The sequence below is a fragment of the Chlamydotis macqueenii genome, chromosome 7 (genome assembly GCF_036417535.1).
Source record: "Chlamydotis macqueenii isolate bChlMac1 chromosome 7, bChlMac1.mat, whole genome shotgun sequence".
In the NCBI taxonomy this organism is placed as follows: Eukaryota; Metazoa; Chordata; class Aves; order Otidiformes; family Otididae; genus Chlamydotis; species Chlamydotis macqueenii.
The window spans coordinates 19,236,645-19,305,270 of record NC_141562.1 but is presented as its reverse complement, the minus strand read 5'-3'; the positions used below and the strand labels follow the sequence as shown (position 1 = coordinate 19,305,270).

Here is a 68,626-nt window from a genome sequence, read left to right as displayed (position 1 = left end):
TACTCTTCCAGGGTGTCTGGGTACACATGTTGCTGTCCCACTCTCTGCTCCCTTTTGAACCAGTCACCACCCACCAGAAAGTCTTCTGCACAAACATCTTCCTGTGCATGGGCCATGGGTTCCTCCCCTACATCGTTAGCTGTGACTTGCACAGAGGTATCTCCTAAGTCATGATACAAAGGTACAGTGTCCACTCACAGGATCACTCATAGGTGGAAAGGAAAGGATCAGCTCTCTCTGAAGTGGGTCATTCACTCAGCTTTGTGATAGATATTACTGTTTGGTGTGCATCGTCCCGTGTTTAATGGGGTTTGACAGCCAATAGTACGTGCTTGGCTGAATGGCTGTTGCTGCTGGCCAGTCCAAGGGAATTTAGCTTTGTCTCTTCAACTTGAGCTTCCTTCCCGTCTTTTCCAATTGCAGCCATTCTCTATCAGCTGGAAGACTGAACAGGGGGATGCCCACTTCAGAAATTCCTGGCAGTAACTTGGGAGGCTCTGCCATCTCATCCCTTCCTCTTGGCATTGTGGTCACATGAGAGGACACTCCAGCTGAAAAACACCATTGGTGCTAGCGAGAAATGAACTGGGAAGGGTTGTCCTAAAGGACTGTCACAAATACAGGAGCGAGCCTCATGTTTTCTCCCCAAGCAGATTAAGAAAACCCTCTCTTTAAGGAGAAAAGAAGGCCTTGGATGGAGAGACACTATCAATGAGGGGATAGGGCAGGAATTTCCCTGCTGAAGTCTCTGACTCTGGTGACAGTGAGGATTTAGCCCTCTGAAGCCTGCTCAGCTCTCATCACTGACCTCCCATGCTTTCCTCCTTTTGCAGGGTGAGTTTAGTGCTGTAAAATCCTTTTTGGACATTCCCTTTCCCAACTCTCAAGCATCCTTTGCAATAGTATCATTGTCGCACTTCACCTGGAAACAAAGCTCACATACTTCATAGTCATCCCATATGAAGAAAGCTACCCTTTTTTTTCGGCAGTCAATCCCTATTTTACAGGTGGGGAAATGGAACAAGAGCAGTAAAATTCAACAGATCAGCTCTGGTTTGAGGTGCCTCCTTTATAGAAAGGTTCTGAGAAAGTTGTTTACCTGCAACATTCTAATTTTAGCCTTCTAGAGAGCAGACAACATGTTCAGACTTGGCCACTCAGAATTATTCAGTCTGTGGCATGCAGGGCAGAACACGGAATAGACTCCAGAAGATCTGTTTCTCACTAGCAGGTTTTATTCAGCAACTGGCCTTTCCTGCCGCAGATACCAGATACCATGGCTACATGGTATCTGGTAAGTAACTGCACGCACTGGGATAGTAGCACAAAGTGCTTGGTTTGCTTTATTTGTACTATAAACAGGAATAAATATTGCACAATCATACATGGCTGGCAAGTTTAGAGGTTAACTGAGTCATGGGTTTTTATGGCCAGATGTGGCTATGATTGCTTAGACTGATCTCAGCATAACACAGGTCTTTGGATTTCCCTGAAGCATTTCCCTCTTCAAGTTCAATACAGGAGTGCTAGGAAACCATCTTCTGTGAAAACATCCATTTATGATTTACCAAAATACATGGTTCATCCTGGTGCTTGAATCACTTGTTTTGCTGGTGAATCCCTCTTGCTGCGAAAGATACATGCTATGTTTCTAGTTCTGCATGCGTTCAGTTTTTACTTCTTGCAACAGACAGCTTCTTGCAGTAGCTTTGTGTGACTGAAGATTCTTCTCTGACATGTTGTCTACTACATCCTTCCCCTTCTTTTGGTAAACTGCATAGATTAAAATCAAAACAACAGGTTGGTTGCTTGCAACAAGCTCAAGAGACCCAGAATGGATGCAGATCTCAGTGGCCCAGCCCTACTCGTTCCAGTTACACGGGTGCGTTTCTGTGTTTTATCAGCAACCTCTTCATTACACCAGCTTTGACACTCAAATTCAGCTGCTTCTGCCTCCTCGAGTCTGTGGTCTCGACTAAACAGAGAGGTGGTAGGAACTAAGTTTGAACATTGCAGCTGACGCCAGCAGTGGCCTTGTCAGAGGGCATGGGGAAGCAGGATGGGCGCATCAAGGAAGCCTTATCTCCAGGATCCTGCCGGGGCAAGGACGCAGGCACTTACACAGGTGCTGCTATCACTGGTGCAGCCAGCATGCCAGGGGAAGGGAGGGACTGGCTGCTCACTTGCTTCTCCTAATTCACATACACGCAGGTACGTGCGTACAGGGATATAAATTTATTGTAAGGACGCAGGCAGGTGACAGGACTGGAAATGCAGAGTAATGCAGTAAACCATCACAGACCCAGGAGGAGCTTCAGGCAGGCAGAAAGTTGTCACCTGCATATGGCTTTTTACTGGAAAGCAGAGTCAAAAGGCTTAATAAAAGATTAGTCAGGCGTTTTTGTGACTGTGAGAAATTACTGCCATTTCAAAAGGAGGCGTCTGCTGTGCTAGAAGACATTGCAGAATATATGTCACCTATACAGACAGAAGGGAAAATACAATCTGTAGAGATTTGTCCATAGCCACTCAGAAAATTAGAAGCAAAACTAAAAAAAAAAATGGGTGTCAGTTCTGTGATCTGACCGCAAGGCCTGAATTTCCTTCCCTTACTGCTAGAGTTTCCTTGCCAAAGCTGATGTTGCAGTTGTCTAGATAAATGGACAAAATAATGGATAAGATGAATGGATATGCAATAAACTGCTCTGGAGGGGTAAGGGGAAAAGGTAGCTGGAGCAGTCATTTTCAGCTGCTGTTCACAGACCTGTGTTATCAGTTTTTAAATCAGAAGCAACAGAGTGGTTTAAGTGTTTGTCTGTTTGTTGGGGGTTTTTTAAGCAGATGTGAGTAGAGATTATTTTTCACATAGTTTATTTTAACTAGCTTTCTTTGCACACGGAACAGGCACAGAAAAGGCAGAGGTATGTAGAGCGTATTTTGGAGACCATGAGGGATGTTCTGACTGCTGACCTGAAGTTATCATTGAAGTCAGAAGATAATTTAATATCTGTAGTGTATTAGAGTGTCCCTCTGCCATCTGTCAGTTTTACTGTCAAAGGCAGCTTCAGGTGTTGTGGATTATTGGCCATGGCCACCTTATCTTCAGCAACTACCGGTCTCTTAATGAAAGACTTTGCCTCAGGATACAGTAAAAGGAAGGTAGAAGATCTATTTGTTGATAGTCTGTTGATACTGGAAACAAAAATAGGCAAGATTATAAGGCTGCTCTAAACTGAGAGAGCTGATTTGAAATAATTGGTGACTATGTGGATTTATACCCACTCAGAGCTGTTGTTAATTTTTGCCTTTTTAGATATTGCTGGTCCTTTCCTGTTCATTCCTGGAAATGCCATGTCTCCCTTACCTAGTGTCTGTTTATGGCCAGTAATTGTGGGCAGATTCTTTTCCAAAGCACTAGAGGGCAGCAATATTATAGTAAAATAAATATCTTTCCAGCCTTGGACAATACTGGTACCAGCAAGATGAGCCCTGGTTTCTCCTAGCAGTCCTCTTCTCCAACAGAGCTGGTAATCTTGTTCAATCACAATTCTGATTGCTAGGGCCAACACCACCTCACTGATTTTGTTTGGTGGGGGTTTTTTTTGGGTTGGTTTTTTTTTTTTTTTTAATGAGTCCTCATTCATCCTTTGCTGTACTGAAGCAGACTTCAAACAGGCAAAGTCTGCCACTTGGATATGGTGTGCTGGCTTGTACGCAGTACCTCTGCCTCTGCATTAGACCACTTGTTGGTTTAAATAGATCTTAGATGAAAGGGCATGAAGAAGCTCCCTCTGTGCAGTTGCTGTACAGGAGATCTGCTTGTCTGAGGCTTTCTCACTGTTCCTGCTGGCCACCTCCTGGCACATGGGCTCTCCTAGCAGCATTGTTAGAGGACAGCCCTTACTGATACTGAGTGAGAATGTCATAACTGGGCTGCTGCCATCTATTTGGCAATATCAGACATGGTTGTTGCCTTGATATACCCAGTTCTTGTGGTTTTGCATGCTAGGTTCATTTCTACTTGAGGCAGGAGGGTGATTCTAAATAGGGTGTTTACGTGCCAGCTCTTGATCTGGAGGGGATATCATCTTATCCAACACTGCTGCTACTCTTGAGATTTCTCAGGAGGGGACTAGATGCTTTTCATGTTATCTGGCATTACTCTCTGGAAAGCAGACCTTTGAGAGCTTCAGCTTTTTCTATTTCATATAAAACACAGACAGATCTCTCTGAGGCAGGCAAGGCTAAAACAGTAAGAGTTCAGCATTTTAGGTGACAGAAAAAAGCGTATAGGATTAGAGTTCCTAAACACTGCATGGATCTGAGGATAACTGCAGTAGGTTTCACAAAGCCTGTGCATTACACCACAGTCAATGAGAGCAGGAAAAATCAAGTTGGGTTAAGTCCTTTCAGCTTTAACACATGATTCATTGTAACTAGTAACGTCCTTTGGTTCAGTGGGTCAGGGGCCAAACCCTTACTCTTTTCATTTAAGGGAGGTATATTTTCCTGGCTTGCAGAGAGTAGTGCAGCTAGGTAATGTCAAGGCAAAAGGCTGGATAAGATTAAGTGAATTTAACTGCCTAACAACCAAAGCAGAAGCATGGATGAAGACCCTAGATCTGAACTGCCATGGACTTTGGGTAATTTCACCTCTAAACCCAGAGAGAGTCAGAGTTTCTAGCTCAGGTCCATCCGTGTCTATTTTACTTATCTCCAAGCTTCAGGACATGAGAGAGTCACTATCCAGGTAAGAGGAAATCATCAGATTAGTAGGATAGTAATGTACTGGCTCATGGGTTTTTAGTGCCTCCTTTGGAGCTGTCCTCTACTGTTCACCTCGGGGACTGCATGCTGTGCTAGAAAGACAGTTGCTTTTCCTTCACAATCCACACAGCAATTATCTGTGTTACTGAACAAATTTCCTGTTTGTAGTTATGCAAGTGAGGACAGTCCTTGAATACCTTCAGTGCAGTGAGAGAAAGATTAAGTGAGCTGTGGTTCAAATATTTCCTTGTAAGGGTTCAGTTGGGACCTAATGTCTTAGTTCTAACATCTGGACTTTGGTAGATCTCTATCCAGCTTCAAATTCAACTTCTCTGGTGAACACAACTAAAACTGTACATCCAGCAGCCCTTTAACTTTAGTTTTGCAGTGTTTAAAATCCAGTACTTGGTGATTAGGCTCAATTTGTAATTATGTAGCTGAGTTATGACTTCATAAAAGAAAAAAAAAAAAACAAGAAAAAGTATTGTGGGAAGTCAATAAACACAATTGTTTATAGACTTCCTTCTTGGAAGATCTCTGCAGAAACCAAGGGAGCCCCACCAAACAACAAATGAGTCTGCCATGCCTTACCTCTTGCGGGAAGAAACAAGGCACTGAGCTTCTTCATGTATGAGTGCAAAGTTCATATCTCCACCTCTTCCAAGAATCAGCTGGACTTACCCCAGACAGGGTGAAAAAGCTTGAAATAAAAGCAAAGCCATGCCCTAAAAGAGAGGTATGCCCTGAATACTTTACCACGCATGCCAGGGTCTAAGCCTTTGGTGGATTTGCTAGCAGATATCAGCATTTTCCATTGCTTTCTCAGGCAGCTGCTGACATAAGAGGGATTTGGCTTTGTACAGGGAAGAAAGAAATAAAAGGAACTGGCAATAGGAGAAACCAGGAAGGATGTTTTTTTCTGTCTATAAAACCATATTCAAGATGAAAGAAAGGCAAGGAGTAGACACCTGGTGGGCCTTGTGAGCACCATGTGGTAAGTAATGTCACTTTTATTTCTTGTGGAGGCAGTAAAATATGTGTCTCTATTCTAACCACTGAACTCCCCAGTGATTTTATAGAAAATATGAATTTGGCTCTGGCTCTGTTGGTTTTTCCTCCTCCTTCCTGTCATGCTCCCTGCAGGATGAACTGCACGGTTTGGCTCAGCTCCCCAAATCCAAGCTGCTCTTGTGTTTGTTCAGTAACTGCAAGACAAAAGCCCTTGGGAAGAGTATCGCCAGGCAAGACTCATTGGCAGGTTCAACCAGAGATCCCATTGCCATAAGATAGGCACTTGTTGGTACAGGCTATGCTTTTCTTTCTTTTTAAACCTTCTAGCTGCAGATGGGTTATTAGTTACTGCTAATAGTGTACTCCCCTCCTCAGACTTATGTACTGCTATTTTGCAGATGTTGATCCTGAAGTGTCTTTTCCTTTCTGTAAATGGCAGACCTTGTGTCTGCAGATTTCTTCTTTCCTTTTTGCTTACTTGACTAGAAACAATATCCAGAAAGAGAAAACAATGAGAAAAAGTAATTAGTGCTCCCTCATGTTACCTGTGTTTCCAGGCCAACAATGAAATTAAGTTGTCTAGGAGAAAATGAGAAGTGGGATTCAATGTGGTAAGAGATGCTCTGGAACTCCTGGGGTCTTCTTGACTCTCTCAGGGTCTTCACTCTTACCAATATTTTCTTATCCCAGACTGGGCTCAGTGAGACAACACACAGGAAACCACCATGGTTTGTGTTTGAAGTCTTATTCTCAGAAGTGATGCATGTATCTGCTCTCACGTACCATGGCTACCTGTCACATATGCCTAAACAAACAAACACACTTGAAGAAACTAATGATGTGTCATCTATAATGTTCTTGATTTGCCTGTTGCAGAATAAGACCTCTACCTGACCTTGTTACATTGCCAAATCAGAGCAGTTACAGGAGAACTGGACCTAAAGATTGACTGCTTAGACCAGGGGTGTATGTGGTGGTTAGGACCAGAGCCTGTGTCTGAAGGGATATTCCCCAAAACTCAGTGATATCTGGATGCATATTGTTGCTCAGTAATTTGTGTGGAGTACAAGGATGCAATACATTTCTCATATTCAAAAACTGCACTACAAAATGTGTCCTTCTTGGAAGCTACTCTTGTTTTATATCCTCTGGCTTTTAAAAAGTCTGTGGTGGGGAGTCAGAAATGAGAGAAGTAGTTTAGTGTTGGCTCCTAAGCAAAACTTTTTATTCATCTATTGGCAGAACACGATTGTTTAATCTGCCAAAGGGCATTAAGGATTCAATACCCACTAAAAACTAGTGGGAGCTGAAATTTGGTGAATTCTGCATATAAGGACTTGTGGAAAATTCCTTTAGACCCAAAGAGGACCCAGTAGAACACAGTTCTACTGAAACTCTAACAACATCTGATCACTTACAAAGCAGGAATTAGGCTATACAGTGATTGATCTGTTCTTCTGAGATACTGAATGTCCTAGACAAACATTGGCCTTTTAAATGAGTTTTCAGTTTAGTTACTCCTGTAATTAGTCCTCTTCTCTAATCAGAAGCTGTGTGGTATGGTCTGGCACAGAGAGACATGTAGAGACTGAAAAGGCGAGGTGTGGTACGACAAAGCAAAGCACATCAACTGCTCTGAGCAACGAGTTTGTAGTGGCCTTGGCCACAGTTTGAGGGAGCTATCTGGAGAGGTTCGAGAGAACTGCCTGGTGGGGAGGGAATAGAAGAAAACTGTGAGAAAGTCCTGTGCACCAGAAACTAGGACCCAGCAGGAGGCAGTTGGATAGTTTCACTATTTAATTTTGAGCTTCGTATTAATAAACCTTGATCCTCATAAGAAGAGGGCTACTGGGAAAACTCCTTCCAGCTGCAGCATGGCTAACAGTTGGAAAAGGAAACTGAGCAAAGTAGCAAGCATACCTGCAAATGTAGCAGTGATACATCCTACTACATTAATGAAAAGGAAAAGACCCACCATGCTATATCTTGTTCTGTAGCATTTCAGTTACTGGAAGAAATATGGATTGTTAGATGAGAATGAAAACACCAGAACATTATTTCCTGGGTGTTTTGCACAGATAGGAGGAGCTGGAAGCGATTGTGCGGCAGGATAACTATGACCTGGTTGCCATTACTGAAACGTGGTGGGACCACTCCCACGACTGGAGTGCTGTGATGGAAGGCTACAAGCTCTTCAGAAGGGATAGACGAGGAAGGAAGGGTGGTGGTGTGGCCCTTTATATTAAAGACTGTTTTGACGTTGAAGAGCTTGGGGTTGGGAATGATACAGTTGAGTGTCTATGGATAAGGATAAGAGGAAAGGCCTGTAGGAGTGACATCGTGGTGGGGGTCTGTTATAGACCGCCTAATCAGGATGAAGAGAAGGACGAGGCGTTCTATGGGCAGCTTGAGCGAGTCGCGCAATCGCCAGCACTCGTTCTTGTGGGAGACTTCAACTTCCCTGATATATGCTGGGAATATCATACAGCGCACAGGAAGCAGTCCAAAAGGTTCCTAGAGGGTGTGGAAGATAGTTTCCTTATGCAGCTGGTACGAGAGCCTACCAGGGGTGGTGCCCTGATTGACCTACTCTTTACTAACAGAGAAGGTCTGGTGGGAGACGTGAAGGTTGGGCACTGTCTTGGGCAGAGCGACCATGAAATTGTAGAATTCTCTATTCTTGGAGATGTCAGAAGGATCACTAGCAGAACGGCTATCCTGAACTTCAAGAGGGCGGACTTTGACTTGTTCAGGACGCTTGTTGCGAGGGTCCCTTGGGAGTCGCTCCTTAAGGGTAAAGGGGTCCAGGAAGCCTGGACGCTCCTCAAGATGGAGATCTTAAAGGCACAAGAACAGGCTGTTCCTGAATGCTGTAAGGCGAGCCGTAGGGGAAGAAGACCGGTGTGGATGAACCGGGAACTATTGTTGAGGCTCCGGAAGAAAAAGAGAGTCTATGTCCTCTGGAAGAAGGGACAGGCTACTTGGGGAGATTACAAAGAAGTTTCTAAGGTATGCAGGGAGGAAGTTAGGAAGGCAAAAGCTCAGCATGAACTCAGATTGGCCACTGCAGTAAAAGAGAACAAGAAATCCTTTTACAAATATATCAGTGGTAAGAGAAGAAATAAGGAGCATTTACACCCTTTACTTGATGCAGCGGGGAATGTGATCACTGAGGATAAGGAGAAGGCTGAGGTCCTCAACGCCTTCTTTACTTCTGCCTTTAATAGGCAGATCAGGTATCCTCAGGGCACTTTATGCCCTAATCTGGAAGTCTGGGATGCCAGGCCGAGTACACCCCCTGTGGTACAGGTGGAGACAGAGAGCTCCTTCTCCATCTGGACTGCCACAAGTCCATGGGACCGGACGGGCTCCATCCTAGGGTGCTAAGGAAGTTGGCGGGGGTGATTGCCGAGCCGCTCTCGGCCATCTACCAGCGGTCCTGGTTATCTGGGGAGGTCCCGGAGGACTGGAGGCTTGCCGATGTGACTCCCATCTACAAGAAGGGCCGTAAGGAGGATCCGGGGAACTACAGGCCTGTCAGCCTGACCTCAGTACCTGGGAAAGTTATGGAGCAAATCATCTTGGGTGAGATCACTCGGCATATGAGTGGCATCCAGGGGATCAGGCCCAGCCAGCACGGGTTCACGAAAGGCAGGTCGTGCTTGACCAACCTCATTTCCTTTTACGACTGGGTGACCAGACTGGTGGATGAAGGAAAGGCTGTTGATGTGGTCTACCTGGACTTCAGCAAGGCCCTTGACACGGTCTCTCACAGTATTCTCCTAGGGAAACTGGCTGCCTGTGGACTGGGTAGGTATACCCTTCTTTGGATAAAGAATTGGCTAGGGGGCCGTGCCCAGCGGGTGGTGGTTAATGGAGTCAAGTCCAGCTGGCAGCCTGTTACAAGTGGTGTCCCCCAGGGGTCGGTACTTGGGCCCATCTTGTTCAATATCTTTATTGATGACCTAGACGAGGGGATTGAGTGTACCCTCAGTAAGTTTGCAGATGACACCAAGTTGGGTGGCGGTGTTGATCTGCCTGAGGGTAGGGAGGCCCTTCAGAGGGATCTGGATAGGCTGGATCGCTGGGCTGAGCTGAATGGCATGAGGTTCAACAAGGCCAAGTGTCGGGTCCTGCACTTTGGCCACAATAACCCCATGCAGCGCTATAGGCTCGGAGCTGAGTGGCTGGAGGACTGTGAAGAGGAAAGGGACCTGGGGGTGTTGGTTGATGCTCAGCTGAACATGAGCCGACAGTGTGCCCAGGTGGCCAAAAGGGCCAACGGCATCCTGGCCTGCATTAGAAATAGTGTGGCCAGCAGGAGCAGGGAGGTAATCATCCCCCTGTATTCGGCACGGGTGAGGCCGCACCTTGAGTATTGTGTTCAGTTTTGGGCCCCTCACTACAAGAAAGACATTGAAGCCCTGGAACGTGTCCAGAGAAGGGCAACAAAGCTGGTGAGGGGTCTGAAGCACAAGTCTTATGAGGAGCGGCTGAGAGAGTTGGGATTGTTTAGTCTGGAGAAGAGGAGGCTCAGGGGAGACCTCATTGCACTCTATAGCTTCCTGAAGGCAGGTTGTGATGAACAGGGGTTTGGCCTCTTCTTCCAGGCAACAAGCAGGACCCGAGGAAATGGCCACAAGTTGTACCAGAGGAGGTTTAGATTGGACTTGAGGAAAAACTTTTTCTCTCAAAGAGTGGTAAGGCACTGGAACGGCCTGCCCAGGGAGGTGGTGGAGTCTCCGTCCCTGGCAGTGTTCAAGAGGCAGCTTGATGAGAAGCTACAGGATATGGTTTAGTAGCTGTGGCAGCAATGGTAGTGGGAAGACGGTTGGACTAGATGATCTTATAGGTCCCATCCAACCATGTGATTCTATGATTCTATGATACAAATATCCTCACAGACATGCAAGTTACCACCTGGATATCTATAAAGAAATACTTACAAAGCAAGGCAGGAGAACAATTAAGATCACCCCACCAATGCTTCCAGGGGAAAGCAAACTGAGCCTCCTATGCCATAAATGTTTGTAGAACCTGATCTTATGTCCCCTCCACAAGGACTTCAGTCATACCACAGTGCAGGAGCTAGAACACATAGAAAAGGTGATAGCCTGATGATAGCTCAGAGCACTCTTCCTTGATCATTACTGCCTGTGAGGGTCTGAAATCCTGCAAACTGTTCTTGTAATGATTCTTTAGCTCCTAACATTTACTGTCAACCTTCTCCTTTAACCTGTCTGACCTCCAGGCTTCATCCTCATCCCTGACTCTGGTCTGGCCATGGAATATGAAAAGGCAGCCCATGGTGATCTACTTCAGCTTAAGATGTGCCTGATCGAGAACAGCACATGAAACAGTACAGGAGAGAGATCAAGCGCACGCATGTGAATGCCTCGTCCATTTGCTCTGTGACTTTACAAATGCCCTGAGAAGGATGAATACTAACAGTAAGACAGAAACCTGTCAGCAGTGTGGAGAAAGGAAATGTGGTAAGTGTCTCCAAAACCAATCCAAGTAGGCTGCAAACTGCAGCTGGTCTGCAGGCTCAGAGCATTGTTCTCTGAGCCAGGAACATCCCTCAAGCTCTCTATTAGAGGTCAACATTGTCCCTGTTCTATGGGGGTAGATTAGAGAAGATGGGGAAAGGAAAACCCTTGGAAGTGATCATTCTCTCTAAAATCATAAGTGAGGAACTTTAGAGCAAACATTGATTACTTGAGTATCAATGTCTTGATGACAACATTTAAATTTGTGCCAAGTTTAATTTTTATTAAGAACCAAATGCAAGAGTGACTTAAGTAAAACCTTACCCTGAAAAAACATCACTGTTTTCTTCAAACATTGGAGTGTGTGCAGAGTCTGAACCTTGCGTGGGGCTGGTCTGGATGGCAGTGTCACTGCCCAGATTGGCTGGTGATTACATCAATGCCTCTTGGATTAATGTCTGTTGAAGGTAGTAGGTATTTTTACTTTAACTTCAGTTAATGTAACTTTGAAATTAGTCCTTTGGAATCACTTCATAAATCACTCAGGGGAAGCCATTTTTCACTCCCAGAACATTATCTCAATTTCAGGTTAACTATTATAAGCATATAGAATAAAATGGGAAGAAAACAACCTACTCCTCCAAAATCAGATCTCCATCCATACTCAACATTTTTGCTAAGCTAAAACATTAGACAGTCCTCAGGATAAACGCAAGAATCTCAAAAGCTTATTCAGAGACTGATCTTCCAATAAGCCTCTACAGTATGGAGCGGACTGGCGAGAACTGTATGAAGTTTAACAAAGACAAGTGCAAAATCCTGCACCTGGGATGACAACCATATCCCACTCTACTCAGTGTTAGTCAGGCCACACTTGGAGTACTTTTTTTCAGTTCTGATCCCCACAGTTCAAAAAAGATATGGACAGACTGGAGATGGTCCGAAGCCCGCAAAGATGATCAAAGCACTGGAGAACCTGCCCTGTAAGGAAAGACCAAAGAAGTTAGATCTTTTCTCCCTGGAAAAGAGATGGCTCAGGGGAGATCTCATCACAGTATTCCAATACTTAAAGGGCAGCTACAAAGAGAAGGGAGGTTCTCTTCACAAGCAGCCACATGGAGAAGACAAGGGACAAGCAACGGGTACAACTTGCACCAGGAGAGGTTTCATCTTGATATAAGAAAGAAATTTTTTACAGTGAGAAAAATCAATCACTGGAACAACCTCCTCAAGGACATGGTAAAGTCCCATTATCAGAAGTTTTCAAGATGCAGTTGAACAAGGTGCTAGATAATCTCATCTAGGCTCCTTTTCCCACAAAGGTCGGACCAGATGGTCTTTAAGGATCCCTTCCAATCTGGCCTGTTCTGTAATTCTATTATATTTTTCTTTCATTCAAACTATATAATTTCACTCCGACCCTAATACGTGTTTATACATTGCCCAAATGCATCTGCAGTAGGCAAAACTAATGTTGTTCTTCCTAGTGAAGGAGCAGTCATTGTACTGTGAAATTAACTGTATTTCCTGGAAGGATGTTCCCATGTGAAACCAATATTCCCGACTGATTGGAGTGAGCTGTACTACTGTTCATCTTGTATCGTTTCAGGTGACCTCATTTGTCATAAACTGTATTGCTATGACCTCTACATCCCATCTGCCCCTGCACCACGGAACAAGGAGCAGATAGCTGTTGACAGCTTTATTAATGAGAAGATTGTGGAAGTCCTGGAGAATGAAGATTACTGCTGTTACCATGGTTACAGGAATTTTGTTGGTGGAGATACCATCATACATGCCATGCAGAAACCCATGAAAATTATCCCTGTTACACTTATACCAGTCTACAAAGACCAATACTTTCAGACTCTTTTAGACATGCTTGTAACTGCAGATAAGCTGAGGAGAATTGTACTGCTTTTGTTCGATGCTACTTACACTTTGCCCAGTCTATGGCAATGTTGCTTTTCAGTAGAAGTCAATGACCCACAACTTCTCCGCAAAATAAAGAAAACTATAGATCGTCATAGAAAACTGATTCCATTGAGTAGAAGGAAACAGCTTGTATTGAGGGAAATAGACACAGGTAAGATCATAGATCTTGTCATGTTTGACCGTTGGATTAATTTAGTTTGAAGTTTATTTTGCCCTGGAGGAGGCGGAGGAGGATGACAGCTTTGTAAAGAGGCAGTTTCTAGTATGGGTCATTAAGGATTGCTAAGCAATACTGATCCAAGTTTCTGCCAGATTATCTCCATCAGTCCAGGCTTCCTCCATCAGTCTATCCAGGATGCAAATTAGCCCAACAGTTTATTACATAGCTACTTCAGTGAGGATTTTGACAGATTGCCTTACTTTAAAATGTCAAAGGTGATGTCTATACATGATGAGACACAACTGTCTAATTTGGGTAGAGTTCTGTGCCCATAAATGAGTTCTAAGATAGACATAGCTCATGTTGCATCAACTAGAACCACAGACAGAGTAAAGTCACACTGTCTGCACTTGGTGATGTTAAAGCATCCTGAGAGTTTTACCAAAACAGTCTTGTGGCAGTTTTTTCAAAACTCTCTATCTGGGAAATCTAGATTTTTGGTTCCAGAGGGAGAAAAAAAAATATATATTCTGCTTAAAGGTAAATGCCCTCTGATGCAACTTGAAATTACTTTCTTTAGACAGCCTAAAATATTTTGCCTAAAGAATTCCAAGAAATCTTAGTGCTCCAGTGAGATTTGCATATCTTGAGGAGAAGCTGAAACAATTTCTTTTCAATAGTATGAAACTCTCTAGATAGCCAGAGGTATGTAGGATATTCAAGCCACTGCTGTGTAGAACCAATTATGACTTTCTGGCCAGCAGTTTTATATTCAGATAAAGGATGTATTTCTTGTGACAGATTTTCAGTGTCTGACCTGGTTTGGGGAATAAACCCAAACACTGTGCTGAACACTTCACAAAACAGATGGACAGGCACAGTTGTTGCCTCTAAAATCCTAAACCTTTAATGACACCTAAGTGTTTGCAGATCTGCACTGCTTTGGGTGTCTGCACCCACACAGGGCCAGGTACTAAACATCAGTCACAAACCAGCTTCCTTCTTCGATGTCAGATTATATAAGATTGTGCCTTCTGGTTGTTTACATTTTATCTTATCCTGGAGAAGAGCTTGCTCTCCTTAACTTCCCACCTTCTCTTTCCAGAGTCTACTTCATCCTTTGCATCCTCCACAGGCAGAGACTGTAAGTGATACCAGCATTTTTGAGCATGCACTTACTGCAGAGTGTCTGCAGGATAACAGAGGTGGATTTAGCCAACTAATGTCTCTGTACTCTATGTTTGTATTACAGCCCCTTTCAGGAGGTCAGATAGATCAAGGGAGTCATTCAGACCGTACAGGAGACATCACTGCACCCCTTCCTTCAGCAACTCATTCTTGCAGCACAGAGTGCTTCCCCACAGAGGTACTGCTCCTGCACATACACTCTGTACACAGACTGCTCCCACACACTGGTCATGCTCTCCCAGGCAGGGTGCTCCCCTCCATGTAACACTCCCACAGAGTAGCAGCTGGGAGGACTTTCTTGCAATTGCCTTTAGGAACTTTCATGTCCTGCACAACAGAGTCCTTCCTTTGCAGTCGTGCTCTTGAGCTGCAAAATAAAGATTGTATTTATCTACATCAGAGTAATTACTGGAAGATGATTTGTATAGGCATAATGCTCTAAGGTGGTGGTAACTGATAAACAATGCACTGCAGCTGCAAAGGAAAGAACTGGTGGGGAAAGCAAGCATGAACTGTGTCCCCCTTGCTTATGGCATTAGGTGTACATCTGACTGCCTGGTGAAGCTAGATAAACTATAAAACAAGCATGATAAGAGAGGCGTTACAGTTCACCTTGACTCTGGTAGGCCTATATAGTCTTAATGGGTGAGAATCGACTAAAATATGGGTTGCCACTCATGTCTGTGCAGCACTACTTCAGCAATGCTGTGGGCCAACTTCAATTCTTACCGTAGTCAATAGCAAGACTTTATCTCTTCAGAGGGGCAATAGACCAGCTCTTTCATTAGAGACATCAGCTGTAGTCAGGTTTTGACCACTGCACCACATTCAGAATATGTATATGGCTTTGTATCCTGGGAGATCCTCGAGAAGAATTATGTGCTAGGTTTGCTCTGCATGCCTAACAGAATAGTAAGGAGTGACTCTCTTCCTTTCCATTCAGATTTCTGGTACATTGTAAATATGTTTACTGATACATTCCTAGTACCATCTCAAAACACATCCTCTTCTCTGAGGACAGACAAACTGACTAATGGTCCCTGTAGGCGGTAAACCAGTACAGAAACTAGGTAGAAACTCTGGGAGGTTCCAGCTGATATGTGTTTACTTTATTTTCTGTCCAGAAACTGAAGACATCCTGAAAGAAATGTCCTACGTATCTTTTCAAGAGCTGGATGATTATTTTATGAGATACTGGGATGCTAGCAATGAGTGGATCAGACAACAGATCTGTCAGGTCTTGGTCAAAAACATCAAGAGGGATTTTCTGACTTTCTCTAGGTTGGCAAACCTAGAGAACCTAGAGCTGAGAGTAAGAAATCTCATCCAATGCAACAGCTCTGCTTCCAATCAGGAGCTTCGCATTCAGCAGGAAAAACTACACTGTTGGATTCTGGCAGCAATATTTGTTCATGTCTCCACAACAAACAATGGAAAGCTGAAGGCTCTGTTGAGGGGAATGGTCTTTGCAAAATGCACTGTCCCTTCAGAGGAGAGAAATTATGAATATCTGTGTTTTAGTGCCTACCAGAAAATCAGAACAGCCATCTCCAGTGCTGTTAAAAAACAAATACCCTGGCCAAATTTCATAGAAATGTACCTGAAGCACTTGGAACGTTTTCTGAAGACACTGGAGAAAACAGTGACTTGTGTAAACCAGAGGGTTGTGCAGTTCCAATTCATCCAGAAGCAGCTTCAGAGAGTACCCTGGATGATAAGACACATCTTTATTCTTGTTCTTACTGAAAAGGTGCGTAACAAACTGATCACGCTGTCCTAGTATTGCTTTTGTAACTCCTGGCCTGTCCATCTCTCACTGGTGTGACATTACTCTGTGAGCAGCAAATACATAACCCTTGGGCAAGAGACTTGTTTTATGCCTCCTTTTAGTCAGATGTGCAGTCAGCTACTTAATGTGAAAGTAAGCAAACACCAGCAGCGAAGCTCACAGTAAATACACACAACTCAGTTACTCTCTGTATTTTCCAGGTGTTTGAAGAAAAACTGCTTGCAGTCAGCCAGCCCTTCTTCTTCCATGTGTGCACAAAGTTGGGGAAAAAACACTGGGAGATTCTGCTGGAGATCACTGAGCGCATCACTGAACATATCCAAGCCAGCCACACACAAGGTAAGGAAATAAAGGACTGGCCTGAGGCACAGGCAAAGCCAGTACTTGATTTGGGCATCAGATTTCAGGGAATAGCAAAATCACCACTACTCTGCTGGTCACTGTTCCAAAAGGTCTCAGATGCTTTATTTTTGACTGTATGTCTAGTTATTATCCCTTTTTGTCTAGCATCATCACCACTGAGTGACTTGAGGAAGGTGATGATGACAATGACAAAATAATAACTTTTCAGAAAGAGATGAGACTAGGCTTTCAGTTTCTTGGATAAAGCAACTGAGATCTTCACTACCTGATTTTTCTGAGCTGAATGTTCTTCTGCGCATTGAACTGAGCCATGTGGTCCTGAGACAAAACTCTCACTAGAGACATAAACCAGCACTACAGTTGCCTACAGATGTTCAACCTGGCACAGCCTTTTTAATGAGATTGTGGTGACTTGGCTCTGCTTAGTAGATGCTACAGCAAATAAATAGTATTTTTCTTATCTTCCTGTCTCAAATCATTGTACCATGGTGCCATATTCTTTTTCAAAAGTCAGCAATGTGTGATACGGTGGCTCCTCTGCAATGGCATTAACAGAACACTTTTCTGTCACAGGAGCAGTAAAAGAGTGCCTGCATCTTCTCCAAAGCCTGTGGGAATGGTGCATGAGAATTGCCACTAAAAAGAAGACATTGGCAATGATCATCCTCAACCATTTCTTCCAAAAGTTGCTTTACCACCCACTGGGTGAGGTGAGACACTGCATTGCACCATTACTCTTCAGCAAGGATGGCACATACACGCATGCTACTGAGCTGGGAAACAAAATAATCCCAGCTGATCCCAGCCACGTGGAGGCAGCTCTCCGAGAACATCTGAAGGTCACCTTCCCTGATCTTACCCTCAAGGGACAGATGAAGACAAATGCCAGCAGCATTGTTGTGCAAGGTATCACACCTGTAGGCAATTCAAAGATCTACATAGCCAAACAACAGACCCTGAATGACATCTTGCAGACAAATGCCACTGACAGTGACTGTGAAAGGTTTCAAGAGGTGATCAAAATAGTGGCTCTGTGTCAAGACAAGGAGTCCATTGCCAAGCTGCAAATGTCCAGTGCTTGTGGAGTGCCTCCGCTGTACATGATGGAAGATGGGAACCCGCTCTTGGCTTTCCTGCAGGAAAAGAGAAATAAGCTCACCCAATCCATTATAATAGGCATTTTAAAAGATATTGCCAGAGCTGTCAGATCATGTCACCAGAAAAGGGTCTTACTTTGCAACATCACTCCAGCCAGCTTCATTGTGGTCACAGGTGGGCGACAAGGAACCGGAGCACTTCGTGTGCAGGTCAAGCTGTCTGATTTCTTCCAGGCTAGGCTGACTCCCCCAGAGGATGAGAGATACTATTCAGCTACCGATTGTCCCTACGAAACAGTCAAATCTGGGCAGATCAAAGGTAAAGACATGAGGAGCTGGTGGGGTGAAGATGTGTTTGGGAAAAGTTGATAATTTTCACTAGGCTGCTATTCACTAATAAACAGGTCTTTTGTGAGCCACTGCTCTGCTCTGAGATTTAGTATCCTCAGGGAGTTTGTCCTTCTCTGTATCTGTGAAGAACTTGGAGAGCCATGATAAACAGAGCTAACATTATTAATGATACAAACATGCAAAAAGACTAAGAATGAAATGTAAGAAGCCACAGACAGCACCTGTTCTTAGCCTGACTACTACTGAAACAACTGAATTCCATTGCTAGGACCCCAACTTGTTCTCCTCCTTTACAGTTTTGTTTGGTTTGGTTTTTTTTCTGCCGCAGTCTAACAGTCATTCTGAGTACCTGCCTAGGGCTGGCTGGCTATGATGAATGATTTATACCTGCCCAGCAGCAGTAAGCACTCAAACCTGTTGGAGATGGGGTTAATCATGTGCTTCTTACAAGGAAATAGCTTTAACAAAAAAAACCAAAACAGTTCAGGAAGCACATAAAAATTCAGGCAGTCTCTGCACGTGACACCTGTTGCAACTTTGCCTGTGAAGCTGTCATAACAGACTAAGATTAGCTCACTGAGTCATCAGAAATTATGGAAAACTCATGCTGTAAACAATGTCAAAGGTTAAATAATGAAACTGTCCCAGAAATGCTCAGGAGTATGCGAACTTCAAAACCTTACAGCTCATACTTTGAAATCCTAGACAAAGCCCTTGCTCGTACACTCAGTTTCCCACCCTGTTACTGGAGCCACACAAGCCCCGTAGCCTAGGCATACATTGTAAGGGTGAGTGTCTATGTGGATTCTTATATATGTAGTAAAGGCTGAGTTGCGCCACAGCCTTCCTTCAGTGAAGACACTTTAAAAGTCTCCTTTTTTCACACCCATCAGAACTCCTCTGAGACCTCCATCCCTCAGTCGAATGTACTTACAAGTGGCCAAGATTCTTCTAAATTATTAAGTGCGGTATAAAGTCTCACACGGACAGTATGAATTATTTTCCATATTCTGCTCTGTTTATCCTGCTTGTGGGTAATTTGTAGGCTGTTTAGTAGCTATTGCTAAGAACAGTTTTCCCTCTTTTGTTTTCTTATTGGCCATGTCCAGCTGCTGTGAGGATTGTTACTGATGGTTACAAAGATAAATCTACATCCATGGCAAGGGCAAGATAATTCTGGTCATGGGCTTTGTCTTGATTCATCTCTGTCTTAACACAGGAGACAGTGAGGAGCCGCTCTCCATATACTTCAGTGCTCCTGAGTCCCTACAGTATCACATCTTCTCTGCTTTCTCTGATGCATGGGCTGTTGCAGCGACATTTTACTCCATTCTCCTGTATGGTGGGCAAACATACTTTGAGCTCAGGTACTTGCCCAAATCCAGATTCATAGGAGAGGTAAGTAAATTTCATAGGGGATCAGAAAAACATCTCTTCAACCAACTGGGGGATGTGCCCTGAATGCCAGAGGCTGTTAAGGGTGCGAAGGTACACTAATAGTGAGAAATTAACAGGAGCCATGAAAAATTCAACCTATTTCAGCCTGACATGCTGAAGTTCATATTTCATTTGGTCTTTCAAACCTGTGGACCTTGATAAAACATGTGAATCTGGGAAAGTGCACAAAGAACAATCCTTGGACAGACAAATAGGCTGTCCGTATCTGACTGGTTATACATCCATGTTTGTAGTCTGGGTAAGCTCCATTTTCCCCAAAGTAAATGGGGAACTTAAGACTCCAGAGAGGTGACCAAGTCATCCAAAAAGGGAGAGGAACTTGCAGACATCTATGGGAAGCAGAGGGAAAATCTGCATATTGCTAAAAGAAATCTGGTTAAATAAGCATAAGCACTTGCTATAGCGGCTTGTGTACAGGAGACTAAAGTGGAAGTTTCCACTCTGAGACCTGTACTGAGTTATTGTATCAGAGATCAATGAAAACCACAGATATCTGAATCTTCTCTCTACCTTGAGATGGGAGTAGGGTCTGATACCCCTATGCTTGAAAGATCTATGACTGCTGCATTGGAAACTGATACCAGCTATGGTATAATGGGTTTTATTACAAGTAAAGGACATTGTTTGGTCTTTCAGGGGTGAAGTCATCACAGGAAATGTAATGTGAGAGCCAGATTAGCAGCAGTTCAAAAATCTACACGGTGCTGCACAGTGGTGTCGGGGAAGTGGAAAAGTGAAAGGGGTATTTAGATAGGTCAAATTCTGCTCTAGTATGTTGGTGTAATCCTGGAAATCAATAGTTGACTCATCTACATTTCTGTAACCTATGATGTCACCTTGAGATAGTAGGATAAGCACTGTCCAGGGCTGTTTTGTTTTGTGATCAGGCTCAGCTGCAGTCACCATGGTTGGTCCTTTTCTTTGTCTTCCCCTCTTAGATCTGTAGTGGGCACAGGGCACAAAGACCAGACTCAATTCCTCTGAAACTGTGGGACATAATAGCCCCCAACTTGGAGCATGATGAGACAAAGCGTACATCCATGGAGGCACTGGTAGATCACCTGGAAAACTACGGGAGGACCCTGGGTATGGAAATTACTATAACTGGCTAGTCTCTTGGTCAAACATCACTGTATCAATGACTACGTAATGCAATACTGGTAATTTGTAGCATTGTGACACCCAGTCAAGGGACTGTGCTAGGGCTGTACAGATGCAGAATTAGAGACCTTACAGTTTTACAGACCATACAGTTTTAAGATAAATGTAGCCATGAAAAGCATGTGTCCCTTCCTTCCTGCAGAGGAGCAGAGCCTTACAGCTGGAGGAATTCCACCATCTAGAGAGCTAATCTTAGGGACACTCTTTATTCCCAGAATCCTGCTTCTGATCCTTCCTTTTACCAGCAAAACACCAGACCAGTGGTGTAAAATTCCTCCTACTGTGAATAGCTAGGTCTGAAGAATTCAGACAGCAGTATGTCTATACCTATCACCTTCCCATGTCAGTTACAGCTTCTAGAGCAACAGTAACCATAACCAAGCAGACTGTTCAATGCATTAAAAAGTGTATACGGTATAATATACGTGGCTGATAAATTCTCTATTAATTGATGCTGTCAGAGTCTAGGTAAACTTCTCCACCAATCCCACTCCGTTATTGTACCCCATTTTGTTCTGTGTATCTCTCCTTCAAATGAAGGCTCAGGTCTACCTCTGTGTAGGGACCTTGGCTTTTAGGTAGCGGAATCTGATTTCATTCATCCCATTAACCTGGTGCATTGCGTAGTCAAAGGGATAGAAACCTCTCTCCACAATTACTCACCTAGGTCTTAATTATTTCCAGTTAAACTAACAACAATTTTGGCTGGTTGAATTCTCTTTCATTACAGAAGCTATTTAATAAGAGACTCCTGAGATGATGACAATGAATTTTCATAGCATGATGCCACGAACCTGACACTTACAATAGCCTGGAACAGCCCTACAGAGATAAAGGCAGGAGGTTTTGAGTCTCCACAGAGGAACTTGTTGGTCTTTGGAGGGGCCTAGACATTTCCTGTAACTATTTGCAGTGCTCACACGACATGGGAACACACCCATGGTGGTTTCTGCTGCCTGGTCATCACTAACTGCTGCAGCCCCTTGACTCAGAAGCTTTAAGACATTTTAATCAGTAGAGGTTAGCCTCCAATGCTAGAAATATTTAACCTGTATTTGACTTAATCAAGGTTCACTCTAAAGTTGATTCAAGCCTTTGGCTGCCTGCGTATACCAGTATACAGCAGAGGTTTCTGGGAAGTCTGAGCAGCCAGTTCAGAACGCACAGATACAGCAGAGGACGTAATTACCGTAATTACACTCAACAGAATTACCAGAGTTTGTGTCAGCAGTGGGAGCTAGGCTGAGATCATCCTTTTATATGGGTCACTGAAAAGTCATTTCTTTCCCAGCTTGATGCCTGTCTGTAGAGCTCTTTATTCACTTTTCAGTACCTTGTTTGAGCACCTTCCTCACATACATGAAGTGACTAACACCATGTGCAGACTGACATCTGTTACAATGAGTTCCTCCCTCCCCACTTGCCGTCTCTTCAGGATCATTTCAGGAGAAAACCCCATAGGCACGTGGTACATTGGTCTTCATGAAGAGCGGGCTGCAGAGTCTCTGAGTCTTTTTGTCTGTGCTGGAAGCACAGCAATATAAGAGCCACCATCCCTGTGGGGGCTGAAGCGTATGAGTGACTTTCATCCTGCTTAAATAACTGTTAGATACTTTACTTATAATAACACATTCTTTGGTTGCAGCCCGAAGCTCTTAGCCAGATTTTTTGTTTCAGTTCCACAAAAGCTAAGCCATACCATTTGCCCCAGAGAGACTGCAGCCATGACAGCAAAAGGAGCTCTATCCCTGCCCTCAGCATTTGGGTGGTATGAAATACAAACTCCAGCCTTCCTTTTCTTTTCTTTTTCTAGGGTCAGATGTGGACAAGCTACATGAGATAATGAGCCAGTTCTCTCCCATCTGTGAGGAAGATATTACAATGGTAATTGTCAAAGCTGCTAAGTAAGCTTTCCAGATCTGCCAGCTTTGTAAATATGTTTTTGCATGTTCTAGAGCGTAGTGTCTATGGCACTGGCTGCTGCCACTCATATCTACTAATGGTTAGTAGCAATCAGTGTGTCCTGGTTTTGGCAGGGATGGAGTTAATTTTTCCTCTCAGTAGCTGGTATGTTTTGGATTTTGTGTGTGAAGAATGTTCATAAACACCCTGATGATACCAGTTGTTGTGAATGAGACCAAGGACACCGTCCTGCTTTCCAAGTCTCGCTAATTTGCAGATGCAGGAAGCTGGGAGAAAGACAGACAGCATAATTGATCCAAACTGGCCAAAGAGAGTATTCCATGCCATAAACGTCATGCTCAGTATATAAGTGGGGGCAGGCGAGGGTGGGTATCTGCCTTCCTGGCATCCATCCTTCCTGCTTGTTTTTGCTGGCATCGTTCCCCCTACCTTGCTGGCTCCTTTTTGCTCCTTTGCTTGCTGCTCGGTTTTGTTTCCGTGATCGCTGCTCGGGACGGGCTGTATCGGTCATTGGGACATCGGGTGGTGAGAAAACACATATTGTTCACTTTGTATATTTTTAATATCCTTATATTCTGTTATTATTGTAGTTTTCCCTTTTATTTTAGTAAATCGTCTTCATCTCAACCCACGAGTTCTCCTTCCTTCCCAATTCTCTCCCCCATCCCCCTGGGGAGGGGGAGAGTGAGTGAGAAACTGTGTGGTGATTCGGGCTAAACCATCACACAGTGTTAATCCGTAATCAATAATCGTGATTAATCATTATCCTAATAATTGCAGGGTAATCTATCTAAAGAACATGTTTGTTGAAAACCAGATATGCATACTGAGAAAGCCAGCCTGGTACTCTGATGATCAGGTCTCACAAAATGTGTGTGTAAATCTTTGAACAGTCTGGCTTTGTCGAGCACTTGCCTGGTCACTACTGAACTTCAAATGGTAGGAAAGCTGTGCTTGGCCAGGCCTAAATCAAGCAGATTTGGTTTCTCTGGCCCTGTGGGAAAAAAAAGGGTCAGAAGCAGCCTTGCTGATCACATGTGCTAACGGGATGTATGTAAGTGTTGTCTTATTTTCACTTCTCCACTGCATTTGGCCCAAAGTAGAAGTACCTATTTAACAGACTTGATAGTGGACTCCAGAAAATCAGATTGATTTCAGACATGAAGAAAAATGTTTTATAAGTTTTAAGCTAAAAGCAAAGGATTTACACCACTGGGATCCTACTTAAGCCTGGGTTGTTTCAGTATGTTCAAGCTGTTCTAGCACCAGCATTTCACAGCAGGCTTGTCTTGTTTGGGGAATGAAAGGCAATCTGGAAGCCCTCTCCTTCCCAAGACCTGGACTGCTGAAACCTGATTTTTCTGATATAATTTGATCTCAAAGGCTAAATGGTGCTACATGATTTAAAAGTGGGAGTACTGGTATTTCTGTCTGCATAGATGGACGTAAGCAGAAATAATAACTAAAAATGGTCAAGATTAGTTATATTTCTTTTCCCTTTCATTTTACAGGGCTACCTTGACAGCAAAGGTATGGACTAGTTTTCTCAAAACATGCATGACAAATGTCTCTGGCAAGAAAACTTTCTTAACAGTGTTTCTTTTTCAAGAGGAAATCAACAGATGTAATAATAGGAGAATGCAAGAGGCTTTGCAAAATGCATATACTGGAATCAGGAGTGTCTGAAGAGAAGGTTGGGTTGCATTTGGGTAACCCACAGAAATATCAGGGGCTTTGCTGAAGGAACTGATCACATTGCGATCATATTCAGATATACTAATTGATTCAAGCATCTAATGACAAAAGATCTTTCCATAAAGTTTTTCAGAGTTCTACAGACGGCAATCCAGAAATGCAAGTTTGGGGATAAGTTAGCAGCTCACTTACAGTCTGGATGAGTTCTGGGTGAAGGTTCTGCTTGGCTCTAACAGTTTATATGAAAAACCTCCCCAAACAGGTGTTATCAATCCTGAAAAGGCAATCTGTGCTTCAGCAGTTAACCTAGTGTGTGGGAAACTGCCAAATGAGACCCAGTGAGATTGAGCATGGGTGATGAGACAACACTAAGAATTTGAGGCTTTATAAACACTGAAATCTTGTGAGATCAATTCCTGAAAGACCTCAGAAATTAGGAGAATAAGGGATGTCACAAACAGGTCGTTGTCTGAAGCTTTGACTCTTTCAGAAACACACAGTGTAACCTTGCTGGATGGGTTTTGAGTTTCCCCATTCCAATTTCCTTCACCTTCGGCTGGCAGAACATGCTGTGCTGGAAATGGCAGCCCTGTGGATGGGAGGAGGGAGCCTGCCCTTTTGGTGGGAGATTGTTCTGCACAAGTTACTTTCCTGGGGAGGCATTTTTTTTTGCAAGAGCACATTCTGGCAAAGTGATTGTATGGTTCAGCCACAGTGGAAAGTTAAACACACCTCATTAAAAAATCTGAGGACTGATGCAGATCTTCTTCCTTTGGTAGGGATTAATTAGGAGCAACTTTTCAGACATCTATGCTGGTGTGTCAACAACATACAACTTGTATACATTTGAGGAGAAATAGCCTTCCTTGTATTTTTGTCTTGCTGTTTCTTCAGGCAACTTCAAGAAGAATGATCCACCCAACATATTTCCAGAGAAGTGCGAAGACATGGTTGAGCAAAAGGTAGTGCTTTTATTTAATTGTTATCACTTTATCTTTTCTAAAACTTTATCTGCTGTATTGATAGAAATACTTAAGCCTTGCAGTCAAAATCATGTCAAGAGCCAGTACCTAGAGATAAAAAAAATCAGACAAAAGGACTGGTGGTAGATTTGTCACCACTAGCAATTTTTTAACTCAGCCTGGCTGAATCTTTAAAGATTATGCTGGCAGTCAAACAAGAAAAAAAAAAATCTTTTTTCTGTGCTGTAGAGACGATCAAATTGCATTAGTTGTTCACAACTTCATCATTTGTAAATGCCCATTTTAACCACAGGAGCCAGTTTAAGACAACTCAGAGGAATAAGGCAAATTCCTTGGATAGCTGGAAAAGAAATATGATGGAAAAACTTATATATCTATGTCTTTTCTGTGACACTTCTTTATGATTTTGTTTATTCCTTTTGGTATAGTTTGACCTGACAAAGTTCATCTGCCTCTGGGACTTTCAAGATGAACTTTTTCACTATGAGTAAATTGATTGACAAAAAATACATGTAAAACTTTTTTTTCCTAATAAGTAATATGTTTTGTATAAGTAGCAAATGATCTTTTCAGACAAAATCTTGTTAGGCCAATAAAATTTCAGAATATATTTTGAATATGTGAGTTTGTTTTTCCAAATTTTAAGACACTTACAAATGGAAAATTTCACTTGTTTCTTACAAATGCAAATTAAGTTAAACCATCAAACTGTTTTTTTACTCTTCAGTCATTCAGAAAGCTAATTAAATTGATAGGGCCAGTAAATGCAACTTTCTTCCATTACAAAGACTAAATCTCCAGTCATTTCATTAAAGTAAATTGAGTTTCACTATGGTTATTGCAGGAAGAGCTTGGCTCTTCATTGCTGTAACAGGTAGGATTCAAATTATATCCTTGTCTCCATAAAGATGGTGGCATCTTGCTGCTACTGGTGGCTGATTTTCAGGCTCTCTTACAGGACGGCTGCTTGTGTGAGTTGGTATCATTCAGAATGAACCATATGACCAAGATGGCCCTTCACACGTTACAACATGAGAACATACTTCCAGTAAAAGAAATCATGCACTGCTTCCCCATGACCACCACCCTGGTGAGTGCAGCAAGAATGACTTGTGAGAACTTTGCCATGGCTCTGTGTCACCAAGTGGGTAATGTCTGTGGCCTGGCTTCCCATGCATAGAGTGCCAGTGGGGGAGGGCTGTGTGTTCGGATTTGGAGAAGAGATAAGAGAGGTCAGATGTGATGCAGCTGTGGGAGGGTTTTAGCTTTTGAGGGTCCGGATCTGAGTCAGTGAAGAAAACCAGAGAGAAATATCTAACATGAGTGTGATGTGAATTCTGATATGAATCTTATGCCTTTGGTACTGTTTGTCTTCCATGGATTGTCACCACTATTCTCTTGCACTCCTGAAACACAACTTGTTTCAGGTGGAAGGTAGTTTGGTTTGGAGGTAGCTTTGTGACTATGTTTAGATATTCCACTGTGCTCTGGGAGATCATCAAGGAGCTAAGAAAAATAAATTCTTTCTTCATAGCAAAATTACAAGATCAAACTTTTCTAGAGTGTCTTACTATAGATTTACAAAATCAGAGTCACAGTGGCTGTGACCTCTCAAGTTCCAGATGTGGGCCATTGTGGAGGATGGGGAGGGATGGTGGAAGCCCTAGAGTGGGAGTCGTGGAGCAGGGTCGACTCTGGGGAGGTCCCACAGGGCTTGGGGCAGGCAGGGAGATGTACCTGTGACAGGGCTCTTTATACCTGGGTCAGAGGCACCAGAAGCAAGGAGGGGAGGGGGCTCAGAGCACAAGCTGTGAGGGTAGAAATGGCCACAGCATGGGCAAGGATCACCCAGGGAGGAGCTGGGGTAAGTATCCTGAGAGAAGACTGGAACTGAAGCCAGGCCCAAAGCAGAGGTCAGAGAAAGGAAGCAGCCTGGCAGAGATGCGAAGGGGAGTCCTGGAGAACTGCTGGAGCCTCCAAGGGACCTTGCAAGGTGGAGGGGGCTGCCCTGGCCAGGGTTATTATTCTGAGCTCTGAACAAGTCAGATGTTGTGTGACTGATGCCTGCTGCTGCTGCTGCTAGATCACATTAATAATCTTAAGTATTTTTTTATAAATTTCTTGTCTTTTGCCAACATTGGAAATCTTTACTGCCTGGTAAAGGGAATGCTCTGGCATCTCACTACAGTATTTCTAAGAAAGACAGTGTGTAAGCTTCTGGATAGGATTTTCTTCTTTGATGGAGTTTTACTACTAACAGCGCTGACATCTCTCTTCTTTACATCTCAGCAAGTCGTGGAGTGGTCCTCAGTGATTCCTGCTGGCCTGATTTCCCTAACTCTGAGCTTAGATTCAGAGTTTCTAGGAGCTTATGTTTTCACCTAGACATGTCTGACATTCCCCTCATACAGTGATTTCTCCAGTTATAATCACACAGACATGGCTTTACGTGACTGACTGCTACTGACTTAATCTCTCATTCAGTGGTTATCAGTATAAAAATACTGAGTCATTTGTGTAGACAACATTCCTGTTCCTTGGGTGGGTACAGCATTTTTTTTTTCTCAGTGAAACCCATTTGCTCCTCATTATCTGAGATCATAAAATATGTTGGTGATGTTTACTGAAGTTGTCCCCAGCATGTCCTCCAAGTACAATCACACAGAAGACTCTCTTCCTTCCTCAGCCGCAGCAGAAACACCAAGGCAGTCATTTCCGGAGTGAGTTAGCACAAGGAGACACCCCATGGGTGATGATAAAAGCAGTCCCACAGCAGCAGTGATGTTACCTGGAAGTACAGGAATCAGTGCAGGGCCTTTAGGTCTATCCCAGGCTCTGTGAATAGAGGAGTGCTCTCCAGGCGCATCATGTCACCAACCAGTCAGTCCCTAAGCTCTCTGTCTACATGCATCTCTAGCATTTTGCAATTGCAAGCTTCTGCTACTCTCTTTGCGTGATTTTTGATAGTGGTGAGTGTGCATGCATTGCTGTGTGTGGTGGCAGAAACAAGAAGCTTGAGGAAGCACAAAGTGTAAATTTGCTCCTGTTAGAAAGGCTGTGTTTGTGCAGATCCATTGTGAAATACCTGGTCAGAGCAAAGCAGGCAGAGAAAGGTCATTTTTCTTCTCTCTGAAAGCAGAGGTGCAGACCTCAGAAAAGGAATATTCACCCTGGTAATAAGGAGCTAGTAATTATCTGTGTGCTTTTTACTTTTCCCGTAAGCAAGGGTGGTGGAGGTGTAAATCCACAGCAGAATGATTTTCAGCCTATTATCAATGGGCTTATTTCTCTGTAATTAACTGACTTTCATAATCACATCAGAACTGTATCATAGATTGTCCTTTCCATGAGCCTGTCCTGCCAATGTTGAAAATCAGTTATCACACCATGAAGAGGTCTTTTTGCAGATGATGAAGACATTACTGGATAATTCTGCTGTCACGTTAATCAGGAATGATTCTTCTGAATTCAAGAGAAGTTCTGCAGAAGTTCTGCAAATGCAGAAGTTCTGCATTTATATCAGTGTGGTGGAGAAAAGAGTAATATCTCTGTACAAAGATTTTCTTTGACATATTACCCAGTGCCTAGGTTTGTCATGTCTTGAGCTGGGATACTGGATAGTGTACAAGAAGAGCCTTCTAGGAAGGATTCTGGACAGAGGAATGAGATTGTTATCTTTGCAATCTTCCTGCTGCTGAGTCTTTCCTTGACTAGGGAAATTGCCACATAGCTGTAACTGTTTGCATTAAGTGTTTTGTGATAACGGCTGTTGACTACTCTGCCATTCACGCATTTCAAGGAGCTGAACCGCAGTGGGGAGTTCTGCCAGCTGCCACTGGGAGACTGTACAGTGTTTTACAAAGCGTTTAGCCACAGCAGGGATTGAAAGAGCTGCTCTGTAGTGAGTGAAGAATTAAAGAAAGGGGCTGTTTGTCACACAATGGACTGTAAACTCTGTGAGTCAGAGACCTCATCCCAGTTTGTGTCTTCCAAGTCTTTTGCAAGGTGGTGCCCTCATCAAGCACTGCTACAGCATATGGTTGTGATCACTGTACGACTGCTTGCAGTGTCTGGGGATGGTGTAGTTTCAAAATCCCATCAGGTAAGGATGAAATATCATCCCCACTATGCCACACTAAACACATTCCCCTAAATGCAGAGAAGTTAATTCTGCATTGACTTGAGTGTGTTTCCCCAGCTTGCAGAGCTTTGGGCTTTGCCTGTTGTTCACTCAGGGCTAGCACAGGAACCTCTGCACATTGCACCTGTGCACAAAGTAGGCAAAACACACAGATCCGGGGCAAAATACAGCATCTTGCTATTCACGCTTGGCAGATAGGAAACTGCTCAGAGAGGCATGTATAGAGGCAGAGCTCTGCTTTGTTTGTGGTAACTTGCTAGTAAGCATTTGCCCTTTGACTGCTCTCCCTAATTTTCTCATGTATCCCTTTTGCAGATCTCCAAGCCTCTTGATGGCAACCCAAAGTCCCTAACAGAAGTTGCTGCAAGTCCTAGCATGGATGATGTCAAACTTCTCACTTGCCTGGAACAGGTGGCTTCTGCCATGGCATATCTGCATTCCAGGAGGATCATACACTGTGACCTACAGTGCAGTTACATTTACATTAACTCTGGTCGCAGTTGCCCAGAGGTATTTGTTCTTTCTACTCATTCAGTCTAGGATTATTCCCTAACCCTACTTAGATCGCTGCTGCCTGTAACTGCAATCTGCTCCCACCCCTGTAGACCCCTGTACGAATGGAGCCCTTGCCAAATGAGCAGGAAAGTATGCACAGCAGGATGTTAAGGAGCACAGCACTACAGTCATACATGGTTTGTCACACGCTGAAAGATGCATTTTTAGTTATATTAGAACAGGGAGGTTTGCAAAAACTTTGGTCCTTTTTTTTTTTTTTCCTTTATTGTGGTTTTGTTTGGTGAGGTGGGGCCTAAGGTGGTAGCTTCTGTAGGAAACTGCTAGAAGTTGCTCCCCTTTGTTCAGTGGACTCAGCTGGGCCTAGGGTGGATCTGCTGCTGGCCAAGGCCGAGCCGATTGGTAGCAGAATGTTCTGTGATAACGCCTCTGCAATAACGTATTTAAGAAGGGGAAAACAGAAAAAAAAAAGAGAAGAGAAGATGTGAAGAAGCTGAGCGGGGGCAGAGGTGGAGAGGGGGAGGCGCAGGCCTCACCCTCTGGCCTCCCGCCAGGCGACCGACTGGGCCCGACTCAGCCCGGCCTGGCTGCAATAAGTGGAGAGGAGATGAGATGAATGATGTGAAGAGATTCTGAGAGGCATCTGTCAGCCTGTTGTGAAGAACTTTTCTTGTGAGAGGATGTCGTAGTTCAGCCCCAACGGGGACCAGACTACGCAGTCTCTCTCTCACTCCCCCCACTCTCCGAGAGAATAGGAGGAGATTTGACAAACAAAAGAAAACCAGGGAAAAAAAAAAAACCAAACACGCGGGTTGAGATTGAACAAAAAGTAAATTTAACAGTAATGACAGAAGAAAACAATAGAGTGATGGAACACAAATACAGTATAATAGCTCACAACAGATCTCTACATCCAGTCTCTTCCAACCAGGAGGGCCTCCCTTCAGCACCCTCCTCACTTATATACTGAGCATGATGTCAGATGGGATGGAATAGCCCTTTGGCTAATTTGGGTAAATTAACCCCAGCTGTTAGCTAATTAGTTAACTATCCCAGCCATAGGGGCTACCAGCTTCAGTTCTCCACCCAGCTCAGGTAAATATTAACTCTATCCTGGCCAGAACCAGGACAGAGGAACAGCTGCAGACGCCAAGGTCAGTGAAGAAGGAGGGGGAGGAGTAATGCAGCTCCTGGCGAAGATTCCCCTTCAGCCTGTGGTGACGACCATGGTGGAGCAGGCTGTCCCCCTGCAGCCCATGGAGGTCCACGAAGGAGCAGAGATCCACCTGCAGCCCATGAAGGACGCCACACCAGGGCAGGTGGAGGCCTGAAGGAGGCTGTGGCCCGCGGAGGGCCCTTTGGGGCAGCTGTTCTGTAGGGACTGCACCCCGTGGAAAAGATGACCCACGTTGGAGCAGTTTCACAAAGGACTGTGGCCCATGGGAGGGACCCCACAATGAAGCAGGGGAGGAATGTGAGGAGTTCTTCCCCCGACCATGAAGCAGCGGCGTGAAACAACATGTGATGAACTGACCATAACCCCCATTGCCTCTTCCCCTCTGTGCCGCTCCGGGGGGAAGGTAGTAGAGATAATGTTAAGCTCAGGAAGAGGGAGGGGTTGGGGGAGGTTATCTTGCTCTCTGTCTCATTATCCTGCTATTTTTAGTAATAAATGAATAGTTTTCCCCAAGTCGAGTCTGTTTTGCCCGTAACGGTAACTTTAAGGATTTTCTCCCTGTCCTTATCTCAAACGTCGAGCCATTTTTCTTATATTATCTCTCCCTATTCTCTCAGAGGGTGGGAGGAGTGAGAGAGAGACTGCGTAGTCTGGTCCCAATCAGGGCTGAACTACGACATCCTTAATCAGGTGGTAATAAAATCAGGTGGTAATGGAGTCACCTTGGAGATTCATCATATGCTAAGGTAGGCTTCTGGGAAAGAGGTATCTAATTGTTTTCTGGAGGTGCTCAGCTCTATCCTCTGAGGAAGGCTATATAAAAAGCTTATATAGCCTATCTTAACTTCTGACAGGTTAACTTAGATAAGTGTCAAGACACGTCAATCCATCATTACTCATCCCTCAACTGGGAAGCAGTGATGTTAGTCACTGTTGACAGAACACAGATAAACTGTCCAGCAAGACCTGCACTAATATAGTTACTGAATTCTGGCTACTTTTGCTGAAGAGTGGATAAATGCTGTGGATTTAAATCCCCCTTCTCTTTCCCTTATCTTCTGAAAGGTGATGGCAAAAGTTGGTCGCTGGGGAAGAGCAGTCTGTCTGCCACATCCAGGAACAGATGACAACCTCTTTGAGCCTTACGTGCGCAAAGTTATGCCAGCTGATGCAGCCAAGTGGTAAGTGCACTGTTATGTTTCATTTCCCCTCTCTTTTCTGCCCATTTTCCTACCACAAACTCTGTCTTATCCATCCATGGCTTTAGCCACCATCTTGTTTCACAATATCCATATGCTTCTTATAGCTCCTAGGAAAATGAGGAAAATGCTGAGTATTTTCTCTTAAAGTTGTCTTTTCCATATTCTACTTCATACCTGTCCAAGCAGCAGAACATGATTGTTTCTTTGCTTCATAGAAACTGACTTATAGCTTTTTATCCAGCAGAAAACTTGGATATTCTAGCAAAACTTGAATTCTCCTGTAAGTCTGAACTTGGAAAAAAATGCCGCTGTGCCTTGTGTCCCCTTTCTCTTCAATAGCTTAGGTGTACGTCTCATGATGCACCGTTGTCACCCCACTTATCTTCTCTTACTTAGACACTCAGCAACAGCCACTACTTCCAAGTGTGAACTCAAGTCTCTGAATCCACAGTGAGAAGCAAGAACCACTCTGCTTTGCCTTGACCCCAGCTCTATAGTATACAGCAACATGTTAGACCTATAATCTGTTCATTGCTTCAATAGGGCTGCCCCAGAAGTGAGAAATGATGGGCTCTATTCCAGAGCATCAGATGTCTTTAGTTTTGGGATTATGATATGGGAAGCTTTAACAGCCCAGTTGACTACCCTCCACATGAACAAACCACTGAAACCTTTCAATTCGCTGAACAGCTGGGAGGTAAGGATGTTCTGGGGGAAACTCAGTATCAACATCTCCATAACTCTGACCTTGCTAAGGGTGAGAAGATCAATTTTGCAATTTTTTCTCTTTCCTATATGGAAGGAAATCCCCACCCCAAGTGTGGATTTACCATTTATCAAGGGGGTCACTATTTTCTCCTTAATTCAGTCAATATTTGGATTGAGAAGTATTTCACATTCTGAGTGTAGCACCTGCAGTGCTGGTCATGGGACTCCCTTCTTAGACAGGAAAGCACATTTTACCCATAATCTGTTCTTCTCTTCATCTATTATTTTCCCATATGAAATCTGTGTTCAGGCTTCATAGGAATCTCTCTCCTTCCCTGCTTATGTATTTACCCTGATCCTGAGGGCAGGAGACCTATTCCATTGTGCTGTCTGCCTGCCCATCAGTTTGTCAGCATCCTGGTCCCTTCTTCCACCACAGTGACTTTTTCAACTTGTCAACTGGATGTGATGGCTGAGTACCTATCCTAATACTATTAGGCTCCTGCAACTTTTTTTGGAGATAGATTCCCTCTACCGAGAGAAGAAACACAGTTTACTGCAGTAATAGAAGGCTGAAATGTAAACTTAAACATCTATCTAAGGAATTTACACGATAGGTGTACAAATCCTCTTTTCAAGGAACTATTTATTTCTACTAACTTCAATTAACACAAAAATAATTTTGTTATGCAATTATTATGCAATTCAGTGCAAGCTTGACCATTTTTATTGCTAGCAAGTTTGTTGTTTGGCAAAGTTGCACATCCAGAAAGTTAATGTGACATTGTTTTTATTGTCTGGATAAATAAAAACAGGTTATAAAATTCACGGAGTTAGGAAGTGTTCCTGGTGATTTCGGCTTTCCAAACCTCGCCAGACTGATTAGGTGCATGAAAGCCTGTTGGAATCACAACCCGACCAGGAGACCTGCATTTTCTGCCATATTAGAGATGATCAAACAGGAAATTCAAGCAGCCAGGTAAAAATATGCACTTGCACTCCTTTTTTTTTTTTTTTTTTTCCACAGCTTTGCAACTGGACATTCAGTCTCACTGGTGACTGATTAGTAATATCCATAGGGGTTGCTCTTAACCCAGGGAAGTCTCCCAGCCTTTAACTCACAGCCTCAGTCAAGGCCAACACTGATTTTTTTTCTGGAACAGTCGAGTTGCTGAAGGACTAATTTGTGTGGGAGGAACAGGTGATGAGGAAAGAGGAGGCAATTTTATTCTGTGCTTTAACTGGCATTTTAGGGGGAGGTCGAACTGTCTTGGGCAGGGCTGTGTTAGTTAAATCAATTCTTTTTTGTCTAATCAAGACCTAGGAGTCTTCTGCACCACACACACACTATATCTGAGGAGGATAAATGAGCCAGCACAGAGCCATGCATTGCTGTGGTGATTGTTTGCAGTATGAGAGCAAACTCGTGATCTCTCAGGCATTGCTATGCTGTCTCATAAAGACTCAGTGTTATGGCAGGAGAACAACAAGCAGGGAGCCTGGCTTGTGCAGACCTTTGCATTGGTCTTGGTGGAGTGGACCTCGTGTGGTGGGAGGAATGTGCCTCCCTGCGTGCATATCCCCAGTACAATATGCCTCTTCATAAATTTATTTGTTACAAATTCCCAGTTGGAGGAGGAAGAGCAGAAGGAGAGTTGTTCAGGTACCAACAATATTATAATGGAGTTAATACTCCGCTGTCAAATAAGTTGTCCTGGAATGGCTTCATTTGCCTTCACCAAGAGACAGAGACTTCCTAGGAAGTTTATATTGTTTCCTGTTAGCCTATGTAAAATTAATGTAAAGCAGCAGAAAAATAGGTGCCAGCCTCCTCTACTTGCTAGCTCAGAGAGTCCCTGCAGAACACAGAGCTCCAAAGGGGAAATAACTTCCCTCCATAGGACAAACCCCTGCCTCAGCAGCACGATGGGGAATTCGACCATTCACTTCAACAGGAAGGAGATCTGGTGTCCGTGTAGATATGTCACATTAAAAGTTTTTAAATGCTAAAATATGGTAAATTTCAGCATATATTTTCCAAGGCATGGTCATGAAACACAGTTCTGCAGAGTTGCCTGGTTAAGGAAGTCTTTAACCTAATGGTCAGCAGTAAAGGTTTTTGTTTGTATCTATCTGTGCTTTTCACGGAAAATGCCTCTGAGTGCGGAGTATGGGAAGCATAGAGACTTGTCTACAGCAGAACATCTCTGATCTTAAAAAAGAAGCCCTAAACTAAAGTCTTCCACTAAGCGTGAAAGGCTGCTGCAGTGAGATTCGCGCAGCTCCACATTAACTACCGTGTTCTGTGTGTGACACCCAGTGTCAGCCCAGCAGCTTGCTACTGCTGGAGCAACACTGAGGCAGCGTGTGGCACACGCTAGTTCCAGAGCATCCCGTGGCTTTCCAGACTGAGGGGAAATCATGTGGTGCTTCATGCTAAGAGCAGGTAGATGATAGTTTCTGATGCTGAGTGCTCCTGAATAATGACAGGAGCCAGCCATGAGTCCAGCAGAAGGGATCAGCACTTGGTGTCATCACCCCAGAAGCACGATGTAAATATCACTTTTTCTCTCCTCTCTCCAAAGGGAGTTGGAGGCTGCCAAGCTTACAGCAGAACCTTCTCGTGTTGACATCCAGGATTACGACTCTGTTTACTTCGGGAGCAAAGCCTCAGAGGAGGACTCCTTCAGTCATATTTATGACATGGTTCTAGAGTCAGACCCTGATCTCCCACAGGCTGCTGGCAATGCTTTGGACCTTGGCAATTCTGCCCAAGTCCAGCTATTAGAAGGGAATGATCTTTATTTCTCCAAGCAAGACAAATGGGGAGAAATGGTTTATGAGTTTGAAACAAAAAGAGGAATAGATAGGAGCCCAGCCACTTTCAAGGAGACTGGATGGTATGGTGATACTGGCATTAGCTGACATTAAAAAAAAAAACAAAGAGGGAAAAAGCAAAATGTTGGACCTCTGCAAATCGCTGATTCATGGCAGATGAAAATCACAGCATGGTCAGTACCAGCCAGGAGAGGGCACTGGGATCGACTGACGCTCAGAGGAGCCTGCACACCTTACACGATCACTGGTGGGACTGAACAGCAAATGAACATCCTCTCTCCTGCATCCTCCTATTCTGATCAGAAATTATTAACAAACTAGCCAAGCAGCACAAGCTCTTAGTTCCTCAAAATAACAGTGTCAGTTAACACAGAGAATTCCACCAATGATAGTTTTTTTGTTGTTGTTTTTGTTTTTGTTTTGTTTTGTTTTTGTCACAGGGCACCTATCAGCCTTTCAATGCGCTGTTTAATAATGACACTGTTTCCAAACATTGTTCCACACTATTTCTCCTCTGGCAAGGAGAATGCACCAGCAGCGGGCAGGAACCCAGCCACTTCCCTTAAACTGCCTCTACGACCGTACCACAAGGACATTGCTTCTGCTCAATTTTACAAAGCACTTTTCATGTTAACATAGGAGTACATGACCTTTGGGAATAAACTCGGGTGATTTTGTTTACTGAAATACAACTGTGATAACAAATAGTGTTGGTCTCTGTGTGTGAAAAAATTCCTGGTGGATTTGAATTAAAACTAGAATACAAAACCAGAATTCACTTCCTGCTGGAGAGTTACACTGCTATCCCCCTACTACATAAGTTCTGTCATTAGGTAAATTAAACACATCCTAAATTGTACAGCAACATGTAGCTGGAAATGTGCACAGAGGGAGCGTAAGACGTGCCAGCGGCCAAGCCTGGGACAGAACAATGCTTCATCTGTGCCAAAGCCTGTCTGAGCGTGGCTGGGAGCGCGTGAATGCGTAAGGCATACACTTCTGGCTGCTTACAGCATACTCTGTGTTGATAGTCAAAGAGTCAAAAAGGTGGAGTTTGGGAGAGAGCACAAGGCTTTCCTCACCCCAGCCTTGGACGGGGATGAGGAGAAGACTGAGCTTGTGTGAGGGACTTTAGCAAGGATTTCAGTTGCGCAGCTCTGATTAATTGCTGAGTCCGTGAGATTAAGGGTGTAATTCTTACGCTGAACAGAAGACAAACTGTTGTTTGACCTCAGATGGCAGCAATGAGAACTTAAGGACTTAAGGATAAGTTGCTGTCTGACCCGCTTGACTTAGGAGCAGCGTGGGGGATAGAAAGAAATATTTCTGGGTCTTAGGTGTTAAAACATTTGCATAGGCATCTAGCTTCAATGGGCTCAAAATTATCCATCTCATGGTACAATTTCTCTGGCAAGGAGTATATGATGTTTAGTACAAGTTCTAAATGAACATCACACAGATTTGCCCAAATTTTTGCAGCCTTGCCGTACACATGGTGCATATATCCCAGTGTTGCAGGCTCAGATGTATCGGATACAGCCCATGTGACCCTCTTCCACTGGGGTAATCACATTGCATGTGGCTGATGAGGTTGTACAACACGTGGCCATCACTGGGGCAAATAATGTGTTCAGCCAGAGGCCTGGGAAGAAAGGCGGTCTGCAGAGCATCTGAGAAAGCAGCAAGTTGGCAGCACCTTGTCCTCTCCATCACAAACTTTTTGGTGAGCAGTGATCTGGAGGGATTGCTTTGTGTATTGTGACCATTTGAACACCAGTAGCTCTCCTTGGATCTGGGATAAACCAGCTAGCAGTAGAAAAGGAGCGGAGGAATGTCCCAGACTGCCCCTAGCTCATCTGTCCGTGTTTTAGGGACTCCCACCAAGTGGCCTGGTCACAGAGGTTACAGATCTCTGGAGCCCAGCTCTCAAAATGACAGTTATGGTGACTTGTATCTCTGGGTTTTCAGGAGTATGAGGAGACCTTCCACTCCGGTTACCCCTGCTCTGTGCTCCCTCCACACAGGTCTCTTGCTCAGTCTGGGGGCACCGAGTTGATCAGTGATTACACAATGAAACAGGACTTTCCTGTATGAGGCAAACAAATCTCTAGGTCCATAAGCAGTGCATTGCAGAGCCCCAGAAATGTCCTGTCATGCTGGAAGTTGCCTGACTGCATCCATTGGGCCCTAGCTCTGCAGGCCCTTGGGAATATTTCTTCTCTTTCAAGGGGCGAGGGAAATGTGATGTTCCATTGCCCTTGTGCAGTGGCACCTGTCACGGGAGCTGCTTCTTATGGTTTTGATTTGGGTGGTAAAAATATGTTTGAAGTCTTTAGGAAGCAAAAAGGAGGATAAGGAAAGCAAGTATTTGTAGCATGACTGATTCGTCTGTTGTTGATGCACTGCAAGAAAGGTCTTCCTCTGTGTAAGTAGGGGTAGAACAGCAGCAAGGGAGAAAAAGTGTTTAGCTGCAGAGGTTACCCTCAGGGTGCTATGGTCACTTGATTCATGGTAGGTTTTGAAGTCCACCTGTTGAATGAAAAAAAATGACTCAATACAAATATTCATGGTTTTGGCCTTATCGTCATCAGTGGAGTGATCATAAATGAGCATTTCAGGAGTGCAGCTAATCTCAACTATTCAATCTCCCAAGACATGCCTATCTGGTTCCATTAACTCTAGTGGACATGTGGAGAATCATCTAAGATGTAGACCTATTGGCTGCAGAGCCTGTTATTCTAGTTTTTGAGATACAAGGAAAGGTCTATATTTTTTTGCCAGTGAAGAGTTGAGGGAAAAATGGAGAGAGGTGAGAGGAGAAGCATGCAAAGAATAGAATTTGTATGATTTTTTTAAATTATTTTTTTTTTGCCAAAAATTTACTTAACCCACACAGCCGTAAGGAATTTATCAGATTATTGCACTGATAAAGCAAGACTATATATCCAGGACACCAGTAGATGACAAATTTCCATATATATCAATAAAGTTAGTTAAATGAAAAAAAAAAAAAAAGGCTGAGGCAAGCAGTTTAAAATCCTTTTAAAAATTTTATGCCATGGTTATAAATTATCTAGATAACTGTTTTTATAAATGCTTACTTTATCTTATCTAAGTTTGTTTGGTACTTTCAATTGCTCTTTACATGAGCCAAAACTTATTTCCCTTCATGGCAGAAGGGGAAACGCCTCAGAAGTCACTCCTTGATCTTTGTAAATCCCTTGCTTTCCAGCAGCAGCATGTGCTTGGGTCTAAGGAATGAAATGGGACCCCTTGACTGGACACCTACCAGTATCTCTCCCTACTTCTTCCCCCTCTGCAGCCCATAGTCCCCTGCAGGCTCTCAGAAGTGGAGCTACTGCCCTCCTCCCAAGAGACCTGCTGCTCACAGGCTGCACCCTCCTCCTGCCATTATTCTGCCATATACTGTCTTTTAACCCTGTCTACCCACTGCCCCCAGATAGTTCTTCCTTACTGACCAGGTTTTTCTGCTGCGGTTTCCTGCCAGCAGCACCCTCAGGCCTCTGCCATGTCTCCTTCAGGGGATGATGATGGACCCATGCTGCTCGGAGCTGCTTTTCTGGGGTCATATTTTAAGCCCACTCTGCTCTTGGCTTGCAAGTATGTAGTCTGTGAGCCATTCAATATTCGGGACCTGCACCTAGTTGCAGTTGGGCTGATGATTTTCTGGTTTAATGTCTCATTTTCCCAAAGGCAGCAGTCTATATTCTGCAAAGTATATTCAGATTGACCCATGGAAAGCAAAACAAATTACTCTGCCTCCAATAGTGGCACAAACTACAATGTCACAAGGATGAAATGAATCCAGTATTGAAGCGAGGGCTTGGGAAAATTAAATTCAGATTTAGGAAAAACACTTTATTATTTAATGAGAGGGTGATGATGTTCCTTTTTTTTTTTCTTTTTTAAATTTTCCTTTATTAAGCCTGAAGTACTTTTAGGCAGGCCTTCACCCTCACTTGGTCTGTAGGTCCCCTCAAGTACCCCTGGAATAAATAATAAAAACAGTCCTTCCGTAATAGTTTTTAGTCTGAAGAGTCAATGTACCTTAAATTGAAAAGTACAATGAAAGGGGTCAGGTCACAGTGAAAGGGACATTGAAAGAGGTCGTGGAAGTTCACTCTCCATTTTCAATTAAAGCTCTTTAGAAAGTTTGATGTTGTATGCTTTCAGCTGATGCCTGGATTAACTGAGTTCATTAAGAAATATTTAACCAACCCATTTGCAGTGGATAATCAAATATACTTCTTGCCAAGTCCTTGTGAAATACCAGATAAGCTTTGCAACGTGTCTGGTTAGTTCTTATTTATACTTTGTTTTGCTTCCAGAGGCTGTATTGCCTGAGCTATTGGATACTAACAGAGTGAATTGTACTGTACCACATGTGGGTCACTGCGTATCTTTTGCCTTAGCACTACTAGGAGATTTATTTCACTTAACTCTATTTGAAAGTCACATAGGAATAAGGCAGAGGTACATACTCATGTTTTTTTCTTTTATTGACAATTTTTCTTTGAAAAGTCATATATTTCACACCTCTCAAGTAGGAAAAATAAATCATAGTTGATGTTCTCCTTTTCCACTATTCCAAATGAGTTTAAGCCAAAGGATGGGGACATCTTTCATGTTTATGAGAGAGAATGCATTAGGCACCATAGTTTCCAAAGTAGGTGACGTGCAGGAGAAGACGGCTCTAAGGAGGGGATGAGCCACCTTTCATACTTAAGGGAGGCAGGGATGAGAGCTGCAACAGAAGAGTCTTTACGTGGGCCTTGTTCACCTGGTGGGCCAAGACACAAAACTTGTAGTGGGGAGGATTGGAAGAGCTTGTTACATGCTTTGCTGTGGGATGGGGCAAGAGAATCAAGACCCAAATCTAGACAGTTGCCACAGAAGACAATGGTCCCTGTGGGCTCTGAATCAATTTATTATCAAACATTAAATTAAACTCAAATACAATTTTTAACCTTAGAAAATCTCACTTCATCGTGAAGTACACACATATTTTACATTAATCAAGTGAACTCTGTCTTTGGTTCATTGACAAGTTCATCTTTTATGTAATCCTCCAACCCATTGCTGCTTGTGTCCTGCCAGGAAAGCACTGTTTGTTCATCTGCTACCCAGGTACTACTTGTGAGGTCAGCCAAGTTCTTGTTCCTCATGCAATGCAGGTCACAAAAGGTCAAACTGTGACAGTTCACCATTCACTGCCAGAGCATTTCATGACTGGTTTCCACCATGATGAGTGGAAAAGATGCCATAGAACCATAGAATATTGGGGTTGGAAGGGACCTTTAAAGGCCATCTAGTCCAACTCCCCCGCAAGGAGCAGGGACATCTTCAACCAGATCAGGTTGCTCAGAGCCCTGTCCAACCTGGCCTTGAACGTTTCCAGGGATGGGGCATCAACCACCTCTCTGGGCAACCTGTGCCAGCGTTTCACCATCCTCATTCTAAAAATAAAATTTCTCTTGTATCTAGTCTGAATCTGCCTCCTTCCATTTTAAAACTGTTACCCCTTGTCCTATTACAACAGGCCCTGGTAAAAAGTTTCTCCCCTTCTATATTATAAGCCCTCTTTAAGTACTGGAAGGCTGCTATAAGGTCTCCCTGGAGCCTTCTCTTCTCCAGGCTGAACAGCCCCAAGTCTCTCAGCCTGTCCTCACAGGAGAGGTGCTCCAGCCCTCTGATCATCTTCGTGACTGTCATAGTTCAGCTACCCTCCTCTGGCCTTGCTCCAACAGGTCCATGTCCTTATGTTGGGGGCCCCAGAGCTGGTCACAGTATTCCAGGTGGAGTCTCCCGAGAGCAGAATAGAGGTGGAGAATCACCTCCCTTGACCTGCTGCCCATGCTTCCTTTGAAGGAGCCCAGAGAGACCTAGTCCATTTAACTAGTCCTTCCAGATTTTAAGTCACTCTAAATGACTTAAAAGACTTTTCAAGGTCTACTCCATCCTTTTGGAATCACAACCTCACACAGAATTCCAGCTAAATGTCCACCATAGGCTTGAATGATGGTGTAAAGAGGTGCCCTTTTTGTTATCTATTCCTTTTTTAATAATGCCTAATATTTGATTCGGGTTTTTTGGGCATCCTACTTGGCATAGAGCCCCCTTAATATCCAGCCTAAAATGGAGGAAAAAATAATGAATAAAAACTCTGACATGTTCTCCTCTTTCGTGACCTCAATCTTCCTGGAAAGGAATGGAACGGAGTAGAGTATTTTCAGTTGGAAGAGACCTACAATGATCATCTAGACCAACTGCCTGACCATGTCAGGGCTGACCAAAAGTTAAAGCATGGTATTAAGGGTATTGATGCTAGAAATTTGATTGCATATCCTTGCTTCTCAACTTAGCTTACATCATCTCACTGCCTGGGGCTCAAGGGTAAAGCTATGCTTTTCAGAAGCTGGATGTGGTTTCAGTTTGTTTCTGGTACATTTGTAATTGTGTTAGGGTTACCCTATGTGAAGCTGTTATTAGAACCCTGAATATCCATCACTCTCCCTAGTGCATGATTAGCCAGAAGGTATGCGTTCTGATGTTGTAAATGTTCATAGACAGATAACTTCCTTTGCCAGGCACTATTTCTGGACAGTTAAAATTGTTACTTTTATTTGTATCTGGAAGCCAGTGAATAGACAGTGGCTGGATCCCTCTCCAGCAGAATAGGGGAGAAACTTGGAAGAGCAAAAGTGAGAAAAAACTCCTGAGTCAAGATGAAAACAGTTAAGGAAAGAGAAGGGAAAAAAAATAATAAACAAGTGATGCAAAGACTCATTACCTCCCACCAGAAGACTGATGACCAGACAGTCTCTGAGTAACGGCTACATTGGAAAGACAACTCCTCAGTTTTAGTTGCTGAATATGATATTACCTGACATGGATTAGCTCTTGGTTCAGTTTGGGTTGGTTGCCAGGCTGTGTACTCCTCCCAACCTCTTGCCCACCCCAGGTCTGCTACCTGGGTTTCGGGGCAGAGTGAGCAACTGAGAAGGCCTCGATGCTGCGCAAGCACTCTTCAGCAACAGCAACAACACTGGTGGGTTACCAACACCGTGTTAGCCACAAATCTAAAACACAGTGCCATACAGGCTGCTGTGAAGAAGCCACATCCTGTACAGCCTTGCAGACTGTGAATACACTTGAAGAGGTTGTTTTGAAGATAAGAAGGTGTCTTTTTTCTCACAGACCCAATGTGGGGGAGAACAGAGGTAAATGAATTAAACAGTAAGTGCAGGTCCCAGATTAAAGGCTACATATGAACAGAGTGGGATCCCAGGAGCCAGCCCGTACATTCCACTAGGCAGGCCCAGCAAAGCAACAGCCTCCAGAAGACATTCAGAGGGAGGCCTGGATTTTCAAAGACTGGTTCATACAGTGGCATCCCACTCAGCCAATTTGAGCTCGCATTCACAGGTGGAGCCACAGTGATACCATTTCAGAACAAGACCAGAGGCCCCACGCTGGGAAGAAAGCACAGTCTTTCAGGTGTTTCTTGGGAATGTGAACTGTATCAGGATGGGTCTTTCATACGCAAATAAGTCTTTAATACTCAAATAGCCTGTCATACTCAAATAATTCCTGTCTTTCTGTCATCAGAGGTGACCCAAGACCTTTGGCAGTTAATTCTCTTTCCAGTGGAACTCCCTCCAAGCAGTTCTGGCTTTATCAAAACACCACTTTGAAACCCTTCAGGTATTATAACAAATACATAATAAAAATGTGAGTATTATATCAGATAAATAATAAAAAGCCATGTCTGGCTGTGGGAGTGACTCTGTGAGAAAAAGCTCCATTTTTCCAGCGCATCAGCCATCACAGCAGTTGTTCAGCCTGCCAGCAGAGGAACACAAAGCACCTTATCTGCAAAAGTAAAGGAAAAGAAAGCGCAAACACCTTCAGTTTTTCCTGGATGACAATAAAACTGGCTGCTCTCTGTGATATAATCTTCCCTCCAGACACAGCCTAGAAGTCTCCTCTCAATTTCACTCATCCACCTGCTTCTGATTTTAAATACCCTTCGTGTGCAGTATTCAGACCAGAGCCCGTTGTACCAGAATTTGCAGAATGTGTTGCTGATAAATAACATCATTAGGACCAGGAGAGATGCGCAGGGAATCAGAGTCATCTGCCTCAAAAGAGATCCCTAGCAGACCTGTAAATCTATATAATCTCCTGAGGTTCCCTTTGTAGTCAAGGGAAACAAATAAACAACAACAACTAATTTCGCACTAAAATAGGTGCATAAGAAAAGTTAGATGACCCATTCTCTGGAAGTATCAGTGTTTCTTTACTAAGAGGGGAGACGAGCTGATTTCTACACCTACCTTTTTAATATCTAAATTTAAGTGGGAAATGTTTCTTTCCTCATTGTAGAATCTGCTAGTACTCAGCTAATTGGGCTAAAAATAAAATCTGTCCATGCTTGAAATCCCATTTTGACATCTCAGGAGAAAACAAAGTCTAGTGCTCACAGTATATCTGGCTATTTTTGAACATATGAAAGTGCAGGTGTGAGCACTCAAAAAACTGCTTGAATCAATGTGGACTTAAGTTTTAAGCCAGTGAGTTGGTGCAGGAAACAAAACGCCTGTCACAGTCTCTTACCATTACCTCAGAGACAAACAAGAGACAGAGATATATATATATATATCGCTATATATATATACACACACACATATAAAATATATATACAGAATATATATATAATATATAGGATATATAAGAATATATCTAACACTTCCTTACAGTGTCACACCACCTAAGGGGTCAGTATCATTTTGGCTACGTGTGTCAAAAGATGTAATGGGATGGTAGGTGGCAGAGCCAGCTTTGCTGGCTCAGAGGAACTGAAATGGTCCCTGATGTAGTTGTTTGGGTGGGATCTGTCTCTTCTGACATTGTTGTCAATCTGACAAGTTGTCAGATTTCCTGAAACCTGAGCTATGCTGTTCAGTAATTATGAGTTTAGTTTAGGAAAGATGTACCTGTTATTCAGACTCCTTCCCATACCTACTCAGTTTTAAGAAGACATCATCCACGCAGCCCTGGCCAGCAGCCTGAGTGCCTGCTGAACACACAGCCCCTTTCACATCCCCTTGTACAGTGATGTTTCCTCCAGGCTTCCCTGACTTGCTCCAGTCATCTCACTATAGCTACCCTGTTAAAATGTGCCCAAGAGAGGAGCAGCATCTCCTTACATACAGTCACATAAAAAGGAAATATACAGCCTAATGCCATGTCTTGTAGTTGGGGCAGAGTAGAAAGTGGGGGAATAGTGGGGGAGACACATTAGACCCAAGGAGTTGTAGGAGTCTGAGTACAGTGTTTACAGTAGATCACTAGCACGTTACAGACACTATGCATGCTGTACAGACAAGATTTAGCAATGGAGTCCTGGGATCAGCTCTTCGGTCGCAGTTCTGCTTTACTTCTCTGCCAGAAAATACACGCAGTTCTCATTCTGTTTGTAGGGTCTGTAGGATTCCTGAGGGGAGAAGGAGTGGGAAGCATTTAAGATTTTACATTATATTAAATACTCAATATTAATTAAACCAATCATTCTGTTAAGCTCTGTTCGGTGTGCCTTTACCTTTCATGGATCTTCACACCCTCAGCTAGTTTCTAGAAACATCAGAAAGGAGATTGCAAGTTGCTGCAGGGATTTGTAGTTTGGGGAGAACCTGTGACCGTGGAAATGCTGTAGATAGTATGGTTTGTTTGGTTAAAATATCAGATTAGAATAAGCTGAGGGTATTCCTCAAAATCTGCATGTGTCACTTGAGTACAATTGCATAATTTCATTCCAGATGTGGCGGTGAAATGCCTAGGAAGAACTTGGAGTGATGCTCAGATATTAGAGAGGCTGGCAGACATCAAGTCTATGCACAAGTGTAAACGGCAAGAGTTTAAGCATATACATAGCAGCTAGGCTCTTAATATTTCTGTCTTTTGAGTCTGACAGCATTAGAATGTGAGTTCTTTAGCCCTACATGATTATCCAAAGCAACACAAGTTGGAGAGATAAACTACCAATACGCAAACAAGGAGTTCATCCCTATTTGTTCATTTTTATCTTCAGCAGATTAATAAGTAATCTTGTATCTCAGCAGGAAAAGGGAGGCACTATTGACTAATTTCGTCCACATGCTTTGGTATCACAGCATATAAATAAGCAAGGATTTACAGGTCCAACATCAGGCTCTTCTGACATGAGACTTATCTTCCTCAGCCCACCATGGAGCTCCTGGGAATGACCACTATTTTCTTGCTGGTCTGCATCTCATGCCTTCTTCTCTTTACTGCATGGACAAATATATCCCAAAAAGAGAAGCAGCCTCCTGGTCCAATCACATTCCCCCTTGTTGGAAACATACTCCATCTGAACCCGTGGAACTTGCCTGAAAGCTTGAAGAAGGTAAGAGACTGTCTCCTTCTTTCCTACGTTGTCTCCATTGCATACAAAACAAAGTCTTATCCAGACTGTCTCAGCTTAATTTACAAGCTTAATTTGGATTGATCCAATGTCAGACTCAAACAGAAACAAAAACTTTCCCAGAAACGCATGCTTCTGAAGCATATATATTGCAATGATCTATATATCTAAGTCTGTATATTGCAAGTCTAAGTCTATATATTTGCAGTAATCATACTAATGATGACTTGTGCTGACCTCACAGCAGTACTGTAATTTGCAGTAGATTTGCACTCAAGGCACTGATGCTATTGCCATATTCACTATTCTCCTCCTGGGCCTAACTCCTCACAACACTGGCAACATGGCTTGGCCCTTTTCTGGGGAGGACCCTGCTCCATTTGGCTGTCTCTGCTACCTAGCAGATAGGTAGGATCTCCTGGGGGGGGACGTAGCGAGTGAAGGGGTTGAAACAAAAAAATTTGTAGGTGCATTGTGCTGTCCATTCCCTCCTCTGGCTGATGTTACTCATCTGTCAAACAAAACCTGTGTGTTGCAAGGCCTGGGAGGGGATAGGTGGAGGAAGTTCAGCTGGAGTGCCTGTTCTTTAGGGGATTGTGAGGGGATGGTGGCTGATAGATGGGAAGAGCAGGTGTCCCTGGGTTCTTCAGAGCAAAATTGTGGTGATGGCCGACATCCCCGTGTGTATTATCAAATGTGCACATACCCATATAAGCTCCTTTTTGCCAAGGTGCTTGTGAATGTTGAGAATCATGAGCGCTCTCAGGCATTTAGCTTTGTTTCAGAGCACTAGGTGATTCAGTTTCCTGCCATAAAAAACCTGGGCCTGTATCTAGTTTGCACTTAAACTGAGCATGAGAAGAAGTGTCCCAGGTCAGACCAAACAGCCCAAGAACCTTTCTGCAATTGTAGCCAAAAGCAGATGCCTGAGATAGAGTACCTGATTAGTGCAAGGATGCAGTGACTCTCCGCTGATACACCCACCCAGTTTATAGAGGTCTGTGGCCCTGGAGATTTTAGAGACAACTGTAGCATGTTTGTGCACAAAACCCCTTTAGGCACTTGCTTCCCTAAGTGTACATAATTGCTTTATGAGCCCATGTAAACTGTTATCCACTGTGCCCTGTAGAAAGGTATTCCAGACTGTTTTGTCAGCCCTGTGAAGAACTATTTTCTTTTCTGGGATTTGGACTTGATGCCTTACCATTTCCATTCATATCCCTGATTTCTTGTACAATTCCCTCTTCCCTTGGCTGTAATTCATAGTTGAAAGATCTCTGTGCTGCTCCTAATCAATGCCATGTCTCAGCAATGCTAGAGCTATGGCACATCACCTCTGAAGACCCCTTTGCTACAAACAACTTTTCACAAGAGTAACATTCAGACACATTGTTTTCTGTGTTCCTCTTTCCTACAGCTCAGCAAGAAGTATGGTCCTGTCTTTACAATACATGTAGGCCCACAAAAGATTGTCGTGCTGTATGGCTATGATGCTGTGAAAGAAGCACTGATTGATCAGGCAGATGACTTCAGCGGAAGAGGCAATATGCCACTGTTTAAAAAACTCTTCCAAGGCACAGGTACCTCCCTAGCAATGTTAGCATACAAAACTAACACTTTCAGTGCTTCAGAAACACAGCTGAGAGGCAGTGGAGTAGGGAATGGTGGATTTAATTTATTACATTCATACATACAAATTAGCAATAAAACACTAAAAGCCCAACTCATTACTTGGACCCCTGAGTAAATTGGACCCCTGGACTACTGTTTAAGGTCCCAGGTTGGCTTCACTGAGTGTCTTTCTGTTTTCAGCATGCTTCAAATTCTGACTAAAATTTTGTCCATTCAATCTGCCTCTAAGATCTTACATTCATTCTCACATTTCTGAGAATATTGACAATATACATTCAGATAGGGAACCAGCAAAAGGAAAGTCCACAGCACAACAAAGACAAGATAATACAGGCTGTCCCAGTAAGGGCCACATTCAAGATTAGGCCCTGAGCTTATTCACCAGGGCAGTTCCCAGTATGGCATTTATCTGGGTAAATAATACCTATTCCATGGTACTGTAGTACAGTATCAATGGTATTATCAATAATGGTACACTGTGTGAAGGTGCATAGCAGAACATTTGAGCAGTTACATCAGAGCAAAGGCCATGTGCTTCTGGCCAAGATCAATTCAGTACCAGTGTTGTTACCTTCTATTTACATCCTTATGTAGTTTTTCTTACTCTGGGAATAAACTCAATTTTACTTAAAGTGCTGTGACAGATGAATCAGATTTATCACCTCTAGGATTGCAGAGAAGTTATGGTTTTGGGCATATAGCAACTGCAGTATAACTACACAAAGAGGGATCTTTGCATGTTGATTACTTACTGTGTAGCTCCCATTCAAGGAAAAAAAAAAACAACCTTTTCCTCATGGAGGTCTATTTTTCCTTCCTGTATCAGGCATTGTGAACAGCAATGGGGAGACCTGGAAGCAGCTCCGACGATTTGCACTCACCACCTTGAGGGATTTTGGGATGGGGAAGAAGAGCATCGAGGAGAGAATCCAGGAGGAAGCTCATTTTCTGGTGGAGAGGATCAGGAATACACATGGTAGGACACAGACTTTGTGCCTGCTGGGACACTCTGCATATCTGCAATGAGACAATGAGGGGTGTAGGGCTGCTTCACCAAATCTATGGGCATGTGGCTGCTGTTTCTGCTCCCTCCTCCAACAGGCAAAGTTATCACTGCTGGGAGCGGGTCAGTCAAAGGCACTGTGACAGTATGCAGGGATAAAAGTAGGAGACTGGTGTTGGACAGCATCCTTTCACCTGTTCTGCTTGAGGAACAAGACAGGAAATGGCAAAGGGAATAGCTTGGGCCCAAAGCCAAGGGTTTGGTGGAATTCAGCCATGGAGATAGGACAAGGCAATGCCAGGTAACCAAGCAATATGCACTTCCTTCTCTTGTCTCCTGCAGCTCTAAGTAAATGGATCTTGAAGAAGTGGGTGACCAGAGATCTCATTTAAAGATATTTGGGTTTGCATCCAGTTCATCTGAACACTAGACAATACCTCCTAGTATTGGTGGGGGGCATGCAATGGGAACAGGAACTATAAACTGCTTTTGAGGGCAAGGCATAAGGTAACGCACTTGGTTTCAACCTATAAATACGTTTTCTGGTAGTATATGAGACAGTTACGTCTAAGTACTTCCCCTGAGAGCAGCACAGTACCAGCCTGGACCATAGACTTCCTTTCCACAGCCAGCCTTCAATGTGTGCTTATTCTGCAAGGGGGGAAAAATCAGGTGGATCTAAAAGGATGCCGTAGCATCATTGCTTCCCGTGAGTCACTAGAAAATTCAGTCTGGCTTCATAGACAAACATTCCTGTTACAAATCAGAGAAGACACTCTCACCTGCACTACTCTTATCCTTTCACTACCACAGTAATACTGTACTTCCTATGCCCTACTGCAAGCCTCCATCTCTGGGTGACCTTGTTACAGCATCTTTTACTATGTACTAAAAAGATTTGCAAGCAAGATATATACAACTGAGAAATATAAAGCTGTTATTTACTCTTAGTAGAAATAATAAATAGCTAGGACTAGTTATCTACTAGACTCAGCACTGATATACTCACCACCTCTGATGAGACATCTGATGAATCTTCCATGGCCAGGAAGTCATCGGTCAGGCAGAGAAGGGTTGGTGCCGTTGCTTCTCAGAACAGGCTGATCTTCAACGCTGCCAAACTGCCATTTTCTGACTCCTTGTTTTTCTTTTAGGATTTTATTCCTTTTAATGTTTTTGTTTCTCCTCTTGAAACCTCGACATGCATCCTATCAATGCCTGCAATTTTACCTTTCCCTTCCTTCTTGAGTCTAACCTCACTTTTTTTCTCACACTGTAGTTCTCTTCTTAGAAGCTGACGCAGCTGTGCTATAAAAAGTAGACTTTGATCACAGGCATTTGAACCCCTAGGAGAGGGAGCTTATGCTAATAAGAATTCATAAACAAAGTGCAATAACATAAAGACATGGCTCAAGCAAAGTCATGGTTTCATTGGGTTTTTGGTGGGAATCTTTAGGCCATTTCCAATCAAGTCTACAAGGCAGACTGGCATGTGCAAGCTGAAGAGGAACCAAGCCACTCAGATCAATGCTGTGCTGAGAACAGGACAAAAGAGATAATTAAATCATTCAAATAGGGAAATGAGTTCACTTCAAGTAGAGAAGAATAAATTGGATAAACCCTTCACCATGCTTTCAAAGGACTGCAAAACTCTGGGTGTCAAGAGGCTGCAAAACTTCTCTGTAGTGTCAGAGGAGGGGATGATGCCTGAAATACTGAAAGCAAGATACCGTGTGTTTTTTTTGTTGCAGAGAAACCCTTCAACCCTGGCAACTTCCTAGTCCATGCTGTTTCCAATATCATCTGCTCCGTCATCTTTGGGGATCGATTTGACTATGAGGACAAGAAATTTCTAACTTTAATTGATTTGCTAGATGAAAACAACAGGCTCCAGCTCTCTATACACACACAGGTGTGAATAGTTTTATTTAATACATTTGTTAATTATATAATATATTATTAATGAATATTTATTCTTATTATTCATTTTTAATTGGAGTGAGTTTTCCTAAATTTGGAGAAATTTTTTGAAGCCAAAAAGGCAGTTAAATAACCAATTCCTGTTGTTTTTTTTTCTTATTTATGGAATTGTCATTGTATGTCCAAAGACTTGAGCAAAAGTTGCTCAAGTGAAGTCTATTCTTGACTATGGTGAAACTGTAAAGTAAAAGGCATTAAAATCCAGTTGAATAATAAAGACCTACTGTTCCAAAATAGTTTAATTGCACCATTTTAATAGTTACAGTAAGGGGAACACTTTATTGTATCAACATTAATCCAAATGTGCTTTTCCATAATTTTATTTTTACAGCTATATAATTTCTTCCCAACTGTCTTGGACTATTTACCTGGGCCTCATCAAAAAATGATTAAAAATGCTGAAAAATTTGATCAATTTACTCTGGAAATCATAGCAGAACACCAGAAAACCTGGGATCCCACTTGTCCTCGAGATTTTATTGATGCTTTTCTTAACAAAATGGAACAGGTAATGTAAGAGCAAGAGGCTTATTGGATTATAAGAAAAGCACTGCTTGAATCCCAGTTTCTTTTCAGCTGTGGGGGAGCACTAGGCTTTTGCAAATACAGAGGGGAACTTCCTTTTCTTGCCACATCAACTTCATTTTATCCTCTCCATTTTCTTATCAAGGATTATTAATCACAGAATTAACAGCACTAGCCAAAGTTAACAAAGATGAAGACCAATCTGGTGGATGTAATTCAATGTTCCTCCTATATTAAAAAGGGTTCATAATATAATTTAGAAAAGTACCGTAAAAGGAGAGTGTTCTGGAGAGTGAATGTCACATTTTTGAAAGGACATTAGATGTGTTTAAAAACGTACATCATAGGTAGAGGACTTCCTTTTTAAACATGCTGCTTACCTTTGACATTCAAAATGTTCTGCCAAATCTTCCTATAGGAGAAAGGGAATGGTCACACAGATTTCACCATTGACACCTTGAGCAGAACCACGCTTGACTTGTTCCTCGCAGGAACAGGGACCACCAGCACCACACTGAGATATGGACTTCTGATTCTCCATAAATACCCAGAGATAGTAGGTAATAGAAAATGAAATAAATAAATGAAAACTTTATAATGGGTCATGGGATCAATTTGGGTAATTCCTGTCGCTCTCACATGTGGCAATGGTCTCCTGACTAAGGAAATACGTATTTGCAGTGTGGAAATGTGTATTAGTCTTTGTTCTATTCTCTTTTTTAAAGAAAATTCTTTAAAATTAATATTCTTTCTTTCAGGACATTAGTACTAAGTATGTTCATATATTCCTAGTGCGCTAAAAGCAAATTTTTCTGTAAATATGGGGAGAGATTTAGGCGAACAGATGGGAGACTTTTCCATTCAGCACTTACTTTCTCCTAACAGAGAAAATTCAAAAGGAGATTGACAGTGTGATTGGCCGAGACCGAAGCCCCTGCATGGCAGATCGGAGCAAGATGCCCTACACAGATGCTGTGGTCCATGAAATCCAGAGATTCATTGATTTCATTCCATTTAATGTCCCACATGCTGTGATCAAAGACACCAAGTTCAGAGACTATTTTATCCCCAAGGTCTGTTCCACGGTATCTGAAAAAGGTCATAATCTCTTGAAAACAATGATGTGTTCTACTCATTGTATTTTATTTTATTTTCAAAAACATTGAAATGTTATATAGAATTGTAATAATTTTGGTTGGAAGGGGATTCTGGAAGTTATTGAGTCCAGTCCCTTGTATTTGTAAAAAAAAAAAAAAAAAGGCTTTATGTGAAGAGGGAGATAGATCTTTTTATTTTTTTTCACATAAATGTAAGAAATCAAAGTTCTAATTTATTTGGAAATAATATTAAATACTCTAATCAGACTCATTAAAATTCATTTTAAAACATCTTTGCCATACCAATGGCACACATTTTTATTCATTAAATGCTCATTTTAAACTGGTCTAACTTTTACTACCATTCTATTCAGCTCTGGGAACTTCCTAATATCACTTTTCTTTAGCATGTCTCCATTTTAACTTTCTTCTCCTCTTTTTCTTAATTCAGGACACTATGATATTCCCTATGCTGACTTCAGCCCTATATGATAGCAAAGAATTTCCAAATCCAGAAAAATTTGATCCAGGACATTTCCTGAATGCAAATGGTACCTTTAGAAAGAGTGACTACTTCATGCCATTTTCTGCAGGTAAGACCTCTTTCTATTTCAGATCCTAGACTATCCTCTCCTAGAACCTCTTTGAAGATTTTAGTGTCTTCGTCACATACAGTGATGTCTGGTGATCTGCTAAAGTCACTTCTGGGCAGCTCAAACCCCTGTACTAGAGTTTCAGTTGACGTCCTGTTTTAGCAATCACAGAAGCTCCTCCAATGCATTCTACAAGAAGAGATGTATGAAGTGGGGCTCAGCAGTGCAAATTCTCTCTGTCCAAACTTACCATTAAACAGTAGCAGAACATCAGAACCTGAAGCCTTCAAACTGCCTTTTGCCCACCAAGCATTCTCATTGTTCTAGACACTTAGCCCCTGGTTTAATTAATTTGCTTCCCTAAAATACTGCAGCACTGCCTGTCCAATTTGGGATGTCTGAACTTTCATGGAACAGTGGTTAAAATAAGTTACCAGCAAAATACTCCACTATCACCTAACTTTCTATTATTTTTTGCTTGCAGGAAAACGTATCTGTGCAGGAGAAGGTCTGGCCCGGATGGAGATATTCATATTTTTAACAGCTATCCTGCAGAGTTTTACTTTGAAACCTGTTATAGATCGCAAGGACATTGACATTTCCCCATTTGTCACCAGTCTGGTACATTTTCCCCGACCTTATGAGGTCTCTTTTCTTCCACGCTAGCCAAGTAAATACAGTTGCCAGCTCCCAAACTCAGAAAGCTCTGGTTGAATGACAGTATAATTTCTCAGTCTGTTGAGACTGAAACACTCAGATCATTTGCTAGATATTTTATGGAGAGAAATGTTCTTAGAAAAGAAAATTGTACAGTGCTTTTATAATCACCACAGCCAGCTAAGAACAGAGACAGAGTAGGCAATTGCATAAAGAAGGAGACAGCTTCCTGTGCAAAATTATACAGGCTCTCCTGTATAATCACTTAACAAACCTAGCTCAGGTTTCTCTCTGACTCCTGATGTCCTGACATGCCAGAGTGTGTGGACCAGTGCTCTGAGAGCCTTGCTGCTGCTGTCCCTATCGCTTGATTCTCTCAGCACAGCAGGAACAGATGCTTGTGCTCCAGGGTGTCCACAGACTATTTGAGGTACCTCTCTCTTCTGTATTTTCGGTTTGTTTGTGACCTATTTGTAAAGGTAAGCATAAAACAGTAGGTTTTTTTTTCTGTTAGAAGATGATCATCCACTGTATACTTTCCCCAATACATATTGTCTCCTGTGGTGGGGATGGAGTTTATCAATAACTGGGCCCATGAGTTCTCTCCTGTGTGATTATAATGAAGGTTTGTGAAATTAAAATTTACATTGCAAAATAAAGAAGTAGTACACTGAATTGTTGTTTTTCTGAGATCCCAGAGGAACATCTTTTAGTGAAAAACCTGCCTCCACAAAGCTTATACTCTCAAATGTCTTCCAAGTCTTGTACACATATCTGACTCTTTCGTTTCACTCATTTATATGAAACATATTATGGCTTGAAGACTGAGCTGGCCAATGACCTACAAAATTTCCATTCTCAGTAACAATGTGGGAGAAGGCTGGACTGACCCTATAAGACCTACTAGAACCCCAACTGTACTTACAGAGCTGTCCATTGTGGCAAAAGAGGGCAAATTAAATAACACTGGGGTCCTCCCCATGCCATTTACTAGAGGAACGGCAGCTTGCATCTTCCCATTCTTTTATGAAGCATGTAAAGATCACTACAGCAAAGTTACAATTGGGGAAAAAAAATATATAAAAAGATTTTATCTGAATTGCCAAGCATACATGTACAGATGTAGGACTGGCATTTCCTAACTTGGATCAGATTCCTTGCAATGAATAATATATAGTCATTACAGTGAAGACAGAGAGCTGGCTCTGTGCTATGTGAACTGCACATAATCTGTGCTATTAACTGTTTATGTGAAACAGGCACAACTTCTTTCCTTTCAAAGTATTAATAAACTAGATATACCATGAGTTGGTAGCATAGCATTGCAAAAGTAAAAGTTACAAATGTCAAAGATTCACAGAAATATGAATGAAAGAAAGATATATGAAAATATCATCTTGTTTATCCCCATATACCAAAAAGAATCAACTATTAAAAGTCTCACCAGATAAAAAGAAGAAAGCACTCCATACTTCCTCTTCAGTTAGAATCATAGAATCATAGAATAGTTTGGGTTGGAAGGGACCTTTAGAGGTCATCTAGTCCAAGCTCCCTGCAAGGAGCAGGGGTATATTTGACAAGATCAGGTTGCTCAGAGCCCTGTCCAACCTGGCCTTGAATGTTTCCAGGGATGGGGCATCCACCACCTCTCTGGGCAACCTGTTCCAGTGTTCCACTACCCTTATTGTAAATTTTTTTTCCTTCTATCTAGTCTACCTCCTTCTATTTTAAAACTGTTAGCCCTTGTCTTATCACAACAGGCCCTACTAAAAAGTTTCTCCCCGTCTTTCCTGTAGGCCCGCTCTAGGTACTGGAAGGCTGCTATAAGGTCTCCCTGGAGCCTTCTGTTCTCCAAGCTGAACAGCCCCCAACTCTCTCAGCCTGTCATAGAATCATAGAATCATAGAATGGTTAGGGTTGGAAGGGACCTTCAAAGGTCATCTAGTCCAACCCCCCTGCAAGGAGCAGGGACATCCCTGACTAGATCAGGTTGCTCAGAGCCCCATCCAGCCTGGCCTTGAACGTTTCCAGGGATGGGGCCTCCACCACCTTTCTGGGCAACCTGCTCCAGTGTTCTATAACTCGCATCGTAAAAAATTTTTTCCTAATTTCTAATCTAAATCTACCTCCCTCTATTTTAAAACCATTACCCCTTGTCCTATCGCAACAGGCCCTACTAAACAGCCTTTCCCCATCTTTCTTGTAGGCCCCCTTGAGGTACTGGAAGACCGCTATCAGGTCTCCCCGGAGCCTCCTCTTCTGCAGGCTGAACAGCCCCAACTCTCTCAGCCTGTCCTCATAGGAGAGGTGCTCCAGCCCTCTGATCATCTTCATGCCCTCCTCTGGACCCTCCCCAACTGCTCCACTGGTCCATGACTAGAATAGACAAAACAAATGGCCCGAGGGTATCTTCCCTGTTCCAGACATCTTCCTCCATGCTGAAAAGACAAGAAGGCAGCCAATGCAAATCAGCAAGGAAATAGCTTTAGCTCCCAGAAACTCCACCATGATATGCAGCAAGGCTTGGGGATTAGAAAAGAGCTAAAGCTGTGTCCCGAAAGCCTCACTTTGTGTCACCTGTGGTATAAAAAGCAGTGCAATGGTAACCAATAACTGCTCACAGTTCCTCTGATTTAACTTGCTTTAGCATCAAGTAATATTACTAACTCTTGGGAGATTAAGGATCAGATTTTTAAAAATTCAAATGCTTAATGAATAGGATTTAGCTCATCAGCCTTTGTTAACGACTAAACTGAAAGTCATCAGTTAAAAAAAATTAACCACTATTGAAAAGCTCTACATCTCCCATAAAGCCATACTGCTCACTCTCTCCCTGCCTGCTAGCACTCAGTGATGACTAGACTTTTTCTTCTGCTAGGACTGTACAGACATTGCTTGCTCATGTGCAGGACTAGGCAGGGCTATACAAATTTTCTATGGCAAACCTGTTACAGTGTCTGTCACTTGGCCACATGAAGAAATGGCTTTCAAACTCAATTAATCCATTCTATGCACTGTTGCTATTAGTTCACAAGTGCCTCTCGCAGAACATAAGAATCTCTGTAAGCTCAAGTTTCTAAGATGTTTCTAAGAAGCTGGGAAGCAGCTACAGAAGCAATAGTCAGTTGGGCAAGCACTAATGAAGAAAAAAACGAGCAAGTTCTCAAATCTCCTAAAGGTGTCCCCGAGTGAGGAACTCAGTGAAGCAATCTATGAAGCAAACAAATGTACTTGAGCATTACCCCCATAACAGTGCAATAGTACTTGCCTGAGCTACTACTACAAATTAACATGCCATAGATAGATTAACTGTATGTCTGGACATTAAGGATAGATATGGATGAAGGGAGATGGGGTGATCAAAGGTGAATACAAGCAGTTTGGAGTAGCCAGGTGTAAACACAAGTATCTTTAACTTTTTTGTGGAGGAAAAAGTCGTGGGCAGAGTGCATAGCAGAGCCTTATGTGCACATATATGTTACATACCCCTTGTAGGCTGCAGGGAGACATTTGTGAATTCCCACGCAGAAGCTGCATTTAAAAGCAAAAGTTAGGAAAACAGTAGTTTTATCCAGTCAAGGATCTTAGTGACTCTCCCAGTTACAATTTCAAATATACATTTTGACCTCTTGGGATGTCAGTTCTCCCTTGAAAACTCTATACAGTAGCATGTTAAGCTATATATGACTGTTAAGAGACCTAGAGTTGAAAGTGGCTTTGTATCACACAGAATATACTGAGGTTCACCAGCGTGAACCTGTATTATCCTGATGAAGCTCTCTATTGGATTGCTGATTAATACTAAGGGACTTTGGTTCTGGACTCACTTTTCTAAATGGATCTTCTGTTCGGCACACAAATACACCAGAGATTTTTTTTCGCACCGATTATAACTGTAACTCAATACTTGTGTGCTGTGGGATACACATACAACCCCCAACAGAGAGACACACACAGAGCAAAGGTTCCAACTTTCTTGCAGCTGAGGGATCTAAGGAGGTTTTTACACTTGTGCTTTTGCCTTTTCAAGCTCTAATATGGAGTATGCCTCACTTGGCTTCTTTATTTCACTGCAGACTCTCAGTCCAAGGACCACAGCTTCTCCACTCTCTGTGATGTGTGGTCCTCATCTCCCACACACATGAATACACTTTGGTTACTCATTTTTCAGATCAAGAAGATCACAGAACTGGTGTCACAGAACAGATTGTCCATTTTACTGCCTAGCTTGTGGCATCTAATTTCTATTCCAGTTGACTCCCTGTCCCAGCTTCCGGATGTGTTTAATCTGCAGCTGTCTGAAATACTACTTAAAAAGCAAAGGAAAAAGCCCAAAAGTCTGCACAAGGGAATTATTTCCCTTGTCCTGTGCTCACGCAGTACAAGAAATAACAAGCTCTGAAAGCCATACAGGTTAATCTGAACTCTCTTCATAGGATAAAATGTGGCCTCTTTTATATGAAACAGCATATGATAACTACTAGAGATAGAATAAAATTATGTACATGCTGTAGGTTAGAAGCATGAGGAACCAGTGTGGGCAGTTAAGCTTTATCAAGGCTTTAGGTTGCATAGTCCAGGGAACATTAGTCATAAGAAACTCCAGAAGGCAAAAATGAACTGGTCTTTCCATTGGCTTTTGCCCTTCAGATGAAATTTGGCCTTTGCATTTAGGTAAGGTAGGAAAAATTTCCTGCCATACTTCCCAGATTAAATGCTTCTTAGCATCTTTCAAAGCCATATTTATTTTTAAATTTGAACAGCTATTCACTCTTCTCACATTGATGCTCATTTTCATCTTATATTGTATTTCAAATTGCAAACAGTTCATACCATTTTATTGCATGGATTTCCTACATTGTGCCTGTATTGCATTGCTCTCTTTAACTATTCCCTATGCAGTGTCTTTAAGTACAATTCTTTTAACTTGCTATCATGTCAGAGAGAGATGTCTGGTTTCTTTATGGCCACTTGCCTGTTCTTCCTTTGTTCCTAGTTCAACTCTTTTGAAATGAGGGAGAGAGAGGGAGGGCGATGGGCGATGGCCTCCGGTGAAAAGTAGTACTGGCTATCTTAGGATACATTTGTCCCACTGGGATGACATACTCAGTTACTAGGGTGGAACACTATGTGAGGATGCCACCACAGCCATCTGCTCTCCAGGTCATAACCCAGACCTTACAAGGTGCAACATCTATGATCTACAACAGCAAGAGTCTAGGACCATTTAATGCTAGCGAGCCAAAGGTCTCTGCAGATTCTACCAGGCTTTGCTTCTATACTAAATGAAACATCAGCTCCTCCCACTCTGGCTTCTCAGTTACATTCTCCCAAAAGAACACCTCTACCTAGGGAGAATCTCACAAAAAGTAGTTGTTCTCCTGGAAAACTTTTGGGAGAGGGGCATAAGTCCTTTTCCACTGAACTCTACATCTTTGTCAATCAATCAAAACTTATTTCACAATTTAAGGTCCATAAAACACCACTGCACATTCTGAGCCCAAACATATTGTGAAAATAGGACCATACTTCTTAGTGAGCTGAAACAATTTGCCAAAAAACCCCCACAGCTTTTAAGTTACATTCACTTGCCTCAGGCAAGTTTTTCTTCAGTGGCAGCATGTTTCCTATGAGGGGCAAAGGAAATGGCCCAGGAAGCAGCTTCCCTGTTTCAGACATCTTCCTCCAGGCTGAACAGACAAGCAGGCAGACAATGCAAACCAGCAAGAAAATAGTTGTGACTCCCAGGGGTTCCATTGCAACATGGAACAGGGATGTGGGATCAGGAAGGGCTGAAGCTGCATCCTGGAAGGCTCACTTTATGAAGCCTACAGTAAAAACAACAATGCAAAGGTAGCCAATAGCTGCTCTTGTTTCCTCTGTGTTAAACATACTGGTTAGAAAAAAAAATCACTCGCTGCCAACAAACTTGGATGAAATGCTTTAATTTTTAAGTCTTTTTGACCTTCTAAGCTCAACTTTGTTCTACTGTCATATCAGAAAGCAGGGACAAGCACTAATCATTAACAAACTGTCATACTTTCATAGCATACTTGTCTTCTGCCTATTACTGTTGCTTATGTTTTTCCTCTGATGGGATGCTGCAAATACAACAATGTATTTATTGTTAGGCCATTACATACACTTGTGATTATCATCTCATTGGACATCTTTTAACATTTGTATTGAACACAGAGTTTCAGGTTAAAAAGTATATTCCATTCTAGAAGAGTTGTTTTTCAGCTATTGGACATGTTGCAGTTTCACTCATGATTTATGAGCACATTCTGAAGATTGTGGACAACTCCACACAGTAATGCTTTGAAAACTGGATGACTTGAGAATAATCTGTTAGAGCAGCTGGGCAGAACTATCTCGAGGTGCCAGGGAAAAAATCCTCCTCTGGAACTGAACTCTTCTGTTTCTGCTTAAAGAGCTGTATTTTCTAGGCTGATTTTCACCCCCTGGTTTGCAATTGCAGTCCAAGTCCTCAAGAACTGCTTCAGCTCCGAAGCCGTTGCATAGAACACTTTGATGAGATACTTTGCCCCTTGACTCGCATCTGTTAGCCCTGACCTTCCTCTGTTCTCTTCTGTGTTCTTCCCTTCAAGCACCTGCTACTTTTTAATCATGTTTTCAACCAGGAAATGCTGCAGAAGAGATAGAGATTTAGTCTCCCCCTGTAACTCCTCTGGAACTTCTCATGGACTCTCCAGGTGAAATGTTTGAACAGCAACCAAGTTGTACTTCTGCTTTTGGTCCATAAATTGCCCCAGTACAAGCTGTTCACACACATCTAGCTATGTCTCTTCTGTGGTGCTACTCTCCAAAGACCTGCCATCCTTGCTGTGATTTGGATTCCTCTAGTCATATAGAGAGCCCTCAGGCAGAGAGGGAAATAGTTACTCAGAGATAGAACTGGGAACACAACTGTAAGCTCTTGGTCTAATTGGGATGCCACTGTCATACAATCCTGCAGCCAGCCAGGTAGTCAGTCTCTAAAATTTCCTCCCAGTAAAGAGTCACTTGTGGGACAAGCTCCTCTTCCCATTTCTGCTTCCTGGAGGTGGAAGAGGTTGTGAAGGAATTTGCTATTTCTTAGCTCTCTTACCTGAAAACACTAAGTGCTTGCTGGCAATTTTTGGCTAGATGGATTTCCATCTTCAGAGTTTCTGGAGATTTTAAAATAGCATTGCATTTTCTACACGTAGAAAAGCAACTTTTTCAACAGGAGCAAGATTTGGTCCTTACTTTGCCTTTACCGCTTTAGCTTGTGGAAGTTTTTTTCTGCTGACACATCGCCCTCTTGTGGCCCTCCTGCAATCCTGTCAAGGAAAGACCACGAGCAGAGAAATGCCATATTATTTTTCTTTGAAATTTTCTATGCCCCGATCTCACAAATTCCTAGATCTTCCTAGCATCTTGGGTTGCATGTGGTGAGTGGATCTCTTCACCAAAGCAACTGTGAAATGCACCTGTGGTTAAAACAAGGCATGGCTAAACCAGCAGTTCTACAAAACCAGAGCCAAATAGCAGTGTCACTGGAGTATATTTAAACTGATTACTGAGCCTGCTCTTTGCCTTGCTATAACATACAAACCAGATACTGGGCCTCTGACTATGAAGTGGGATGGGGCAGGCCAGAAAGCTCCACGCAGACTGAGCATTCTCCAAGAGAGAGGGAACAAGATAAATAGTTTTACTTTCATGTGACCATATTTACCTACCCACTGTCACTCAGTCCCCTCGATCCTCTTGGCCTTCAGAGGTGAGGAGCAACACCTGTTAACAACTGCTGCATGGATGGTGTCTTAGAGGACATCATTCCAATTTTAGTCATGACACTGACAGACAGCATCCTCTGCTTTCAGACGTATCTTTGGAGACCTGATTAGGGCCAGTATGTGTGTGCTTCAGAGTCGTGTTTTGTAGTTACGATCTGCTTAATCAGAAATTTCCAGTTCTTTGCTGAGCAGAGGACAAACTATACCCCTCGTGCCCCTGAGAATGTGTTTTTGCTTACCTAGCACTAGCCTATCCTTGAATGTAAGCCCTTCTGCTCAAAAACTCTGACAATCCTTGTATCTAACTCCTGTGCTAGGAAAACTTCCTACTGGGCTGCTGTCATGTCCATAGTTGCCTTTGGCAACAGCGCATGCTTTGGGCACACATTATGGAAGGACAGTCTTGCTGCCGCAGGATGAGCTTGGTACATTAAACCATGCTTAAGAAGGGTGAGGCACATGACCGCCTCCTCTTCTCCATTAAGAAAGACTACCAGCCCTTAAACATATACACTATTACGTGGCTCTCCATGGTGTCAAGATGAAAAGGTGCCCTACAGGGTCAAGGCAGTTGAAAGTGCTAGAGGATGTAAACACAAAACAGAGAGAAGTGTGCTGTTCTTCTTGGCCACTTCAGGAATTTACACAGCAAAGCTGCTGTTACGATCCCAGTGACAGTGAAACCCTCTTACTATGGAACTATGAGTTTTGGCATCCCAACTGGAGTGTGGACAGTATGTGTTAAGGAAATGGGAAGGTGACTGGGACTACAGAGCAGGGCTGCCATACATCCAGTTCTGTACCTGGCTTAGATCTGTGGAGTGTGTCTCCCACTGAGGGTCTGAGCATATGGTCCATATCCAATAGAGGAGTGGACTTGCAACTACACTGGCAGTGTGTTGCCATGAGAGCATAGAACATGGGCCACGTTCTGTTCAACGCTTGATTTGTAAGTTATCTGCCATGAGCAGAACTAACTTGGCTTGCTGCCATGCAACAGGACAAGTCACTGGTACTAAGGGCTTGATAGTACTCTCATCACATGGAGATGATCACAATTCTCTAGACAGCAGATGGCCAGCTCTTCCTTTTAATTCCTTGGGATACAACTCTGTCACCCCTTCATCTTGACTTCCGCACCTAGCCAGAGCGCAGGGCCAGCTGCATTGCTGCAGTGGAGAACAATCCCTTTGTGTGCCAGCATCCACTCTGTGTCTCTAGCACCATCTTCCCAGAAAAAGCTGGGAATCAAAGAGATCACTAGGCTGGAAGATCAGTGGTCTTCTTTCAATCCTAGAACAACCTGCCCTGGTAAGCATTTCAGTGGCTGGTCAGCTCTGGATGATGTCCACCTATCCAGAACCATTTCCAATCTGATACCAATCAGTAACTTTTCTGTTCTTAGAGATGGGTAAGGGCCAGGGACCAGGTTCCCAGTTACATGCAGCTGCTATATGCTGCAATGAAAATCTTCATTCTTTCAGGGAACAGAGGAGCTCCGGGTAGCACCCTCAAGCTTTTATATCAGCAGCCAAACATCTGTGATTCTTCTCCACAATGACAAAGCAAAAGGATAGTATTATCAAAAACACTCGTGAGTCTAGCTGAATCACACCTAGTCTTGTATAATCTACAGTTGCATGAAACACTGGAGAAACAGCACTTTTAGATTGTCTACCACCTTGTGGTACCACTACCCAACATCAGAGACCACCAAGCAGGCCACTGTTCAGGCTGCCATTCAAAAGCCAGTCTCTAGGCACAAAAACTTTAGATCCGGCTGGCTAGATTCTCTCATCCAGCAGAACTGCGAATACACCATGAATTCTGAGATGACGACAATCTGTCAGATTTTAAAACAGGCTGCTGTTCTACATGGTATAATTTCCTCCAACACAGAAACTTTAACTCATCTGTTGGTATCTCTTCTTGTTGGGTTGGAGGATGTCGCTTTGACAACAATACTAAAACATCTAATTTGATTTCACAGGTAGAAAAGGCATCAGTGATCTCACTATGGATAAAAGCAATGCAGATGCAAATAGCCAGATACCTCTGGGAGACTTAAACCCTGTTGTTTAAAGATGCTCATTCAAAAAAAAAGTCTTTCTTTACAATGAACTCAACCCTTTCTCAAATCCTACACCTCAGTCATAGAGATAGTACTTTTTATTTTAAACCCAGGATTTTTAAAGTGATGGTGAAGGCTCTCAAAGGTCATCTCTTTCACTGCTTTTAAATAGCACTAGGGAAAAGTGTCCATCTTGACTACTTACAATTGCTGTGCACTGACAGACAGCACTACGACTTTTACCACACTGACACCTGAGTAGAGATTCTGCTAAACAGCCTGTAAGAAGTTTGAACTACTTCTTTCCTACATCAGCAATAGTACTATACTTGACTGCAACTCACTCAAAAGCCAGCTTGAACAAGTCAAGAGTCAATAGGTAAGAAAAAAAAATTGGAGTAGGAGTACCTGTTCAGTAAGAAGGGCTCTGCTGAATTAGGAATTTACCACTGTTAAACTGGTAAGGCAGCTTTTTGTGCCGGGTATACCTCTTCAAAAACTATTAGGATGAAAATTCATTAGTAAAGTAGACAAAGGATCTGCTAAGTTAACTGAGCATGTGATAAAATAATACTTCTTGCAATTTCACCTAAGGTCCAGACAGTTAAAGAATATAATTGCAGGAATACTTGACAGAGAGTTTAAAATATTTTCTCTTCTATGCTCTCCAATAGCTAGAAGGAGTTTGTCTTTATTAACAGACCCTTTGAAAAAAATAAGAAGACAACTTACATAATCTTTCCAACAGGAACTTCAGATTCCAGAGAGACAAATGCAGTAAGTTGTTTTATTATAAATTTACAACAATTAGTCTCTCTATTTTAAACAGATAAAGGTGGATAACAAAATGAAGTGTGTTCAATACCGTGCTTGTAACCCAAAGACTCAGGTATCTTCTCAACGCAGAGCTCAATGAAGGAAAATAAAAAAACAATGAAGTTTAGATCCTGCTGCTACTACGGGAAAATGTCTTTACAGGTTATGGAGGGGTCTTCCTAGATAGAATATTTCATGTGGGAGAAAAGACTAACACACAGATAGCCAGTATCAACATATGGGTTAGGGACAGTCTTCTACTTTTCACTGCAGAACAACAGAGGCAACAGAACCTCTTAAGAAGAGGAAAATATTACTCAGTCTTAAGCCTGAATACAGCCTACTGTATTCAACAGATAGAAAAAGTTACCAGTCTTGATATTAGCTGTAACCAAATCCTTGTCAACATACAGAACTGCTGTTGTGCAATTTAAACAGAAATCAGTCTGACTTATAGCCCAACTCCAACTTAAAGACTGTTGTAATTTCATCGTTTCTCCAGTTTTTTGTACTTGGCTTCTGCAGAAGAAAAAATAACAATATTTTAGGTCTGGACAGCTAAAAGCTTTGAATCCTGTAATCTGCTATACATCTTAAAATTCAAGTTAATTTATCACTCAAGGTCTTTTTTTACTAACACATTTAGGCAAATATAACTGTACAATACATTTTTTTTAGGAACCAGGTGCTTAAGTCAGATAACAAATATTAATTTAAGCCAAGTGGACCTGGGTGCCTGGTGGAACTTTATTAATCCCTCTATTTACAGGATTAAACATCTGTCTTCAAAATTTGGGTCAGCATATATTGTAAAAGAGAAATCAAGCCTCACTAATAAGCTGTAGTTCAGTAATATCTGTACAAGTCCACCTCCATATAACTTGATACATTAATCTTTTCCCAACATTTCACATACAGTGTTCGTTGCTCAAAAGAAGAATGGACAACTCTGCAGCTCAGACTTGTTAAATAGAGGAGGAGTTTACTTTTGTCTTTTTAAATCCCCTTGCAAGGGACTACACTGCTAGGTAGTAACAGTAGAGGACAACGGTTACCAAGTTTTTTGGAATACGCATCCAATTTATAAGCTGCCTGCTCCAGAGCTGCAACCTGTTCCTCAATTAGGTTTATTTGATCCAGATATGGCTGAAGAGCAGCATCTTAAAAAAGAAGAAAAATCACATCTGTTAGTTCTCAGTAGCTCACTTCCAAGAAAAATGTCATGCTTGAAACACAAAAATTTCTCATTATGTTCTTCAGATAGAACAAAAAAAAGCTCGTTCCTTCCCCTGCCCCAAAATCAAGTGGTGATACTGTCAGCCACGTTCCAGGAAAGTATGAAATGTTTAAGAGTACTGGCTAGAGTCAACACAAGTAACAATACAATGTGAATCAGAAGTGTTATTTCCCATCAGATCCAAAACTTGGGGTAAATCAGGACATAAATTCAGATGTGTTTTCTCATATGCTAGTCTACATAGTCTATAGCTGCAACGAAACATACAAGATTGGCATTGCAGATGAGCATGTCTATTTCAGCGAGTTTTCCTTCCTTCAGCACCTAATGGAGTGTGAACTACCTGCCTCTCAGATGCTTCATTTCCCAAACAAGTGTACTATTCATTATACCCCGACCTTATTTGGCTTACTTACATTTTTGATTTAAATCCTTCAGATTTCTACTGATGTTTATAGCAATATCTTTCATTTCTAGGTACTTCAAGCTAGTCAGCTTATTCATGTTTTCCAAGAGTTTGTAGTCTTCACTGGTGGCTTAAAAAGAATAGATTTTATATTAAAGTTGATGTAGTGTGAATTGGGTGCAGACAAGAGATTTCAAACCAGTAGCCAAATGTAAAAAAGAATAGTTTAAATGGTAATACAGGTGTTAGTATAATGTTCTACAAAAAGAGAGATGACATTTTGTGAACTGTAAAAATCAACTGGACTGATGAGTTGTAATTTTTTTTTCAGAGAAAAATTTACTAATTCCTCACATATCTACTTTTATTTTTTCCGTTAAACACTTAGGTTTACAAAACTGATAGCACAAATCCGGACTGGTAATCTGTACCATCTACCCTTCAAGTCCATCAAAACAGTAGTGCTGTGAAGTGCTTTCAAAATTAGAGCCTATGGAATCCACTAACTTGTTGAGCAGTTTAGTTTGCTCCAGTTAATGTTGCACAACAGTTTATTCTGAAGCATGAATGTTGGAAAACATGTGTACCTCCTTGCTCTCACTCAGAAACAAAATAGCTGCACATGTTCCACTCTCAGTTGTGCTTCTCTTCTAGACCTTCTTAACCTAAACCCCTTTTGTTTGTTTTTTCATGTACAAGGTTCTGCAAGATTAAAAAGAATTTTTTTTTAAGTTGTGATGTCATACTGAATTCTTTTGAAAAAAGTGCTGTTCTGGGACTTCATTAATATGACTAATCTCAGCATTGTTAGTAGTATAGCAACACATTAGACTTGAACTGCCAGTCTTGCTAGATATGCTCTAAATAAGTACAGTTTAGACAAACTACATTACAGATTTCTTTAAAATAAAATGAAACAAAACAAAAACTTACTTGCAGGTCAGTGCTGCAGTGCCTTACCTGTCAGTTCACCTGTTAAATAAGTGGCCATTTTGTTGAACATGTCTTTACAGAGTTCATTGATATCTGCCTCTGCTGGTTCCTTAGCTTCCTCTGCTGTTTCAACACCGGGATCCTCTAATCGGGGTACAGACATCACAAGGTGAGGGGAAAGTCAGCAGGTACAGAAACACACCATAAAGATTAAATGGTCCCTTTTTTTTTTTTTACCTTCAAATTGACTACACGTACTTTTCCATACAAGTTATCTATTTTACATTAAGGCGTAACAAACCTATGCAGTTGCCTTGAAGTAACATTAAGACTATTTCAAAATAATACTTCTGGGAGCATTTAAGGGAGAGGCATCTGGCCTGATTGCATTTGCAAATATCGGCCCCCTCCTGTGCTAAGACGACAGGAAAGGAATTCCGGGAGAACTTCTGAGAGACTTTGTGCACAGTGCTGCCGATGTTTATTTGCAGTCACTGATTCAGACTAGAACAGCCCCTCGCAGCACGCTCCATGAGGGGCTGCAACAGATCCCCACCTGTGGAAAGCGATAATCACCGCTTTTCTTCTCCAAACCTATTTCTACCACAACCCGCCCTTGTTCTGCTCTTCGCAGGAGCAGTTCACCACCTCTTCCTCAACCGGACAGGCTGCTCTTTCCTTCGTCGGCAGCTTTTGCCGGTTCGAACACAAAGGCTGCCCAGAAGCACGCGGCTCCCGCCAGCCGAAGCGGCGGTGTTGGGGTGACAGGCACACGGGGGTAAGGCCCCGGCAGGATGCAGCCGCCAGGCTTCGGGCGAGCGGCCGGACAACAGACGCGAAGCCCCGGGCTCGCCCCGCAGCTGGCCCCCACCTCACCGCCGGAGCCCTTCCCGCCGCGGGGCGGCGGTTGCTGCTGCTGCCCCGCCGGGCGGCTCCTCCCTGCGCCGCGCCGGGAGCAGGCCGCGGCCTGGCGGGACCTGGCCGCTGCCGCGCGGCCAAGAGCCGGCCGCGAACGCCAACCCGAGCCGGGCCGCGGCCCCGGCCCCTTACGCTTGGCGGGCTGCGCGCTGGTCTCGGGCAGCCCCTCCGCCGCGGTCGCCATGGCGACAGGCCCCCTCCCGCGGCTCCCGCTTCCGCCTTCGACTCCGCTCAGGGCCGCGGCCCCGCCTCTCGCCGCCGCGGCGCATGCGCCAGTGCGGGCTGGCAGGGACCGGCGGGGGGGGGGCCTCTGCCGTGCCAACCGCGGCCCCAGCCCGCTGTATCACAGCGGCCCCGCGCGTAAATCCCGGGGCCTGCCCCCGCTCCCGGCGGGCGGGGAGGCTTCTGCCTGTATACATAGAGGTGGCACAGCTAACCATGAAGTCTGTTAAAAAGATCTTCCATTGCTAAGTATACAAATTTTATTTTTTTTTTTTAACAGTACAACAGTATATACTTCTCCCTCTTCATAGAGGAGATGTCTTATACCACTACTGTTT

At 43.0% G+C, this 68,626-nt stretch overlaps 5 protein-coding genes and 1 long non-coding RNA gene across 11 annotated transcripts in view; 3 read left to right on the top strand and 3 right to left on the bottom strand.

The window, feature by feature from the left end:
* The first annotated feature begins 12,222 nt into the window (after positions 1-12,222).
* LOC147600092 (uncharacterized) lies at positions 12,223-20,720 on the top strand. Its single transcript, XM_086752399.1, has 8 exons — positions 12,223-12,409; positions 12,877-13,353; positions 14,615-14,728; positions 15,675-16,300; positions 16,540-16,678; positions 17,276-18,118; positions 19,370-19,548; positions 20,547-20,720. The coding sequence occupies exons 1-8, from the start codon at positions 12,223-12,225 to the stop codon at positions 20,718-20,720; spliced, it is 2,739 nt and encodes a 912-aa protein (XP_086608525.1).
* A 5,697-nt stretch (positions 20,721-26,417) lies between these two features.
* Positions 26,418-36,036, top strand: LOC147600091 (insulin-like growth factor 1 receptor). The gene is made up of 6 exons (XM_086752744.1): positions 26,418-26,460; positions 29,827-30,021; positions 32,267-32,382; positions 32,947-33,100; positions 33,927-34,090; positions 35,697-36,036. Exons 1-6 carry the CDS (start codon positions 26,431-26,433, stop codon positions 36,034-36,036), a joined length of 999 nt encoding a protein of 332 aa, XP_086608870.1. The 5' UTR covers positions 26,418-26,430.
* A 10,141-nt stretch (positions 36,037-46,177) lies between these two features.
* Positions 46,178-54,563, top strand: LOC104478154 (cytochrome P450 2H1). The gene is made up of 9 exons (XM_010118436.2): positions 46,178-46,396; positions 47,832-47,994; positions 48,873-49,022; positions 50,801-50,961; positions 51,361-51,537; positions 51,973-52,114; positions 52,440-52,627; positions 53,103-53,244; positions 53,729-54,563. Exons 1-9 carry the CDS (start codon positions 46,217-46,219, stop codon positions 53,908-53,910), a joined length of 1,485 nt encoding a protein of 494 aa, XP_010116738.1. The 5' UTR covers positions 46,178-46,216; the 3' UTR covers positions 53,911-54,563.
* Positions 48,929-52,062, bottom strand: LOC147600090 (uncharacterized). Its single transcript, XR_015259126.1, has 3 exons — positions 51,935-52,062; positions 50,059-50,584; positions 48,929-49,063 (listed from the first exon to the last, which is right to left on the bottom strand). It is a non-coding gene; the product is annotated as an uncharacterized LOC147600090 (long non-coding RNA).
* Positions 54,564-64,392: 9,829 nt separating the features above from the next.
* Positions 64,393-68,317, bottom strand: BLOC1S2 (biogenesis of lysosomal organelles complex 1 subunit 2). 5 transcript variants are annotated; one of them, XM_086752808.1, is made up of 5 exons: positions 68,169-68,302; positions 67,176-67,292; positions 66,226-66,345; positions 65,619-65,732; positions 64,393-65,083 (listed from the first exon to the last, which is right to left on the bottom strand). In XM_086752808.1, the coding sequence occupies exons 1-5, from the start codon at positions 68,248-68,250 to the stop codon at positions 64,896-64,898; spliced, it is 621 nt and encodes a 206-aa protein (XP_086608934.1). In that variant the 5' UTR covers positions 68,251-68,302; the 3' UTR covers positions 64,393-64,895. The 5 variants fall into 5 exon arrangements, with proteins under 5 accessions (XP_086608934.1, XP_086608935.1, XP_086608937.1 ...); XM_086752809.1 differs by having other exon boundaries at positions 64,530-65,083; positions 68,199-68,317; XM_086752811.1 differs by having other exon boundaries at positions 64,530-64,664; positions 65,628-65,732.
* Positions 68,318-68,525: 208 nt separating this feature from the next.
* LOC104474667 (broad substrate specificity ATP-binding cassette transporter ABCG2) overlaps positions 68,526-68,626 on the bottom strand; it is a 21,320-nt gene continuing 21,219 nt past the window's right edge. For both annotated transcript variants that reach the window (XM_086752800.1, XM_086752801.1), the window contains exon 16: positions 68,526-68,626. This exon is cut by the window's right edge and continues 706 nt beyond it. The gene's annotated coding sequence lies outside the window, so the exon portion shown is untranslated.

Excerpts from the sequence above, each read along its gene's own strand:
- LOC147600092 (XM_086752399.1), top strand. The coding sequence starts at position 12,223 with ATGATCAAAGCACTGGAGAACCTGCCCTGTAAGGAAAGACCAAAGAAG. Across the intron at positions 14,729-15,674 it reads CAGAGTGCTTCCCCACAGAG|AAACTGAAGACATCCTGAAA; the intron begins GTACTGCTCCTG and ends TTTTCTGTCCAG. Across the intron at positions 16,301-16,539 it reads TTCTTGTTCTTACTGAAAAG|GTGTTTGAAGAAAAACTGCT; the intron begins GTGCGTAACAAA and ends TGTATTTTCCAG.
- LOC147600091 (XM_086752744.1), top strand. The coding sequence starts at position 26,431 with ATGCACTGCTTCCCCATGACCACCACCCTG. Across the intron at positions 26,461-29,826 it reads TCCCCATGACCACCACCCTG|ATCTCCAAGCCTCTTGATGG; the intron begins GTGAGTGCAGCA and ends TCCCTTTTGCAG. Across the intron at positions 33,101-33,926 it reads ATTCGCTGAACAGCTGGGAG|GTTATAAAATTCACGGAGTT; the intron begins GTAAGGATGTTC and ends AAATAAAAACAG.
- LOC104478154 (XM_010118436.2), top strand. The coding sequence starts at position 46,217 with ATGGAGCTCCTGGGAATGACCACTATTTTCTTGCTGGTCTGCATCTCA. Across the intron at positions 50,962-51,360 it reads AGCTCTCTATACACACACAG|CTATATAATTTCTTCCCAAC; the intron begins GTGTGAATAGTT and ends TTATTTTTACAG. Across the intron at positions 52,115-52,439 it reads TAAATACCCAGAGATAGTAG|AGAAAATTCAAAAGGAGATT; the intron begins GTAATAGAAAAT and ends TTCTCCTAACAG.
- BLOC1S2 (XM_086752808.1), bottom strand. The coding sequence starts at position 68,250 with ATGGCGACCGCGGCGGAGGGGCTGCCCGAGACCAGCGCGCAGCCCGCC. Across the intron at positions 67,293-68,168 it reads GGGGCCGCGGCCCGGCTCGG|AGGATCCCGGTGTTGAAACA; the intron begins GTTGGCGTTCGC and ends TACCCCGATTAG. Across the intron at positions 65,733-66,225 it reads GAAGGATTTAAATCAAAAAT|ATGCTGCTCTTCAGCCATAT; the intron begins GTAAGTAAGCCA and ends TTCTTTTTTAAG.